This window comes from Sorex araneus, chromosome 7, assembly GCF_027595985.1.
Source record: "Sorex araneus isolate mSorAra2 chromosome 7, mSorAra2.pri, whole genome shotgun sequence".
In the NCBI taxonomy this organism is placed as follows: domain Eukaryota; kingdom Metazoa; phylum Chordata; class Mammalia; order Eulipotyphla; family Soricidae; genus Sorex; species Sorex araneus.
In genome coordinates this window covers 39,464,769-39,536,857 of record NC_073308.1, presented here as the reverse complement: position 1 = coordinate 39,536,857, position 72,089 = coordinate 39,464,769, and the positions used below count along the sequence as shown (strand labels likewise).

The 72,089-nt window shown below is 43.0% G+C and overlaps 1 protein-coding gene across 2 annotated transcripts; it reads right to left on the bottom strand.

The window, feature by feature from the left end:
• Window positions 1-12,679: 12,679 nt before the first annotated feature.
• Window positions 12,680-50,450, bottom strand: NUCKS1 (nuclear casein kinase and cyclin dependent kinase substrate 1). 2 transcript variants are annotated; one of them, XM_055144429.1, is made up of 7 exons: window positions 50,240-50,450; window positions 31,082-31,131; window positions 27,822-27,927; window positions 22,377-22,432; window positions 17,994-18,146; window positions 15,450-15,596; window positions 12,680-13,894 (listed from the first exon to the last, which is right to left on the bottom strand). In XM_055144429.1, exons 1-7 carry the CDS (start codon window positions 50,254-50,256, stop codon window positions 13,695-13,697), a joined length of 729 nt encoding a protein of 242 aa, XP_055000404.1. In that variant the 5' UTR covers window positions 50,257-50,450; the 3' UTR covers window positions 12,680-13,694. The 2 variants fall into 2 exon arrangements, with proteins under 2 accessions (XP_055000404.1, XP_055000402.1); XM_055144427.1 differs by having other exon boundaries at window positions 15,450-15,599; window positions 50,240-50,345.
• Window positions 50,451-72,089: the final 21,639 nt, after the last annotated feature.

Genomic DNA, 72,089 nt, shown 5'->3' with positions numbered 1-72,089 from the left:
TGCCTCTATGACTGGTACCTCTCTCTCTCTCTCTCTCTCTCTCTCCCCACCCTCCTTTTTGGGTGGTTTGCAATACAGATACGGAAAGGTTATCATATATATCCCTCTACCTACTTTTAACACTCAGGTCTTGTCCATCGTTATCATTTCCAACTATTATTGTCATGCTGCTTCCTTTTCTATCTTACCTACCTGCCGTCCCACACACAGCATAGCTATTTGTGACCCTGGTACCCCCTGCCAATACAAAAACAAAACCCTAAACTGTGCACACAATTCAAGAGCTTGTTTGAAGGTTCTAGCAGAGGAGGCAAGCTACCCATACCCCCTCGACCGAAGACCAGTCCGTTTCTATTCGGGAAGGCCTTCCTCTTCAGCGGAGGGTGCAGCTTTGAGAGGGTCGCGCATGGAGCGGTGAGGGAGGAAGGGGACGCCTGCCTACCCAGCCAGATCAGCCGAATCCACCCTGGCGGTCAGTGGGGTGACAGACGCAGCAGCCAGCCACCCTCACACCCCCTGCTCACAATTCGAAACCCTTTTCCCATGCTGGGAAGATGGCTCAGGTGTTGCATCACACAGGTGGCATACATGCCACACCCTGGCTAGGTTCCTCGAATGGCCTCAGTGGCCCCAGAACACTGAGTCATCAGGCCCAAACCACCCCCAACATTTATGGGAGTGAACCCCCGCCTCCCCCAGCTCTGCAGGCATGTGCCTGGGGGCCTCACTGAAAAGGCAAACAGGGGTTTAAGAGAAGAAGTACAGGGGGCGGGGCATTTGCCTTGAAGGCGTTGGCCTGGGTTCAATCCCTGGCACTCCATATGGTCCCCAGAGCGCCCCCTCCCCCCAGGAGTAACCTCTGAGCACAGAGCCAGGAGTAAGCCCTAAACACCATCAGGTGTGGCCCAAAAACAAAAAGAAAAAGGAAAGAAAAGAAAGCAAACAGGGCAGGTGACTCGGGAGCTGCTGTCACTCTTCCCTGTCCTCTGAAGTCCCCCGCTATTGTGGGCTGCTGGAAGCTGATGCTTTTGCAAGAGGGTTCCTACTAATAAATAACTTATTTGTCCTTCAAAGACAAAGCTAAAAGGACTTGGGTTGTGCAGGGCTGAGGTTCTCACCAAGGCCTCGCCTGGGAGGACATTGGTGCTTTTGTCAGAGGCCAGTTGGCCTCCAGTGCCAACCCCGCGCTCTGCCAGGCGTGAGGTGTGCAGGCTGGCTCTCACAATGTCCCTTTGAAGCTGAGACTAGTCCCTTCCAGTCCCCATTATGTAACGAGACTCGAGTGTAGATGGGGGGTGCTGAGCAGTGGCAGGTAGGCGACTGGCCTAAGATCACCCCCAAAACCGGTCGGTTGTGTCCACAAACAGCCGCCAAGCTTCTGGAGGCAGGTCTCAGAGGGAGAGGCAACGGGTGGGCCCCACGGAAACGAAGTACTCCCCTGGTGGTCACACGCTACAGCTGCCGCCTCTCACCCTTCTCATCCTCGGCCACAAACTTCTCATACCAAATTTCTATAATCCACTTAAAATATCCTCTGCCTTATCTGAACAGAGAGTATAGGGGCTTACCCTGCGCGCTGCCAACCTGGGTTTGACCACAATCCCTGACATGTGGTCCCCCAGGTGCAGGAGTGACCCTTGAGTGCAAAGCCAAGCCGTAAGTCCTGGGCACAGGTGGGTGTGACCCCGGAACAAAACCAAATGGATTTCTCACTTTAGTTCCTCAACACTAAGCTAATCGCACAGCTGCTCATACTCTGAGAACCCCCCTGAGCTGCAGGCGGCTTTTCCTACTGGCGCATGACCAAGGGCTTCACCATTCCAAGGCGGCATGGGACCGGCAGTCCGAGTCACCGTCATTTTCATGATGAGTAGGGAGTGTTGGCCAGGGAGGGGGAGTGCTCTAGAGAACTCTGTAGCGGCAGGTGTCCTAGAAAGCCCATCGTCGCCATCTGATATTGGAGATTCAATCTCCCGGAGTCACCTATCTACTCAGTGGCCGAGCCAGTGGCTCATAAGCCAGGAAGGCCTCCCTGCTGCACTGTGGGCAAGGGGAGAAGGAGGGAAAGCAGGAGAGTGACCTGTTTTGCTGATGATCCAAGACAGGGCCGCTGTGTGAGGACTCAACAACACTCTCTTTTTAATGAGGTGCAGTGGATAGCTGGTCTACCGGCAGACTACAATGGAGCTTTGGATTCCAAGCCCTGCATTGTTTCAGGATTACCTGGAAATGCTATTTATCTTGTACTCGGGCCAACTGTGTGGTTGTCTACAGGAAAGCTGGTTCCTCAACCGCTTCTAGGGCTACCTGTTTCATCTAGAGACAATACATTTATCTCAAAAGAGCTGACCCCATGGAAACCACACTCTTTTGTCCCCCTCGCTCCCCCGCCAAAAAAAAAAAAACAAGAGAAGGAAAAGAGAGGAGAAAGTGGTCAAGTAGGTCAGAGGCAAGAGTTGCTGAGTGAACAGACGAGTTGGAATTTGTAATTGAGATGTGCATGCATTAGACATGAAGGCCCAGATTCAGTTCCAGGATCTTGATGCCAAAGACATTTAGTGTGTCATTACCCTTTTCTCTAGAAGTACAACTGTACTGTAAAATGCATAGTTTTGGGACCAGAGAGAGAGTACAGCAAGTCAGGCTAACCTGGGTTCAATCCCCAGCATCCCATATGGTTCCTTGAGTCCTGCTAGAGTGATCTTTGAGCACTATTCCCTCCAACATTTTTTTTTATCATGTTTGTAATTCATGTGGACCCCCCTCAACAAACAAACAAAAATGCTCAATATTTTGTTCCATTAGGCTGAATTAGCACACGACAAGAAAACCAATTTGTAGTTGAAAAGTTGAATCCAGTGGAAGTCACTGTCTGCAGCAGCAGTGTCTTTGGGGGAAAAACAACTGTTTCGCAATTGATTCACTGTACCGTGACTGTCTCATTACATATCTGACATCATTCATATCTGACACCACCTAAATGATCAGGACGGTTACCAAATTGGTAGTTACGTTAGCCTAAAATTTAAGCCAGTCATCATTTTTCTTGTACCAATGACGTACGTGTGTGTGTGTGTGTGTGTGTGTGTGTGTGTGGTTTTTGTAGGTCATACCTGGCAATGCTTGGGGGCTACTTACTACTTACAGCCCAGTGCTTAGGGGTAGCTCTCCAGCCCTCTGAGTCATCTTCTAGGCCCATAGAATCTATTGATTCTACCTCCTTCAGAACCTTTTATGATCTATCCATCCTAGTCTCTTGCCATCTGGAAGGCTACATAAAGACTTCTCCAGTTTCTACGGAAAGTAGCAAAGAAAGTGTTAGACGCATCACATTCCACATTAGCCAGGCAGTGCCTTTACACATCCTACAGGATAAAAGGACTATGTGCATGATTTTGACTTAATCACCAGAATATTAACAATAGTTAACATATACAATTCCCTTTGATCTATTTATTCTTTAAGATTAATTTCTGGGGACCGAGCATACTTGACTGTGTCAGAGATCACTCCTGAATCTTCACTCAAGGATTACTCTTGGCAGATCTGGGGGACCTTAGGGGCAGGGACTGAATCCAGGTGGGCCGTGTCCAAGGCTGGAGCTCTCCCCCCTGTTCTAGCTCACCAGTCCCAAGGTTAATTTTTCAAACATTATTTCTGGGTATCAGCTTAAAGCAAATCAGGGCAAACTATTACCTCCAACATTCTGTTATCATGTCTGTAAGTCATTATTTGCTTTACTAGGATGGAAACTAGCTGCACCTTCTCACTCCCTGACCCCAGGATTAGCACAGCAATTATTTCACAATATTTGTCCAGGACTTCACTACTGCAACAGGGGCACACCTGTGAGTAACGCTGAACTCTCCTGTTGATTACTCCACAAAAGAATGTCAAAACAGGTACCTGTCCATTCTGAGACCACAGAGGGAGGGGAACACACCAGCGAGAGAACGGAATACAACGTTCTGTCACCCTGCAGACTCAGTGCTAGTCTATATAAACATGTACCAAGAGATCTTAGAGGCCGGAGCACTTGCGTTGCACATGAATATGGTCCCCTGAACACTGCCAGGAGTGATCCCTGAGCACAGAGCCAGGAGCAAGCTCTGGGCACTGCTGGGAATAAATTAAGAACAAACAAACAAAAGAAACTGAAACCTTTGAGCTGTAAGGAAAATTTTAAAAGCAGTATCTCTTTCAAAATAGGGTCAAGAGTTCAGAACTGCATTTAAAAAAAAAAAAGAGGTATTAATTCATGGCAACCCTTCCTATAACCCACGGCCCTGGGTTATAGGAAGAAGAATGCAGTGAAGGAGGGAATGAGGAGGCAGGCTGGAATGTCAAGGGTCATGAACATTTCTACGTTTTGTTTTGTGTTTTGTTTTGGGGCCCCACACTTTGCAGTGCCCAGAGTTTACTCCTTGCACTGTGCTCAGGGATCACTCCTGGTGGAGTTCAGGGGACCATCTGGGATGCCAGGGATTGAACTCAGGTCAGTTGTGTGCAAAGCAAGAGCCTTACCTGCTGTGCTGTTGCTCCGAAGTTCGGTTTGGATATCAAAATCTTAAGAATCAACACTATAGTTAAATACATGACCCAAACTTTAATAAGTTAAAAAAAAGTTTGCTAAGGAGGTGGGGTGGGCACAGGGACACTGGTGGAGGAAGAGAAGCTGGTGAGTTTGGTGATGAATGTTGAATGCCCAGAACTCTATTTAAAGTTTGGTAATTCATGGTGCCTAAATTTAAAAAAGAAATCTCAACATATACTTAAAAAAATTTAAAAAATTTTATTTAGACAGTGATTTAGTTGTTTACAATGGGCTTTCAGGCAGTGTCCCGGGTCACCACCCTGAGTACCCTTTCCTCCACCAATGACCCTAGATTTCCTCCCAGTCCCTAACCTTAATCCTTGACAGTTACATTGTTTAGATTGTTGTAGTTTGGGCCCTGACTTCTGGTGGTGTTGGATCCAGTGGTTTATATATATCACTGTATCACTGTCATCCTGTTGTTCGTCGATTTACTCGAGCGGGCACCATCAACGTCTCTATTCCTCCCAGCCCTGAGATTTTAGCAGCCTCTCCTTACTCATCTTTCCCAATGATTGGAGGCTTCTTCAGGGTCAGAGGAATGAGACTTATTGTTACTGTTTTTAGCATATCGAATACGCCACGGGGAGCTTGTCAGGCTCTGCTGTGTGGGCGGGATACTCTCGGTAGCTTGCTGGGCTCTCCGAGACGTATATGTATATTACATATAATATATGATGTCATATATTATATAGTATATACTATATATACACATTTCAACTCTATACCAGAGGCTCCTGCCCCTTAACCCTATTACTCCCAGACCTTCTCTTCCTGCAATCCTGCTTTCCCCTCCATTTATTTTTATTTTCATTTCCTCCCCTTCCCTTCATCATTGTTGCTGTGGCAAGAACTGTTGTTCGCACATTTTATCTCTGGTCACACACCAGGTTGTGGTGCTCACACATGTGGCCACAGTGCTTGTCACGGGTCCCACTGTTCCCTCTTACATGTTATGCTATGGTCTGTGCCAGGGTTGCTGTAGTGCTCACATACATGTGCACGGGGGAGAGGCTGCACTTCCTGGCCAGGGCACCCACACTCCCTCTGAGGTCTGCAATGCTCGCTGTGGGGGGCAGCTGGAGGGATGGTGGACAGCAGAGCTGCCGGGGCTGTTGGGTGCATAGAGGACACCGGGTTCTGCCGTACTTGCAGGGCAGACTCTAAGCCCGGGTGCTATTCCTCTGCACACCAAATATTTACTTCCACTTCGGGATATTCTCCACCTAGGTTTTGGGAGTTGTAAATAAGTGGACAGATGTGCATAATGTGCTGTAGATCCTAGCCCTACTTACAATCCAGAAGAGGCGATTAATAGTCCAGCAGGTAGGGCACTTGCCTTGCACGAGGTCAACAGGGTTCAATTCCTGACACCGCATATGGTCCCCTGAGCCCTACCAGGAGTCATTCCTGAGAACAGAGCTAGGAGTAATCTGTGAGCACTGTGGATCCAAATCCCCCCCAGCCATAATCACCCCCCCCAAAAGGGAGAATTACTGCTTCATACATTAGGGTAATAAATGGTCAGTGACCCTTTTTCAAATTATGTTTTGGGGCAATGCCTGACGGTGCCCAGGGGTTATTCCTGGTTCTGTGCTCAGCTGGTGGTGCCTGGGGGAACATATGTAGTGCTGGGGAGCAAACTTGGGTCTCTTTGGCCCCCAAGAGAGCCTCCATAATCCTAGTAGGGGTAGACGTCTGGTACAGTAAATGGATTCCTGAGCAGGGTCTAAAATTGAGTTTGGGGAATGGAGAGATCCTTGATTGACTGGAGCACATACTTTGTACCTGGGAAGAAGGCCGGGATTTGACCCCTAAACGATGCCAGTAGTAGTCCCTAAGCACTGCCAGGTCTGGCACCCAAACAAAAAAATACAGTGAGAGCATAGGGCAAGCTCAGTATACGGAAGGCAAACACTGCCCTCTTCTGGCCAGAGTAAGGGCTCGAGTGTGACGATAATCATTTGCCTTAAGTCTTCACCACCTTAAGACATGATCAGAAAAGCTTTTAAATAATTTGAAGCTTCAGGGGGCAGAGTGATAGTACAGTGGAGATGGTGCTTGCTTTGCACATGGCTGGCCTGGGTTCGATCCCCAGCATCCTATGCATGCCCTTAGCACCGCCAAGAATGCCTCCTGAGTGCAGAGCATTGCTGGGTGTGCACTCCTCCCCAAATAAATAATTTGAAGCTTCATATACAGGGGCCATAGGGATTTTCAAGTAAATTATTGAATGAGAAACTTCCACATCACTGAAAATACAATCTGTTGTTTTTTGCACCCAGCGGTGCTCAGGGATCACTCCTGGGAGAGCTCAGGGGACCATGTGAAGTGCCAATGATGAAACCCAGGTTGGCCACGCACAAGGCAAGTGCTCTACCTGTTGTCCTATCTTCAAGCCCCATCTACTGCACTTTTGATGTAACTCATTAGACTACCTCAAACATTACTGTTTCTTAAAGATGTTATAAAAGTACACCAAAATATTTTTAGATATTTTAAAAATATTTTTAGATATTTTTAGAAACATTCATGGGACTCATTCATACAAGAGAATGGGAGCTGGCTTTAGAACAGCCGGGACAACCAATGCTCTGATTCAAACCCTTACTAGGTTCTACTGACCAACCATAGCAAATCATGCACTATCTGAACCTGGCTATTTTCTATAAAACTGGAGAAATGACAGTGTCTTGCTAATCTCACCGTGGCTGGGAAAACTGAGGAAATGTGGAAATGAAAACTGACACTGCAAAGTGCCAACAGCCAGTGTTAACATGAATACATCTCAGCTATGCAGAACAGTTAAGGGAGTCCCAAACGTATTTACCAAAACCAATCTCTGCATTGGAAGACCCGCTGTTTAAATCCTTTCTAGCAGACCGCTTCTGTTTCTTTAAACACTGTTCTGCAGAAGATACTTAAAGGAGCTGAGAGATAGTACAACAGGTGTCGCCCTTGCCTTGCATGCAGCCAATCTGGGTTCTATCTCCTGCACCCCATATGGTCCCTGAGCACCACCAGGAGTGATCCCTGAGCAGAGCCAGAAGTAAGCCCCGAACACATCCTGATGTGGTACAATGCCCGCCCCCCTTTAAAAAAAAGGCATTTTGGCACGTTAACCATAAAAATCCTGAAGGTTATGAGAAAAAGTGACTGGTTAATATCCTTTCTGAAGACAGCTTTGACCTGGGAGAAAAACATTTTGAGAAATAAAAGTTAGCTTGTCACTGAGGGATGCATACAAAAGCACTTAAGTTCTCATCCAAGGTGAGTCTGTATGTTAATTACACTGTTAATAACAAGAAGAAAATGTAAACAAGGGACAAAGTTGAAAAGAGCCCTCAAAGTTATAAAATCATCCTGGTTTCAAACTTAGACAGATCTTGTACTATTTCCCTATCAAAGAATAATTATAACTTGTAAGAAGTCCACATGAATATTTGAAATTGAGTGCAAAATGTTTTGTTATCCTTTATTACAATTATGTAATGTTAAAATGAATTCTGCTCCCACACTTCATCATCTTGGATATGAACATAGGAAAATGCTGCCTAGGAATCCTCTTGCACACGGTCCAGTGCTTCCTTGAACGCAAGGAAGTGCTTCTATTGCCTCTTCAGTCCTTACTCAAACGTCCCTTTGACTTTTTTTTTGGTTTTGGGGTCACGACTGGCAGTGCTTGCTTACTCTGGCTCTGCACTCAGGGATAACTCCTGGAAGGCTTTCGAGACCATGTGGCGTGCCGGGGAATCCGACCTGAGGTGTTTGCGTGCAAGACAAGTGCCCTACCAACCGTGGCATCACTCCCTTTGGCTTGAGAAAAATTATTTTCTTATTACCAACAACAGTGGTGGTTACTGTTCCTAAGGAAAGCAGTTCTTGGCCACCCCCAATGAGGTGGGACTGGGTGAGAACGGGTCAAAGTAATCAGTTGTATTAAGAAGTCAAGTGTATTTGCTTAAGAGTCGTACAAGAAGTACACAGAGCACACATCTGGGTTATAAAAGCCCTTTTATAAAGCCATTTTTAAACAAAAAAACAAAAAACAAAAAAAAAGTTTACAAAAGAAAAAAAGATACAGAAAAAAGTATAACTTGCTTCATATGTCCCAAAAAAGGAAAAATAAAGGGACAATGCCAACATGCTCAACAATAAAGGGTTCTTTTTTCTTATTTTTAATACAAAATACAAGCAAAGGATACACATACTTCAAACAGAGCTCAGGAGCAGACACGCAGTCCCGAAAACCCTTGAAGAAAAGAAAGCAGGAGCTTGTTTCCTCTTTGTCTATGCAGGTACATACAGAGACGGGGAAATGTGAAAATTAAGATTCACAGAAGACCATCACACAAGTTTACCTATGCATGTTGCATCTATAATTCATGACATGGTCAACAAAATCATGTTCATTTCGACCCCATTACATTTAAATTAAAAAAAAAACACCTTTTAAATAAAGTGGTTACATTCAAACGCTCCCTTCCTTAGTACCATGCTGCAGATCTCAGCACTGTTAAGGTATTGCAAGAATGCCCAACGAGCTGAAGTCTGCCCACACATCAAGGAATATTGCAATATTATAAGGGATGCCTGGTTTCAGCCCAAGGACAAATTATACGCTGCAGCAGGTTCCTTTTGTTACCCTTCCTGCTCAGAATGTAAAAGATTAAGGACTAAAATCAAGGAAGACTGGGAGTCTCAGAGTTGGCAAAATGAAGTCTAAAAGATGAATCAAGGCAAACAACTTCTGAGACCTTGGCTACCACTTAACCTGGCAAGTCTTAAGTTTTTCCTTAAAGCTTGCAGGAACTAGGTGTATAAGGTTTTGCTGCAACATGTTCATGGTAAACAAACTAAGTAGAGCTCTTATTTACAAATTTTGTAACAAATACTTCTGGAGGGGAAAAAAAAGAATTCACTAATTTCCAGAAGACAAGTTTAATTGCCAGACATATACAAACACACATTCACACACACATCCACACAATACTTCAGGGTTCTTTTTTTTTGTTTTTATACATGTTATATAGGGCATAAGCTGATTACTATACCCCTAACACCCCACTGAAAAGGAACAACAACAAAAAAAACCCCAAGTGTACCCTCCCCCCATAATCTAGAAAACCCTCCCTTCACCCGATGTACAAAGTGTACGCGCAAGGCGGTGCCCACCGGCCACACAGAGCACGCTCAGACAGATGTCCCCAGTTCAGTCATCCCACTGGTTTACAGGACTTCCCTACTAGTGGTTAATACAGTCAGCACCTCTGTCCATTGAGAATTAGGCTTTGTAAAAAAGTGTTACTTATGATATGGGATTCAAAAAGAATCATCCTGTGTTAAGTTTATCCTAAAACCAAGGGAAAATGGATTATAGATGGAAACTTGTTAATCGTTTGATGTCAAACAATAAACTAAGTCCCCTTTCAAAATCTTCTGCAATTTCATGCAGAGACCAAAACAGCTGTCTAACCTCTAGGGCAGTCAGCCAGTTATGCTGACCAGAAATACATTAGTTTTGTTCTGTCTAAATCTGAAGGCCATCAAGAGCCCCGGCTTCCTCCTTTCCAAACTTCTAAGGAGAATGTTCACCCTTCCATGCAACCGTAATGAGAGCCAAAGGAACGATAAAGCTTTCCCTGTTGACCGTGGTATGAAATTATTTACCTGCCTTTCCAATACTTTCAAAGCACCTCCTAAACTGGTTTATTACAAAGAAAAGCACTATTCCCTTCTCCCGTTAGTACTCTCAAATTCACTTGTTACTTGAATGGACACACTGGAGGCTTAGATCCAACACCGCAGGGTCCCCTGAGCACACCAGGAGCTATACCCAAGCACCACTGGGTGTATCCCTAAGCACTGCCGGGCATGCCACCTGCCCCCACCCCCCCCAAAAAAAAACCTATTCAAGTTCCATTTAATTGCCCATATCCACAAGTATCAAAAACTTGTAATGGATTTGAGCCTCAAATTTCACTCCTGATCTGTTTAATTATGAGAAAATGCTGTCTGAACCAGTACCATGAATAGTATTGGATTGAGGATTGAGTCCAGAGCAGACCAGTTAAACTGTGGGGGTTAAAATAGGCATCTGAGATCCTTTGTGAGAATTTACCCACTTCTATTTCAGGTTAAAACATTTGCCACTTGTTACCTCCATAAAGGAGGGAACAATCACTGATCCTCTCTCATGGACTCCCTAGGGAGAGTCTTGTTTTGGAAAGCAAGACATTCTATCATGCCTGAAGTTAAAATGTGTTTTTTTTTTTTGGGGGTCCACACCATTGATGTCAATCTGAGTTGAGGAGGGCTTAAAGCAGCAGCACGTTACAGACAGATTTAATCAATGTAATCTCCCCATTTCTAGATGTTAGGGTGATGAAATCTAGAAAAAAGCTATCTCCAGAACTTGAAAGTAGTGTCAGCAGAGCTGCTGCAATTCAGGTCACAGAGAATTTAGATGACAGAAACAAGCACCTTCAGGGGTAATGTCCCTCCTCCTGAGCACGCGCCCTAACACAGTGAATATTACAGCCATTGGAGCGCAGGCGCGGCTGAGGCAAAGAGGGAGCTTAGTCAGAGCTAAGGCTGAGGCAAAGAGGGAGCTTAGTCATTTGCCAGTGCCAATCCCTGCCGCTTATGGCTTGTAACCCATCCTGACCCGAGAGCAAGGCTGACTATTGAGCACCTATGTCCCGCTGTGACCTCACAGCTGTCTTCCTGTTTGCATGCTGGACTGGAGGGGAAGACTGAAGTGTTTCAAATCATCAGTAAAAGGTGGAGAAAACAAAGGTTTTTCAGAGCCTCCCTTGGGGACATAGATTTTTTTTTTTTTGTCCAGTCTACTAGGAATATGTAATACATTTTTCAACCCATTAGTAAATTTTTAAAAAAAGATCCCAAATGAAAAGCCCACCAAATGCACATAAATAACCTAGAAGGCATGATTACCTCTAAAGTATGTGCATAAATCAGAGATTTGTACAAAGCATTATACTAAAGAGACTGTGTGACATACATACAATATCAAGGCGTAAAATTTTAAAAGCCCCTTTCCCTCAACCTTCATGAAGCAGAGTCTAAGAAAAGCCCAAATGTTACTAGGAATGTAAGACTCAAAAAGTTATAAATTCCTAAAAAGTAGAAGTCCATGGTAAAAATACTGATAGGCCTTTTACCTTAAGAACACAAACCATGTGAGAATTGGCTACCTGAACAAGCCCACTAAAGTAAATAGAATACTCTTCAATACTCTCATTGCAAAGGTCACAAAAAATTCAGTGATCACGAAAGATCCAGTTGCCACTTGTTCAAGTCCTGCACTTTTGGCTAAGGACTACGTCTCCCAATTCACTCTTGCTCACGCACAGGAGCACTGTGTGAAATGACTGTCACTGGGCAGTTTTTTTTTTTCTTTCAATTACCAAATAAAGGTTATTTCTTAAAGTGTCTTAGAAATCAGTAAAAATATTTCTTAAATAACATTTGACTTAGGAACGACTGCAAGAAAGCCATATTGTCTGAAAAAATCTACTGCTGAGGAAGCAAATTTAAAGAGGAAGTTAAATTTCAGTAACAGTAAGGCTCCTATTGAAAGCTGCTCCTATTAATTTCTGCTATCAGGGTAGAGAGGAGAATCAACCCTTCAGATACATCTCCTGACTACTTTCACATGGCATGTAAAATTCTGTCATTAATTGTTCACAAGCCTCCTGGCTGCTTTAGTCCTACTGCTAAAACTCCTGACTTAACACGAGCAGTATCAGGAACACCAGGGAAAAGGAAAACATACACTGAGTAATGGGAACAGTGTATGCTCACTGCGGGCAGACAGAAGAACAGAGCCAGGAGGAATCATGTCCTACAGCACAAGTGGGGGTGCTGCGGCGGGGTGCTGCAGTAGTGTCCGGGGGAGTCGCAGGGAACCAAGAAAAGTGAATGGAAAGATCGGTAATAAAAAGGAGAAGACTCTATTTGCAAGTAAAAATAGAGCCTGGTTCATGGGACCTAAACGCACTCTACAAGCAGAAAAGAATCTCAATTCTGTTTTCATAAAGGAAAAATCCCAAGTCTCTGTGATTGAGTTTCACATTAACTAGTACTTTATTTTCTTAAAACTAAACATTGTCAGTTTGAGAAGAAATCCACTGTGATGTATCGATCGTGCCATTTAAATTCTAAAATCTGGGGGGGTGGAGGGAGGTTCTTGATAAAATTTTATCCAAGAAACAGAATAGATACAATACATAGATATTTTAAAACATGAACCATTCATCAGAAAACCAAATGAAAAAAATCAAGAGTAATTTGTTTTGGCGGGCCCTAAAAAAAAAAAAGTTCCTTAAGGACTGTAGCAGGATAAAAGGATCACTGGCTCTGAGTCTCTTTGAAATAACAAGGGATGAAATTTTTTAAAAGCTCATGTGCTAAAACAAGATGAGGAAACTCCGTTCTTTGCTTTGCCTCCTATGAAGTTATGAACACTCTTGAGATAACAATCCAGAATGCATCTTTATCTCCTCCCTGCCCCATCAGTGAAGGCTTAAAGTCATAATTACTTTCAGACATCAATCTTTGTGTATACTGATATATAAACCTGTATTAGATAACTGCTTTTTTTGTTTGTTTGTTTTAAGTCCAGGGCAAGGAAGAAGCAATCATTTGGAACTAAAACTCTTCTATACATTTTGATTACTGTTCCAACTTACTACCATTTAGTGAAAAGCAAAATTTCCATAGTGTTCACCTCAAATCTTCTTGCAGTACAACTGTGGTACCCCTTCCATTAAAGATACAAAGATGAAGCAATCGATCCAGTGATTCATTTGACATGGCTTTCATTGGGAAAGGGAGGGGAGAGGGGGCGTGGCAAAGAGAAGACTAGTAGATAAAAAGGAAAATTAAACATACAATGGTTTTCTTAAAAAAGAGAGAAAATGTTACTTTCAACAAAAGGAGAAAAGCACTGAAAGCCCGTGAGTCAAGCCACCGCCACAGCCATGTTCTAGCTTAAGTAGGTTTTCTCCCTCCCCCCTTTTTTCTTTTTTTTTCTTTTTTTTTTTTTAATAAAATCTCTCCCCAAACCATCAACATTTTAATCCTCCCCAGACTGGGCTTCCTCTTCAGACCCTTCATCCCCAGACTTCTCAGGTGGTGGGCTTGCGGAGGCTTTCTTCTCGGCGGGGCTCTCCGGCTCCTCGTCTTCTTCTTTGGGAGAAGGAGTCTTTTCCTTGGATGCCTTGGAAGCGGTGGGGCGACCCACCTTCCCTTTGCCTTTCACTGGACTTGGCGTCACTGAAAAAAGAAAAATATCAATTTGGGGAAAGAAGAAAAAAAAAAAAATATATATATATATATATTTTGATTTTGGGCTACACCCAGGTGTGCTCTGGGCTTACTCCTGGCAGACTCAGGCGATCATGTGGGGTGGCAGAGATCCAAGCCGAGTCAGCTAAGTAAGCTTACCTTACTGATTACTAATTACTAACTGATTACTAACTAATCAGTAAGGTAAGAGATAGTACCTTACCCACTGTGCTATCTCTCTGGCCCAAAAGAAAATGTCTTTAATATAAATACAAAAGAAAGCAGTAGGGAGGCCTGAGAGATAGTACAGGGAGTAAGGAACTTGCCTTGTATATAGCCAACCCTGGACTGTTGCCTGGTGCCACATATGGGCCACTGAGCTTCACCAGTGGTCACAAATGAGCAGACCAGGAATAGTCCTGAGCACTTTCAGGCATGGTGATCCACAATGTAGTCCCTCCCCAGTGCTTAAAAAAAAAAAAAAAATCCTACCCTTAAGAATAAAACTTATAGACAGGGGCTAGAGCAATAGCACAGCAGGTAGGGCATCTGCCTTGCACACGGCCAACCTGGTGCAATTCCTAGTGCAGAGCCACGAATAATACCTGTGCATTGCTGGGTATGACCCATAAAGCAAAAACAACAACAACAACAACAACAACAAAAAACTTATAGACAAACTACTAAAAACTAAAGTGGGTAGTAACATGCATATTATCCCTGAGTAATAACAACAAATATCCTGAGACAAACCTACTTCAAATTCTAAAAAACTGGCCATAAAAACGATCGCAGAGCAGTGTCTAGTCACTTTTCACCCACACTGTAACAATAAGCTCACAATAATGCTCCCTAATGCTCACAATGAAAAACAGGACTGGAGGGGCGGGAGTGAAAGCACAGCGGGTAGGGCATTTGCCTTGCATGTGGCCGACCTGGGTTCGATTCCCAGCATCCTACATGATTCCCCGAACACCACCAGGAGTAATTCCTGAGTGCTTGAGCAAGGAGTGACCCCTGTGCATCCCCAGGTGTGACCCAAGAAGGGGAAAAAATATATATAGGACTGGAGACGTAGCACAGTGGTTCTATGCCAGCATCACATGTGCTCCCTGAGAACCAATCTGGGAACAGCCCGAGTCCTGATATGTATGACCCAAAACCCACGGATGCTACTGAAACTGCACTTCCTCCTAAGTAGTATGGGAAACTACAAGTTATTCATGAGTTAAACAAGAAAGGGGAGAGAGCCACTTTGGAGGATGGAGTGCAAGCTCTGCACGCTGGAAGCTGAGGCTTGATCGCTTGCACAGGGGTTACTTCTGGCTCTGCACTCAGGAATTACTCCTGGTGGTGCTCAGGGGACCATATAGGATGCCGGGAAATGAACCCGGGTCGGCTGTGTGCAAGGCAAACGCCCTACCCGCTGTACTATCGCTCCAGCCCCTACCACTGTCAAGTCTTAATGAAGAATTTCTTTAAAAAGATTGTTGGTCTTGACATGTGCAAAGCAGTAACTGAATTTCCCTTCTGCAGAGCTCACCTGTTGCCTTTAGTCTGGGTTTGGGCATTTTCTTTTCTTTTCTCTCAGGTTTGGATTTCTTAACCATCTTTTTGTTTTTCTTTTTTGAACTGCCATAGTCACTATCATCATCGTCTTCCATGAGGAAATCTTCATCACTGCCGGAATCTTCTGAGGGAAAGAAGAATTTCAACGTCCAACTTAATGTATATATCCTTCCAAGTGAACAAAGGGAAAGAGCACTAAGAATGACTGGTACAGGGCAACTGGGAAGCAAATAGTTTTGGGCTTTATTTGTAGCTATATTCCTATTTTGGTTGGCATTGTCACTGACCCCGCCTATAAAATGGGCTTGTTGTAATGTTATACCACTTGTTTGAAAAGTGGGAAGAAAACAGATATTGCATCAAGACATAATTTTCATAAAAATCAAAGCCATGGAGCTAGAGAGTACACCGTTAAGGGCACAGACCCAGGTTTAATCCTGGCACCGAGCACTGCCAGGAGTAATAAGCCCCGAGCACTGCTGGGTCTGGCCAAAAACAACAACAATAAAAAAATAAATGAAGCGATCAAATTACTTGGTAGTTCCACCATTTCCGTATAGTACTGGTGAGAGGGGCTGGAGCAATAGCACAGCGGGCAGGGCATCTGCCTTGCATGTGGCCGACCTGGGTTCGATTTCCAGCATCCCATACGGTCCCCCAAGTACTGCCAGGAGTAATTCCTGAGTGCACGAATCAGGAGTAACCCCTGAGCATCATCAGGTGTGACCCCCCCCCCTGCAAAAAAAAAAGTACTGGTGAGACTGGATAAAAACAATTGATTTGGTGATTCAACTATGAATAAAAATGAAACAATATATATATATATATATATATGCTTATATTCAGTAGACTGGGAACATCTGTACAGGCAATTAGAGGCCTCCCCAAAAGCCTCTGTCCCTCTCAGCAAGCTACCAAAAGTATCCCACCCACACAGCAGAGCTTGACAAGCTACCCGTGGCATACTCAAATGCCAAAAACAGTAACAACGGTCCTCATTCCCCTGATCCTGAAAGAGCGCCCAATATGCCACCAGCACTCGACAGGGATGAATGGAGACGTCACTGGCGCCCGCTCGAGCAAAATGATGAACAATGGGGTGACAGCGATACAATGATATAAAGCAAGCAAACATAATTGATTTAACTTGTGAAAAGGTAAATTCTGTTACTAACATTTTTTTGAAGGGAGGTAGAGGTCCATATACTTCTCTATCAAGCTAACACATAAATCTTATCAATCACATACCATCAACTATTATTCTAACAATTAGTCAGTACTTCAATAAATGAAGATCATAATCATAAAAATATTTACAGATGTTTTATCTGTGATGCTGGGGCTTGGATCTAGGTCTCATGCATGCAATCTGCTTTTGATCTTTGAGTCATATCCCTGGTTGAATAACTGAATCATTTGCTTATGTATTTTGGCTTTTATTTTTTGGGCCACACAAAAAAACAACAAAACAAAACCCCTGCTCAGGGATCAATCCTGGCAGGCTCAGGGGATCATACGGGGTGCCGGGGCTTGAACCCCAGTAGGCCATGTGCAAAATAAGTGCCCTACATGCTGCACTATTGCTACAGCCCTTATGTATTTTCACTTTTGATGCCACCCCTAGCTGTGCTCAGGGGACCATATATGGTGCCTGGATTCAAACCTGGGTTGAACCTGAATGCAAGGCCCTGCTGTCCTAGCTCTCTGGACCCTATTTAAACCTCTTAATATCTATCTGTATCTTATCTATCTACTTCATTATCTAATCTACCAAACTATATTTGGTCAAGCTTATTTATTTGGTATTTAGGTCACATCAGTAATGCTCAGTGGCTATTCCTGATTGGTGCATAGGGGTTCCTCCCATCAGAGCTGGGGTCATCATGACATGCTGGTAATCAAACCTAGGTCCCCTGCACGAAGCATATGCTCCTCCCTCCAGTCCTCTGTGCCGTCTCCTTGGTTCTATCTTCTTTTTCCCTATTTTCAGGGACCACAGCCAGCTGTGCTGAGCTAGGGGAAGGCCCTGAGCTATCGTTGTTACAGGCCTGATGGGGAGTCTGGCTGGGGAGTCCTCAGGGTCACCAGGGCTCCTCCACCAAGGGCTGCTGGAAGTGTGGGGGGGAAAGGGAAGGCATTAAGGCATGCGTTTATGGGGACCTATGGCAGGGCGTTCTACTGGTAAGTATCTTCTCAATCCTGGTCCTAATTTTTATCTTTAGATTTTTAGGAACCAGAGTGACAGTATGGTGGGTAGTGTGTTTGCCTTAGCACGTGGCTGACCCAAGTTTGATCCCCAATACCACATCTGCCCCCCCCTCACCCCCTGGCATTGCCAAAAATGATCCTTGAGTACTGCCAGATATGGCCCCCAAACAAAAAATAAAGTAACTATTTAAATAGTAAAGTTTTCATATCTTCTAATAGTTAAAGAATTTGGTCATAACATTTAGCATCCACGAGAAGCCTGAAGCAAGCAGGGGGAACAGTCATAGAGTGATCTGCCGACTTCACGTACTCTCCTGGAATGGCGCTTCATCCTCCTCCTCTTGTTCTTCTTCACTGCCTACGTCTTCCATGAGCATCTCTCTCTGTTTCGACGCTGCTTTGGAGGCTGCCTGTCGTTGCTGGCGCACATTTTTATGATCTTCCTTTTCATCTTCACTGTCCTCTGTAAAATAAGTTGCGATGCAATGATCAAAGACTTGTACATTTATTTGACAGGTGACCAGAAAATCCAATAGAGTGACCAATATGAGCTATAAACTGCAGCTTCACTTCATTTAAAATCGGTAAAATCTATCCTTAAAAATTGCCCTGATGGGTGTTGGAAATTATATGACTGAAACCCAGTCATGAACAATTTTATAATGGTGTACCCCACTGTGATTTAATTTAAAAAAACTATAAAGAATAAAATAAAGTCGAGGGGCTGGAGCAATAGCACAGCGGGTAGGGCGTCTGCCTTGCACACGGCCGACCCGGGTTCAAATCCCAGCATCCCATATGGTCCCCTGAGCACAGCCAGGAGTAATTCCTGAGTGCATGAGCCAGGAGTGACCCCTATGCATCACCGGGTGTGACCCAAAAAGCAAAAAAAAAAAAAAAGTTGATAAGTATAAAAATATCCCATGATATGGGTGTTAGAACACTGTATGACTGAAACCCAATCACGAGCAACTTTGTACCCATGGATCTCATGGTGATTAAAAACAACAACAACAACAACAAAAAAATGAGGGGCTGAAGAGATTATACAATGGATAGGAGGGCACTTGCTTAGCATGTGGCTGACCCTGACACTATATATCCCTGAATATCACCAGGTGTGATCCCTGAGCACAGAGCTAGGAGTGAGCTTTGAATGTGGCCTAAATCACCAACCTAGCCCCAAATTCCTCAAAAGGTGCAAAAGGTATAAACATAGTCATGGGGATATAATGTATAGCATGATGACTATAGTTGGTAATGATACTGTACTCAATATTTGAATTAGAGACCTCTAAAGCTCTCATCAATGGACCAGGGAGTCGACTCAAAGAGCACTTTGCACACGGAACCCCCGTGTTCAATCCCATGCACACTCAAGGTCTCCTGAGCAACTCTAGAAGTGACCCATGAGCACTGTAACTGGCTGTAACTGGCTCTGAGCACCTCAGGGTACGGCCCAATGAGGAAACAACACAAGGAGCTCTCATCATAAGAAAGAAATTGCCCTAATGTTTAACGATAAAAATTTCCTATAGGGGGGCTGGAGTGATAGTACAGTGGGTAGGGCGCTTGCCTTGCACATGGATGACCCGGGTTCAATTCCCAGCATCCCATATGGTCCCCTGAACACCGCCAGGAGTAATTCCTGAGTGCAGAGCTAGGAGTAACCCCTGTGCAGTGCCGGGTGTGACCCAAAACGCCAAAAAAACCCAACCAACCAACCAACCAAACAAACAAAACACAGAAATTTCCTATAATACAAAAGAGAATCTAAAGTTCAATAATAAACTAACTGAGACTGTAGGATGCTGGGTTCAAGGCCCAACACACACACACACACACACACACACACACACACACACACACACACACACACACACACACACACACACACACACCACACACGAGCATGCACTTGCACACTAAAGAAAAGAAAAGATGACCTGAGAGGGTAAACCAGAGATATAGTGATGCTAAAATTAAAGTGGCTAGAGTGAAAGAAAATAAACTTTTACTTTTTTTTTTTTTGCTTTTTGTGTCACACCCAGCTATGCTCAGGGGTTACTCCTGGCTCTGTACTCAGGAATCACCCCTGGCTGCGCTAAGGGGACCATATGGGATACTGGGAATCTAACTCAGGTCGGTCGCGTGCAAGGCAAACGCCCTACCTGCTGTGCTATCACTCCAGCCCAAAACTTTTAATGTCTTTTCTTTCTTTTTTTTGAGGGGGAGAGAGTCACATCTAGTGGTACTCAGGACATACACTTGGCTCTGTGCTCAGGGGACCATATGTGGCACCAGGACTGAACCTGGGCCAGACACTTAAAAGGCAAGCACTTTATTTACTATACGGTCTCTCTGTCCCTCACCTTTTACAAGAGTGAACTTTAAAAAACGCTAACATGGGGCTGGAGCGATAGCACAGCGGGTAGGGCGTTTGCCTTGCACGCAGCCGACCCGGGTTCGAATCCCAGCATCCCATACGGTCCCCTGAGCACGGCCAGAGGTAATTCCTGAGTGCAGAGCCAGGAGTAACCCCTGTGCATCACCAGGTGTGACCCAAAAAGCAAAAACAACAACAACAAACAAACAAATACGCTAACAGTACATAACCAGGGTTTATTTTATTTGACCACAAAGTCTCATTAATTTTTTGAATGAAAATTCTTACAAAAAGGGTTGGGGAGGGGCTGACACAATAGCACAGCGGGTAGGGTGTTTGCCTTGCACTCAGCCCGACCCGGGTTCGATTCCCAGCATCCCATATGGTCCCCCGAGCACCGCCAGGAGTGATTCCTGAGTGTATGAGCCAGGAGTAACCCCTGTGCATCGCCAGATGTGACCCAAAAAGAAAAAAAAAAAAAAAGAAGGGTTGGGGACATGACTCAAATGGTACAACATAGACTTTATCCTGGGTTTAATTCTTAGCACTGTGACCTGCAGAGTACCACTGGTATAACTCCATAACAACAAAAACTTACTTGCGAAGAGTACGGGGTGACTGCCTTGCATGTAGCAAGCCTGGCTGATTTGGCACCAGATCCCTGAGTATCAGCACACACAGCTCTGAAGGTCCCCAAACACCGTTAGCTGAAGCCTTGGAGCCCTCTGAGATCGGCCAGGGTGGCCCTGACACCAAAGGACCTGAGAAGTACATGCATGCTTGACTCCTTGGTCTAAATCACTGGCCTTTTGGCCAAGAATTGCAAAGAAGGGCCCTGGGCCTTCCAAGAACTGCCTGGAAGTCCTCAAGGAGGAAAAAAAAAAATCTTATAATCACACATTCCTTGTGGCTACTGTTTCTAAAGACTACTTTCCAGGGGCCAGAGAGAAAGCTCAATGGTCTAACACATGCTTTGTATGCAAGAGGCTCAGGTTCAATCTCTGTTATCACATGGTTCCCTGAGCACCACCAGGAGCCACTCCTGAGCACAGAGCCGAGACGTCCCTGAATAGCACTAGCTGAGCCCCCCTCCCCCAGATAAGCCAAAGACTATTTTGAAGCTAGTAGGTATGAGCCTGTCCTTTGCCATTCATCCCTGAGCTGATCATGCTCCTTTTATGCCTCTCTAGCAATCAGTGTATATTTCGCATGATGTCTTGTTGATGACAATGTTCTTAAATCTTGACTACAGATGATAATAATCTGTAAATAGCTTCATCTATAAATAGCCTCTTTTTTTTTTTTCCTTTTGGATCACACTCAGCGATGCTCAAGGGTTACTCCTGGCTCATGCACTCAGGAGTTACTCCTGGTGGTGCTCAGGGGACCATATGGGATGCTGGGAATCGAACCCGGGTCGGCCGTGTGCAAGGCAAACGCCCTAACCGCTGTGCTATCACTCCAGCCCCTCATTTTGTTTTTTTTTAATGAGGTGGGGGCAGTGCTTGGGGAGCCAGGCAGTACCAGAGACATGTCCTATGGCCTGGTGCATAAACACTTTTAAGACACGAAGCTGTGGGGGCCAGAGAGAGAGTACAGTGGGGGTGCTGGCCTTGCACATGGCTGATTCCCAGCACCCTATGCGGTTCCCTGAGCACTCTCCTGAACAAAGAGCCCGGAATAAGCCCTGAGCTTTGCTAGATGGCTCCAAAAGTAAAAGAACAACAGTAATAACAAAGAGCTGCTACAACTCACTTAGACCCACTGAATCAGAAATCCTGGGGTGATAGAGCATATTAAAAAAACGGTGTTACAGAGTTGTTACAGAATTGAGAATCATTATAAGCTGTTTGAAGACAGAAACAACTTCGTAATAACGCCAGTATCTACAAGAGTATCTGGCAGAATTTAAAGAACACTTAAATATCCAATCAGGGATGGTTCAAAAGAGTGATCGCCAGTGATGATAAGTGTGTATGGCAAGTTTGAGGGCCTGAGTTCAATCCCCAGAACTGCAAGGCCCCGGTAAGAGCACTGAACCCCCAGCTATTGCCAGCAGCGGTCCTGTTCAAGGAAAAAATAAAAATTTTATGTAGGGCCAGGGATGTGGCTCAATAGAACATACAATTCAGCTCACATGTCCTGGGCTCAGTACTGTATCACTGTCATCCCGTTGCTCATCGATTTGCTTGAGTGGGCACCAGTAACGTCTCCATTTTGAGACTTGTTACTGTTTCTGGCAGTTAATTTAAAAAATACAATATAATAAGTAGAATTACTTCTAACAGGTTAAAAGTACTTTACTACCTGCTGAGTGAGAATCATCTTTCTTGGTCTTCACATCTTTTTCTTCAGAATCCTCGCTGTAAGGGAAAAGGGAAAATGCTTAAACATCTTGCATCAAATGAACTGAGCATAGATCTCCAGATTCTGACTGAGAAAGAACACTGAACAATATCTTATACACAAAGTTTTAAACAGATGCTCATCATTTCCTACTTTACTAGGATACTGGTGAAGAAGCATAATTTGAACTTACTCTGAAAAACATTCCTACCAAAGACTAAAAGCAAGAATAAGAATTTCTCACCTATGGATAAAGCCTGGTTTACAAATATAATCAATAGGAAAAAAATTTTGTCGTCAGATGCAGAGTATAAAAATAAATTCTAAAATGTATCAGACCTGAATCCATAAGGTACAAGGAGGGAAACAGGCAGATCTCTCCATGATAATAGAACCAAAGGCATCTTCAAAGACATCCGCTACTCACCAAGCAAGTGGAAGCAAAGATAAACAAATGTGACTACATTAAAACAAGAAGTTTCTCCACCTCAAAGGAAACAACAAGCAAGATAACAGACAACCTGCAGAATGGGTGAAATTACTTAACCCAATGCTCATCTGATAAGTGGTTAATATAAAAGATATAAGGCACTGGTCGAACTTTATAAGAAAAAAAATCTATCTCTATCAAAAAATGGAGAGAAGAGATGAACAGAAACTTCCTCAAAGAAGAAACATAAATAGCCAAAAGGCACATGATAAAATGTTCTGCATCACTAATTATCAGGGAGATGCAAATCAAAACAACAATGAGATACCATCTAAGAGAGACTGACACACATCAAAAAGAACAAGAACAACCAGTGCTGGTGCTTATGTGGGGAGAAAGAGACTCCCATTCATTGCTGGTGGGAATGTTGACTAATCCAGCCTAGACTTCTAGAAAACATATGGACATTTCTAAAAATCTAGAAATTGAGTTTTCCTTTGACCCCAGTTCTCAAAATATACCCCAAAGGCCCAAATACTAAATGGAGAAAAGACTTGCACCCCTATGTTCCTTGCAGCACCATCCACAATAGCCAAGATCTGTAAACAAGGCAGTGAAATATTACTTGACCATAAGGAAAGTAAAAGCCATGAAATGTGCTGTAACATGGAGGGACTATACCTTGAGAGTATCAGACTGAATGAAGTTAGTCAGAGAGAGCCTGCCATGGAATGACCTCTCTCACATGCAGGATACAGAGAAACATAATAGTGGAGTAACAAATGCCCAATGACAATGAAAACAAAGAACAGAACAGGAGGACTGGAATTTGGTAGGAAGCATGCCACTTGGGGGAGGGAGGACAGGACAGGGAAGAGGCAACGTCTATGGTGGAGGGAAGCATCCAACTGGGGTAGGACTTGGTGCCCAAATGTTAGTTAGGTATGAAACCCTATCAGCAATGGTACTGTGGTATTGTCAACCGCAGAGCAAAACCAGCAAAGTGCCTCTTGTACAAGCAGGGTGGGAAGCAAATGGGATGGGGGGACACACCCACCATGGAGGAGGGAAGTGAGTGAACACTGGTGAATCAACACTGAAACCCAATCATGAATAATTTTGTAATGTCAAGTTAAAAAAAAAAAAGACAAAAAACCTGAATACAAAACAAAAATAAAATACATCAATGATTATAAAGTAAAATAGGCAAATAAACAGACAGCAACAAATAAAGCTGCAAAAAAAAAAAATCCCTAGAGTACAGTGTCATAACTAAAGGAAATCAGAGTTCAGCTATAGCACTTTACCAACAGGCCCAAGTATGCAAAGCAAAAATCTAAAATGTGCTGTCTCTATTAATTATGTGTGGCAGAAGGTCCAGGGGAAGGGCTTGGGGCTGGCGACTGAACCCAGGGCACCATGCATGCAAGACATGTAGTACTAAACTATTACTGGGCTCCATCTCCAGTTCCGTCCATTATTTCTATATATCAACAGCATTAACACACAGGTCAGCTTTCCATCACGGAGAAAGTATTTTTTCACCTCAAAAACAATGCAGAGTAAAATAGTTACAAAGTCCTATTTTGTTTTGAACAAAAGTTCAAAGTCCTATGGCAAGGTTTTTTTTTTCCTTTCTTTTTTTTTTTTGCTTTTTGGGTCACACCCGGTGATGCACAGGGGACCATATGGGATGCTGGGAATTGAACCCAGGTTGGCCGCGTGCAAGGCAAACGTCCTACCTGTTGTGCTATCGCTCCAGCCCCCATATGGCAAGTTTTAAAAAACAATTCCTGCTCAGTGTATAAATCAAAGTTCAGGTGTCACAAGCAAGGCAAGTGCAGGGGGTCCAGGCAAGTGCTGTCTACTGAGTTATAGGCCCAGTTTACAGATCAAGTTTTTAAGCCACAGATACTTGTTTTATACACTTACAAATCTCAATCTGGGAATCTGGATTCTTGTCTCCCATCTGAATCCTTAATCACTTCACATTCTTTAGTGCTGAAATTTTATGATTCCATGAGAAATTCTAACCAAAAATGGGAAAGATTCATACATAAAAATTGCTTTCAGGGGGCCAGAGTGCTAGTATAGCCAAGTAAGGCATTTACCTTGCATGAGGGTGATGCTGGTTCGATCCCTGGCACCCCGTATGAACCCCAAGTCCCCCACAAGTGATTCCTGAGTGCAGAACCAGGAGTAATTCCTTAGACCACTGGGTGTGGCCCCAACCTCCCTCCCCACCAAAATAATTGCTTTCAGGGGACTGGAACGATATTATAGCAGGTAGGGCATTTGTCTTCCAAGCTGCTGACCTGGGTTCGATCCCGGCACCTCATTTAGTCATCTGAGATTGCCACCAGGAGTATTCCTGAGCTAGAAATCACCCTGAGCACTGTTAGCTGTAGCCCAAAACCAAAACAGAACAGTCATTTTCAGGACAGGGAGATAGCTCAAAAGGCTGGTCTATATGTTCTGCATGTGGGAACTGTGACTCTCCCTGCCCCAGCCAGTATTTTACTGGAGGAGTCCTGAGCCTCTCCAAGTACAACCTCCCCCAATTTTTGCTTTCATAGCTTTCCTTTCTCAAAGAGCAAGTCTAGAAAATCTCCTTTGGTGTTTCCCATTCAAGTAACAAACTATATAAAATAAGTCTATTTAAAAGACAGAATTGTATCATTCACTCTAGTTATTTTTTCACTGGGTTTACACAATCCTTGAGTCCCATTACAGCAAAGCCAAGTGAAAGCTGAACTTTTAAGATGAGAAGAACAGAAAAAATACAAAATACTGATTTGGGAAAAATGATACTTAATTAACAAGATACTTAATTCAAAATGGTAATAAAAGCTGTATTTATTTATATCATTCCTCACACTTAAAATCAAATGTTTTCTATAAGAAAAAATAGGTATTAAGTACAGTGATGAGATATTAAGGTCAAGAAGTAGCTGATTCCTATTGGAAATATAATAAAGGAACATAAAAAAGGTAGTTGTAAGTTATGTTGATATCAGACCAATAAGCATAATTAGTGGGACCAAACAGCTCAAACATCTGGAGCAAATGTGTTATAAGCAAGAGGCTCAAGTTCTATTCCTGGTCCCCTAAGTACCATAAGGAATAGTCCAAAATACAAAAAGTGCAGGGGGTGGGGCAAGAAATCTGTATTAGAAAGATATACTATGGAACTATAGAGGATGTCTCCTCACAGTATAACTCTATTAATAGTTTCTCTTCAAAACCAAGTTTTTGAAATTCTCCAGAAGAGTAAATATTGGGTTAATAGCACAAGCAAATAGAATGTATTAGGAAAACGTGTTTAATATTGTCTCTGCACTCTCCTGAGTGCAGAGCCAGGAGTAACCCCTGTGTATCACCAGGTGTGACCTAAATTTCTACAATTTAGGATCCCATGAATTCAGAATAGAAAAGTGACCACCTGAGGTTTTCCTGAAGTGTTCCAAAGGTAAATATAAGTACTACTAAAAATTATCGTTTCATTTAACTGTTCATAATAATGTTTAGAAATGGTTTAGCTCAGGGCTGGTGCGATAGCACAGCGGGTAGGGCGTTTGCCTTGCACCTGGCCAACCTGGGTTCGATTCCCAGCATCCCATATGGTCCCCCGAGCACCGCCAGGAGTAATTCCTGAGTGCAGAGCCAGGAGTAACCCCTGAGCATGGCCGGGTGTGACCCAAAAAGCAAAACAAACCAAACCAAACAAACAAACAAAAACCCCTGCAGTTGGGGCTGGAGCTATAGCACAGCGGGTAAGGCGTTTGCCTTGCACGTGGCCTACCCGGGCTCAATTCCCAGCATCCCATATGGTCCCCTGACACTGCCAGGAGTGGTTCCTGAGTGCAGAGCCAGGAGTAACCCCTGTGTATCACCAGGTGTGACCCAAAAAAAAAAAAAAAAAAGTGGTTTAGCTCAATGGTCAAAAATCCACAGGGCATAGTTTCAAAGCCTGTCGATCTGTTTGCTAGGTAGCCTTGGATAAATCATAAAATACTTCTAAATCTAGTAAATGTTGTGAGAATTAAATGACAATGTATATGAAATATGTGAGACTAGCATGTAATAACCATAAATAGTTGCTATTACCAGTATCATCAAGGAGGTCTTAGGGGAGAGGGAGAGAGAGGGAGGAGAGAAAGGAGAGGTGGAGTGGGAGAGGGAGAGGGGGAGAGAGTAGAGAGAGAGGGAAAGAGAGGGAGAGAGAGAAAGAGAAAATGAGAGTGAGTATACCTGTAAGAATCAGAGAAAGCTACAATATCCAGGTTTCATAAACTAATTTTAGTTAAAATTGAACTTATTTACAAAAACTAAGGGTAAGGGAAACTACCCCAAAAAATAAAAGATTTTTTAAACTAAAAAGAACTGATTACAAGACAGAACTTGTAGGGTATACAACTTAAGATTTTATAAGCTTGAGTTATTTTATTATTCTGCAGAGATTTATGAGTAACAGTGCACTTATTCTTTGCCGTCATTATAACCAAAATATCAATACTGTTCTTAAAGGACAATCTTTTGCTTAGACCTGAGATAGCAACCAAAGGTGCTGTCAGAGATTACCTCAGATCTCTAGGTTGACTTCAAGCACGTTTTTTATTTATTATTTTTGTTTTTGGCCCACATCCGACAATGCTCAGGGGTTACTCCTGACTCTGAACTCAGGAATTGCTCCTGGCAGCGCCTGGGAGGGGGAGGAGGCCATATGAGATGCCACAGATCAAAGAGGGTCAACCGAACGTGGGTTGACCACATGCAAGGCAAACACCCTATGCTGTACTATCACTCTGGCCCCTTAAGCAAGTCGTGACCAATTCAGAAACATTACTGTAAAATAATATTAAGTGGATAATAATCACTTCCCGAAGCAAATGGAAACTATCAACTTAGAGATCAGAAACTACCCTCATTTCAGAGTAGTGACAGTATAAATAGGATCAAATCAACAATGCTCTTACCTGTCTTCCTGAGAATTCTTTCCAGACCGTCTCTTATTTTTAGCTTCTCGGGGAGATGATCGAATTTTCTTAGCTGGAGGGCCTGAATCTCTTCCATAATCTTCATCTAAAGAGACGAAATTAAAAAAATTCAACAAACTATATTATGATTTTTACATGTAGAAATCACCATTCAGAAATCACCACTGAAATACCTTTCATGTTCTTTTTTATTCCCAAGTTTTGTTTTGTTAAAGCACTGTGATTTACAAAGTTATTCACGGTTGGGTTTTTGACATACAATGTTCCATTATGGATCCGGTCACCAGTATCAACTTTCCTCCACCAGTGTTTCCAGGTTTCCCCTCTTACCCCCTCCTCAGCCCGCCACCTCAACAGGCATCTTTTAAAGTTTAATTATTAAAGTTTGGGTCTCATGACTTGAGTGTTGTTGACTCTATGGTTTGGATATTTAGCTGTCATTCCTAAACATGACCTTGACCCTCTCGCCTGTGGCTTCTCATCTGTCTCTTCTCCCTCTACTCTTTCATGCTCTTTAAAGAGTGAGGAACATTTCCAAATCATCTTTCATTCTGGAAAAAAAAATCATTTTGGGGACAAAGAGATAGTACAGCAGTCAAGGCACACGCCTTGCATGAGGCAAACCACTTTGTTTGATCCCTGGCACCACATATGCTCCCAGGAGTGACCTCTGAGCACGGCTAGTTATGGCCCCAGAACATGAATAAATAATTACTTCTTTTTCTATACACCTCCCTTTCTATTTCTTCTTCCTCACCCCTTTCTTCTCAGATATCTTTACTTCTACTATTAATGTCAACTGGTTTGTTATACTTTGTTGACTGTTCATCAATTTTATATCCATCCTTGTATTACACACGTAGGTGAAATTGTCCCTATTTATTTTTACCTTAGGCATTGTGATTTACAATCCAAACAATGAGAAGATTTCATGCATAAAACATTCCAGCGCTGCGACTGGAATGGTAGTTCAGCTGGTAGGGTGCTTAACTTGTACACAGTTGACCTGGGTTCTATCCCCGGCATCCCATGTGGTCCCCTGTGCACTGCCAGGGGTAATCACTGAGTGCAGAGCCAGGAGTAACCCCTGAGCATCAGTGGGTGTGGCCCCATAAAATAAAAAAACAAAAGACCAAACCAACTAACCCCATTCCAGCACCGCACTCTCTGCCACCTAGTGTCTCCCCCATCCCTTTAGCTCTCCCTCACCATCCTCTTGTAAGGCTATTCTTCCTACTAAAGACTAGTTCTCAGTTTCTGTTGCCTTTGGGCATGTAATTTCCTTAGTATGTGTTTTTTTTTGGGGGGGGGGAGTGGAGGGGGAGGTTACTCATGGCAGTGCTTGGGGGACCATATGGGATACTGGAAACTAAACCTGGGTCAGCCACATGTATTTAATTCCCTTCAAGTATTTAATACATGTATTATTTCTGGAGGTTGGGTCCTGTTACTTTTCTTCTCAGGTTTTTGTGCTCAGGTCACTCCCAGAAATGCTTGGGGGACAACTAATGCTGGGGATTAAACCAGGATGGCTGCACACAAGGCAAGTCCCTTAACTCTTGTACTACTTCTTGGCCTGCTTGTTTCTTTCCTGTTTTGATGGGAGTGGTGGAGGAGGGGGTCATGACCGATGGTGCTTAGGGCTTACTCCTGGCTCTGTGCTCAGAGATCACTTCTAGTGTGGTTTTGGGTGCCAAGATAGTATCCTGGGTCTGCTGCGTGCAAGGCAAGCTCCCTACCCACTATACTATCTCTCCAGTCCCGGCTTACTCTTATTTTAATAGCTATATATTTCCTGAGGTTTTTTTTTTTATTAGTGAATCACCATGAGTTACAGTTATAAACTTGTGAACTTTCATGTTTGCATTTTGTTTATATCCCTCCACCAGTGCCCAGTTCCCTCCACCAATATTTTCTGAGTTTTTTCAAAGTACACAAATTATCTTTATAAAGTTATATTTAAGAGAAAAGAAACAAGTAGTACATATATCTGGAAAAGAATGAGATTAAAAACTCGTTCTAAAAATCCTTTTATGAATATGATATCTCTGTGTCTGCTTATGGCTCATACCAGGTAGTGCTTGAGGGCTACTCCCAGTTCTGTGCTCGGGTATTGCTCCTAATGGTGCTCTGGGGACCCTGTGAATCCAACTAGGGGCCCTACATGCAAAGCATGAGTGGAGTATGGCTAAGACTGAGAATTAAGATAACTACTCAGCTATGATAAATCAGTTCACAAATCAAAGTTGCTTCATAAAATATTCTCATCTTCATTACTTTCTTATGTAAAAATCTTAAATATAGTCAGATAGTTCACATGGCTGGTTCAACACTTGATACTACATATGGTTCTCTGAGTACCAGCAGAAGTAAAGGAGTGACCCTGAGCACAGAGTCAGGAGTAAAGCCCGAGCATATCTAGGTGTGGCCCAAACCACCCCCTTAAAAAGTTTAAAAAAAGGAAAAAAGAAAAGAGTGTGCCGGGGGAGCACACTTGGTTATGTTCAAAGGCAACTCTTGGTTCTGTGCTCAGGAATTATTCCTGGAAGTGCTCATGGGACCATAAAGGATGCCAGGGATCGAACCCAGTTGGCTGTGTTCAAGGCAAATATCCTTACTATTTCTCTGAACCCCTCAAAAAAGAAAAATCTTAAGTGATCCCCATTAACAAAATCTATAGATTAAAAAAAAAAAGTAACTTAGAGCACAGAACGGGAACAGTCCCTGAGTATGGTTTACTATAACCCAAACAAAACTTAAGACTGGGCTGAGGGTCAGAAAGATACTACAGTACGTAGGGTGTTTTCCATGCATGTGGCTGACCGGGTTTAATCCCCAGCATGCCACATGGTCCCTCGAGCACCTGAGCATCACCAAGTGTGGCCCCCAAACAAAAACAACTCCCCTAAAACATGAGACTGGGGATGTATGTGTTTGCCTTATATGTGTGGGTCCCTGGGTTCGATCCCTGGCACCATAAATTACAAATTCCAGGGCTGAGAAGAGCTCGAAGGGCCAAAGTGCATGCATTTTTTATTTATATCCAGGAGCCCTAAGTTTAAGTCCTGACACAGACACTAGCTCTGTACTCAAAACAAAAAAAATTAATTCAAAAGCAAGATAGGGGACTAGGGATGTAACTCTGGATTTGATTTGATACCTTGCACAGAAAATGACATAAGCCAGCAATTTCCCCCAAGTCTACCCAACTTACAGTTTATTGAAATCACAAAACGTACCGGCATCATCAGATTCCTGAAACTGTGAATAATCAACGACCTTCCTATTTCTGTAGAAAGAAGAGATGCTAGTTAAAATCAGAGAAATTTGTTGGGCTTTTCTAAAATATGAGAACGTACATTTATTTTGATAAACAATTAACTCTCTGAAAATCATTTTTCAATAGGTTCCTCCAACTCAACCAATATACCTCACATTTTGTTACAGGAAAGTGAAGCTTAAACCAAAATGAAAGCATAGTTCTCATATTACTCACAGTGATAGTTCAAATGCTATTCCTTCCCACAAAATAATTCCCTACTTCCCAAGCATACATATGTAAGACAACAAAACAAGTCAAACTATGACTCTTCAGAGACGTGTATAACAAATAAGAATTGCAAATGTTAGTCTGACTCCTATACTTGACAAATAGATTCTTACTGATTAAGGCAAAGTGACTTAAAAAAAAAAAGTTCGTGATTAGGCCACACCTGGCAGAGCTCAGGGGCTACTGTTAGTTCTGTGCTCAGGCGTCACTCTCAGTAGTACTGAGAAAAATCATATGCAGAAAAAGGGGTTGAACCAGGGTCAGCCATTTGCAAGGTAAATTCCTTAATTATTATACTATTTCTCTGGCTCCCCCCACACATTAATTTTTATTTGGCTTTGTTTTATGGCCAGCAGTCTCAGAACTGATGCCCTGGCAGTTTTGAGCGGACCATATATGGGGCCAGCCAGGTATTTTAGCCAGGGTCAGTGGGATGCAAGGCAAGTATCTTAATTCCTGTACTAGCTCTCTGACCCCCCCCCAAATATTTATTATTGAGGTATCAAGGTTATAATAGTGCTAATATTAATGTTTTTGGTATAAAATTCACCTTATCTTCACTGTCACAAAAATGCCAAAAACCCTTCACCAATGAGTAAAGTGATTTTAAATAATTACATACATAAACAATGGTGACAGTTAAAGTTGTACTGAGAAGGAAAAAAAATTTAAACTGATCAATTCAAAACATTCTTCTATTGGGCTGGAGTGATAGCACAGCGGGTAGGGTGTTTGCCTTGCATGCGGCCGACCCGGGTTCGATTCCCAGCATCCCATATGGTCCCCTGAGCACTGCCAGGGATGATTCCTGAGTGCAGAGCCAGGAGTGACCCCTGTGCATTGCCGGGTGTGGCCCAAGAAAGAAAAAAGAAAAGTTCAAGATTCTTCTATTAAAGGGTCTGTAATAGGCCAGCACTGAAAATAAAGGGTATAAAAAAATAATAGGAAGTGCTGTCATAGCACTGTCATCCTGTTGTTCTACTTGCTCGAACGGGCACCAGTAACATCTCCATTGTGAAACTTGTTACTGTTTTTGGCATATCGAATACGCCATGGATAGCTTGCCAGACTTTGCCGTGCGGGTAGGATACTCTCAGTAGCTTGCTGGGCTCTCCAAAACGGACGGAGGAATTGAACCAGGGTCCGCCTCATGCAAGGCAAATGTCCTACCCACTGTGCTATCACTCCAGTCCAATAATTTATGTAAGATAAGCAAAATTTAAACTAACATTACAGAACCAATATCACAGAAACAGAAGGGAGACAAATATTGAGACTTTACAAAAAAAAATAAAGTAAACTCTAATCCATATACTTTTTTTTTTGCTTTTTTGGGGGGAAACTACTCAGGAACTACCCCTGGCAGTGTTCAGGGGACCATATGGGATGCTGGGAATCAAACCCAGGTCGGCCGGGTGCAAGGCAAATGCCCTACCCGCTGTGCTATTGTTCCAGTCCCATCCATAGAAATACTTTTAACGTGTAAGCAATACAAACTGGTGGTTGGGTAAGAATTTTTTTTTTTCCTTTTTGGGTCACACCCAGCGATGCACAGAGGTTACTCCTGGCTCTGCACTCAGGAATTAGCCCCTGGCAGTGCTCAGGGGACCATATGGGATGCTGGGAATCAAACCCGAGTCGGTGGCGTGCAAGGCAAACACCCTACCCACTGTGCTATTTCTCCAGTCCCAAGAATAAGAATGTTAAAAAGAACTACTTTGATATAGTCAAGAAAAGTATAAGGTTTAAACTATCCTAAAACTCTTGTTCAGTCAAAGGGAATGCTATTAGATTCTAAAAAATATTTTTGAGATATATATGGGCTGGAGTGATAGCACAGAGGTTGGGCGTTCGCCTTCCACACTGCCGGACCAAGTTCGATTCCTCCGCCCCTCTCAGAGAGCCCGGCAAGCTACCGAGAGTATCGAGCCCGAGCGGCAGAGCCTGGCAAGCTACCCGTGCGTATTGGATATGCCAAAAACTAACAATAAGTCTCTCAACGAGAGACGTTACTGGTGCCCACTCAAACAAATCGATGAGCACGGGAGAGATATGTAATACATAATGCATCTATATGCATGTTTATATATTAACAAATTATTTGGTATTTCTAAATTAGTACGTTAAAACAGTATAAACTTTTAGAGACTGGCAAAAATAATAGGAAAGCCTTATAAATTTATATAGCTACTTAATTTTATTAAATTATTTCAAGTACTTCCCTCTAGGTAATACACTTATTTATATTTAATTTTTTGAGTGAAGCTATATTTATATATATATATATTTAATGAATCACCATGAGATAGTTACAGACTTACAAACTTTCATGATCATGTTTCAGTCATACAATAATCTAGTGCCCATTCTCTACCACCAATGTTCCCAGTATTCCTCCTGCCACCCCATCCCTACCTCCACCCCCCGCCTCTGTGGCAGGCACATTTCCTTTTGGTCTCTCTCTCTCTCCTTTTGGGTATTATAACTTGCAATATAGGTAGTAAGTGGCGATCATGTTTGGTCTTCTAGTCTACTTTCAGCATGCATCTCCCATTCCGAGTGAGCCCTCAAGCATCATTCACTTAGTGGTCCCTTCTCTATCCCAGCTGCCTTTACCCCACCAAGTGAGGCCGGCTTGGAGTCGAGGAGCCATGCTCCTGGCCCTTATTTCTATTATCCTTGGGTGCTAGTCTCCCATTCTGTTATTTTATATTCCACAAATGAGTGCAGTCGGTAATGCACTTTTTTTTTTATTTTTTAGGCTTTTTGGGTCACACCCGGCAATGCACAGGGGTCATTCCTGGCTCATGCACTCAGGAATTACCCCTGGTGGTGCTCAGGGGACCATATGGGATGCTGGGAATCGAACCCGGGTTGGCCGAGTGCAAGGCAAACGCCCTATCTGCTGTGCTATCACTCCAGCCCCGGTAATGCACTTTTTAAACACAAACAAATTTTAACTCCTCTTTTCCCATTTCATAACTATATTTAAATTTGAAAAAAAGTATTATTTCTGGTTTTGCAGAGTAGGAAATTATTTTTAGGTTGTGCCAGGAACTGAACCCAGGGCTATACACATATGGAATAAGCCCTTAACCAATGAACTACATCCCTATCTACCTAGAACATCAGGGACAGAAAGCAAGCACAAGTCCTTTTATAAAATATGTCATATTTTATGGGATAGGATGGATTCTGAATAAAAAAAATCTTTTGCAGTTCCTGAGAACAAATCCAAGGTATTTGCTTTACCACTGAACCATACCCTTGGCCCACCAAAAACATCTTTGGGGCCAGATATTGGAAAAGAAAAGAATAAGTACCATTGCCTTTGAGACAAAATGAAGGCTCTTGATGAATTTTGTCTTGATTTTCTTTGGTCCACCAATACAGTTTTTCTCACTTTGTTTCAATGAATCAAGACAAAAAAATATATAGTGTTGCTATATCCAACTAGATTTTATTACATGAAATTGACTTATATAGCCAAGGTACAACTATTACCTAAAATTTACTAGGATATCTAAAACAGCATTATTAATTTCACTGATGAGTTACTTAGACTAGTCAAATTCATCTGACAAAAAGTAGAATGGTGTCAACTTCTAGCGGCTGAGAAGTTAGTATGTGTAGTTTAAGTTTTGCTAGAGAAATAGTTCCGATAATTGGACGGTGAATGGTGACAATGCATTTAACACTACTGAACTTCACACTAAAAAAATGGCTGATGGTCAACACTATAATTTAAAAACAAAATAAAGTAGTTTTCCTTCCAAAACTACTTTAAGAGGGTTAGTAGTTTCTGCCTGCTATGTTCTCGCAAAATTGTTATTTTCAATAACAGATGCCATGAAAGATTACTGTTATTTTTTTAAAGTTTATTTGATACACTCTTAATGTGAAGATACCTTTTCTGTTTATCTTATAATGAAGGGAAATAAAACAAGGAGCCAAGGAAAATTAAGAAAATATTGAAACAGGCTTATTTTGGAGCCTGAGCAACAGTATAGCAGTTAGAGTGTTTGCCTTGCACGAAGCTGTTTATATGGGCTCCCAGGGGTGACCCGGGGCAAAGAAGCCAGGAGTTAGCCCTGGCATCAACGGGTGTGGCCTAAAAAGAAAAAAACACCCTCCCCCTAAAAAAAAAAACCCCAACAAAATAAGGCTTGTATTATTTTTTGGTTTATAGGCCATACCTGGTGGTACTGAGGCTGCTCCTAGCACAATGCTCAGAGACCATGCAGTGCTAAGGATAGAACCCAGCCCTTCTGTGTTGGAAAGCAAGCATACAGTCCTTTGGTCTATCTCCCTAAGAAAATAAGGTTTTACGGGCCAGAGAGACAGTACAGCAAATAGGGTGCTTTATTTGCAGGTGGCCAACCTAAGTTTGATTGCTGAGCACCCTATATTGTCGCCCAAGCACTGCAAGGAGTGCTTCGTAAGCACAGAACCCAGAGTAAGCCCCAAGTACTGCCAGGTGTGGCCCCGAAACAAACCAAATAAACAACAAATAAGAGCAAGTTTAAAATCTCTTTCCCAGGCTGGGGGAGACAGCTGGGCAGGCTGGCTTTCCAAATGCTGGAAACTGAGTACACACCAGGGCACCACATGCTCCACAAGGCCCCAGACACCAACAGACTCGATCAGCAATGCATCCTCAGACCCTGCCCCTAAACCACCAATTCTCCAAGCCCCCAAATAGCATTACCTAAAAATAAAATTTCTTAGATTTCAATAATTAATTGTGTAAGACTGAAATTACATGCATAACAATCACAGCTTTACTCATGCTGGTGTGACGACAATGAAAATGTCAATACAATTTCTGGGTTTCAGATGAGAATATATAAGGGAGGGTAACCAGAACCGTGAGGTTATATCATAAAGAGCAGTGGTAGCTCAGAGGGCTAGAATGCACATTTATAAGGCCCCAAGTTAAATCTTCCACCTTGCACTTACCCCTCCCCCACGACAGCAGAACAATGGGTTAAGTTGGGATTTTTAACCTGCAAAAGGGAAATACTACGTTGGGTTTTATAAAGCAAACAAAATAAATGTATTTGCTTAGCTCTGGTGACCACAATAAAGAATGGGTTCAACACAGAACTAACAGTTTGCTAATGATGGTTACTCCCTTTTGTCAACTGCCAGAAACATTCATGAAAGTAATTATATTGTAAAAAGTACAGAATCTTTGTTAGCAGGAATCTTGGTTTTAGAGCTTTTTACAATATAATAACTTAAAGTTTTTTTCCTTTTATTTTTTGGGGCCACATCTGGCTGTGCTCAGGGCTTACTAAACCTGGCTCTAGGGTCAGGGCTTACTCCTGGTGGGGCTCTGGGCAATGTAAAAGGATTCTGGGGATCAAACCTGGGTCAGTTACATGCAAGACAAGTGCCCTCCCTACTCAGTGTACCTTATTACTCTGGCCCAGATTTTTTAAGTTTAGTTCCCTGTTCTAAGTTACTTAACAAATGCACAGATGTCCTGTTACTTGACAAGTTATTATATAAAATTAAATCTTCATGTAAATAAAATTTTAATCTAAAGCACAATAAAAAGGATGGCTTCATTAACTGCACAAACCTCCCTTCAAGTAAGTATCTGCTGTTGTACAGGCATTGTGCTGGATAAGGGATACAGAGTAAGTATAGAGTCTAGTGGAGGACATAGAAGTGTAAGCAAATGCTTACTATATGGTAGATATATTCAAGAAATTATTCAAGTAAAGAAGTAGCCAACAGTGTAGAAAATTTTAGTGCCACCCACACCACACCTTTTCCCTATAGCGTCGCTAAGCCATGTTTTCTTCATAATCTGAGCTTCCGAAAGGAATCTCATATCACATTTCTGGAACATATTAAAGTAAGAAGTGATATTTAGAACCTAGAATTTTTTCTTATGAGACCTGGAGTAAAACAATGGCGTTTTCTCACCATTAACTTGCAACAACATATTTGAAGTCTGAGTAAGGTAAAGGAAATAAAAACTACATAAATTTGTGGAGGAAAATGCATCCATAGAGCTACAGAGACAGCGCAAAGGGCCGAGCTCATGCTCAGCACAGGGAAGTCTGGGTATAAGCCCCGCACTTAGAATCCCAGGACCCACCTGGCGCCCTGAACACTGCTGGAAGAGACAAAAATGAAACAAAAACCCGCCTCTAAACACCAAGAAGGAAAAGAGGGTCTAAGAGCACAGTGGATAGGGTGCCTGCGAGCCCCTGCACCACTATGTCCCCAAACACTGCCAGGAATGATCTGTAGCACAGAGCCAGGAGTAAGCCCTAGGCACAGCTGTGGCTCACCCCACTCCATCCGGAAAAAAAGGGGAAAAGAATAATGTAAATTATTCTAATGGCTCATTTTGATCACATAATAGTGATTTGCTTCATTTTTTGCTTTTCAAAGGTACTTATTCAAAACCACATCCTATTCCTATCAGAGATTTACCTTACACTGTCACTGTCATCCCGTTGCTCATCGATTTGTTCGAGCGGGCACCAGTAACGTCTCCACTGTGAGACTTGTTACTGTTTTTGGCATATCCAATATGCCACGGGTAGCTTGCCAGGCTCTGCAGTGCAGGTGTGATATTCTTGGTAGCTTGCCGGGCTCTCCGAGAGGGGTGGAGAAATCGAACACGGGGCGGCCACGTGAAAGGCGAACGCCATATCGGTGTGCTATCACTCCAGCCCTTACACATTAAAATTAAAATAATTTTTTATAAACTTGGAACTAAGAAGATATATTGGGATATAAAGAAAGACAAGCAATATTTAAGTTTTAAGGGCATAGGAAGTTTTCGCTGCCATTCTTATTGCCGCAAAATGCCATTACTTAAATGTCAAAGCTAAACCAAACCTTCAGTATAAAATGAGCATCAGAGGGAGAAGAGCAGAAAATTTCAACAAAGCATAGAGGTGAAAAACATGGATTTTGAGGGTGGAATAGCTCAACAGACCTTGCACGCTGTGGCCGTTGGTTTCATTGCCCCAACACAGTAGGTCCCCACCCCTTGCCCCCCCAGAAGGCCAGGACAACCTTCTAACACACTCTGGAGTAGTGCCTGAGCACCACCATGTGAGACCTCCCCTCAACAGACAAACAAACAAACAAACAAACAAAACAACAAAAAAAAGAAACAACCCAACCCACAGATTTAAAAAAATTGTTTTAAACTGTGGCTTTGCTACTTACTATGTCCTCGACTGAGCCAATTACTTCCCCTTGCTGAACTTCAGTTTCCTCATCTGTTCATAGGAATAACACCTATCTCTCAAGACTGTGAAGTGTCTGGTACCATGTAATAATTAGCAGCAGTTACTACTTGTAAGCACTTACTTGTTCGACCTTAATACCACCACAAGCTTGCACACAATACACAAACACTCAAATTTGTATCCAAAAATTACTTAGGTATGATGAATAAATCAACTTTGAAATGTCTTAGGTCTGGAATGATATAGTACAGGGATGAGGCATCTGCACACATCTAACCCCTGCCCAGTTTGATCCCCGAGTACAGAGCAAGGAGTAGGCCCTGAGCACTGCATGTGTGGTCCAAACTCCCCACTACCATATAGAAGTTCTTAGGAGCTAATTCTTGAAAAATCATCAGTGAGCTTTGAGAAAATACCCTATTTGTTATTTTAAGCACAGAAATGAAAGGTAAAGTAGGAAGCTAGGTAACACCAAAATATGTTTTGGGCAACAAACACCAATAACTTAAGCAGTAATTTAGAAGCAATATATATATATATATATATGCATATATATATATATATATATATATATATATATATTTAATTGAGTCACTGTGAAACTATGTGATTGGGTTTCAGGCATACAATGTTTGGACACGATCCCTTCACCTGTGTCCACATCCCTTCATCAACGGCTCCACTCCCATATTTGCATCCCTTCACCAATCTGCTTTTACCAGAGGTGCTTTTTTTAAAAAACTAAGTTTTGCACTGTGGTGTACAGTGCTATTGCTGATAGGGTTTCAAACCTAAGACTCTACCACCTTTCAGCAATAAAGTTAACTCCTCCCAGTTAACACTTCCTCCGATTGTTGCCTCCTCCCTGTTCTTTCCCCAGCCCCCTCACACGGCATATTTCCTACAGAATACCAGTTCTCATGTTCTTTGTTCCCCTTGTCTTTGGGTATTCATTATTCCACCACATGAGAGAGATAGTTCTGCCTGGTCTCTCTCGCTCTTAACTTTGCTCAGCATGACACTCTTCAGGTCACTCCGTGCAGCAGCATTAGAAGCAATCATCTTTTAACTACACTCTGATCACCTGCTTCTTTCTAATAAATACTAGCAAGTCTCCCCCAAATGCTTTCTTTTAGCAGCAAATAAGATCAGAACAGTGAAACCTCAAGTATGTTAAAAATCAATATTCTGCGGGCCAGAGAGAGAGTACAGGGGTAAGGTGCTAGCCTTGCACCTGGCCTACCCAGGTTTGATCCCCAACACCCCGTATAGACCTCTCAGCACTGCCAGGACACCACAGGGAATGGCCCCCAACAAAAAAATATACCCCCCTCCCCAATATTCTGAAGTCAAGGAAAACAGAATTTGAAGCTCGGACATTACCATACCTTTCAGATGACCTGATCTAACCTATAAAACTTTACTGATGAGACATTGAACTAACTCTAAAGAACGACAACAATCAAGCTACAGGTGAAGATATTTAACTTTCAAGCCAAATCCGAGGACCACTTAACAACTCCCTTAGTAGGCATTTAAAAGTATATTCAAAACATGCATTTCCAAAATGCAGTACTTTGCAGAGCTCTTCTCTAATTACCTGGGTGGTAAACATCTCAGATGGTTTGGTAAACATCAAATTAATAAAATCCTGTGGAACAATGTTTCAATCTATAGGTACAAGTCACTACTGAGTTCTGAAATCAATTGATACATAAACAGCAGTTTTTGGAAAATAGCAAGTATCAGAGAAAAACACACCCAAACAACACAGTAAGTTCATAAAACATGTTTAAATTATTTGCATTCTTATGTGAAGCAAACTACGATAAAATATTTTTCTTAACTTGAAACTTATTCTAAAAAGGGTGAGCAGTAATTTTGTTTTTTTAAGGCACTGGTTATTGACCCTAAGCCACAAAGGAGTAAATTTCTTCCTATTTCTTTTTTGGTCTTTTTTTTGGGGGCAGGGGGGGAGGCACACTGGGAAGAGTTCAGAGCGTCAGATGTGATGCTGCTGGGAATTTATGAGGGTTGGCCATTTCCACGGTGCAAGGAAGACGCCTTTACCCCTGTACTCTCTGTACCCTTGTACTTTCCCATTTGTCTATGTATAATGGAAGGGATCAAATTCAGTTCATATATGTGAGGTACATGCTTTAATATGACATACTTCCTAACCTCCACTTCCCAGGGACTCCAAACTTCAACAGGATAAGGGCTTAAACTGGAAAACATTTTTTAAAACAAAGATGGCATTAAGTGATCATAAAGATAGAACAGGGGTTAAGGTGCTTGCCTTGCATACAGCTGACATGGTTCAATCCCTGGCACTACATGGAGCCCCACAGTACCACTGGGAGCAAATCCCAGGCACAGTCAATGGCCCCCCAAGCAAAAGAAATGATGGAATTAAAGTAAGAAGAAAGGGGTAGGATGGATAGCTCAAAGGTAGAGCAGATGAAAGTGTACTGGAGCTATTGTATTTTAAAATCTAATACATTCTTACCCCGACCTTGTACCCTACTAACACATATCCCTGCAGATTTGGGGAGGTAGCAGAATGAGAGCACATGCCTTGCCATTTGTGAGGCCTACATAATTCCTGGCACCAGCACTGGAATAAACAAAGGTCCTAGGGAAGAAGAGAGTTTTTATTATCTCCCAAGATAAATCTATTCTAAGGAAAACCCAGTAATAATTTTCAGTGCTGAAATCTGCTGGTTACCAATTCTATCTAGTTGTACCAATAATTGTAACAGTAGTTAAAATGTGCTAGACTATGGTTGCCAGAGCACCACCAGGAATAAGCACACATCAAGGTGCGGCCCCACTGCCAAATACTATAACTTAAACAACAACAACACAGGACACTAACTCTTCCTGTCTCTCAAAAATTATTCATATGCAAATGTATTTCTCATGCGCAAGTATCTAATAACTTGAATAAACTTATTGGCAAAGCTTAAATAAATGCTTATGCTAAGACACCCACCCCCCAGCCCCGTTTTTTTGGGTCTCACCCTATGGTGCCTGGGGAATCATGCTGAGGATCAAACTGGGGCAAGTGGCAGACAAGACAAGCATGTCACTAACCCTAGTACACTAACCCCAGTACCTTAACCCTGTACACTAACCCCAGTATCTTAACCCCAATACACTAGCAAGCATGCCACTAACCTCAGTACACTAACCATGGTACCCTAACCCCAGTACACTAATAAGCATGCCACTAACCCCACACTTTAATCACAGTACCTTAACCCCTATACACTATAAGCATGTCACTAACCCCAATACACATTAAGATACCACAGTATCTTAATCACACTAACTACAACACCTTAATCCCTGTACTGTGCATTATTCTAGCCCTTTAGGCGAAATTTAAATAAGTACTAATTTTGATAGGCTCCAATCAAAGCAGTACTATGTGTAAAGAAATGTACATCAGGGCTGGTAGCATAGTACAGCAGGTCGCCAGGTGTGACTCAAACACTAAAAAGAAAAACAAAACCCACCTATATCAGATCTTAAAGTGGACCTGCATTCACCAGGTCAGAGGATACGATATTAGACATGCGGCAGAGAATGCCGCTGGCCCATTTGAATCCCCGGCACCATATATGCGTGCCCCAAGTACCACCAGGGGGTAGGAATAGCCAGGGCACTGCAACACAACTCACCCACCTTCCCCAAACAGGCAAACATTAAACACCTAAAGGGGCCACAATGCTGGTACAGCAGATAAGGTTCTTGCCTTTCATGTACCCGACTCAGGCTCAATTCTGAACATCCCAATATGGTCCCTTATGCACTGCCAGGTGTGGCCCAAAACAAACAACAACAAAAAAGGAACACCTGAAAATATTATACCCAGTTAGAACACTCTTGGCAACCTGTGGTCTGGCCACATACGGTATTTTATACCTATAATTATGGTTGTTTAGGACAGTTGCTATTTTATTTTTCAGATGTTATTTTAAACTGTGAGTGTAATTCTCTAACAGTTTTATTTCCTAAAAGTAGTTCATTTGTGAGGGAGGGGCGGGGGGGAACATTTTAAAAAGGGGGGAAAATGATCCCTGCTAAGTCAATTTATTCCTGTTGGACACATTTTCATATTGTGCCTAAGTCCTAAATGGTACCTCAACAATCCTAGAGACAATCTTCAACAATCCTTCATAATCTAGAGTAGCAAAGTAACATTTATTTATATTTTTAGAGCTAAGATTTTAAAATCCAGAGCCAGGGAGATGGTTCAAAGGGCTGAAGCAGCAGGGGGAAGCCCAGGCTTAGTGCTCAGTACCATAGTCCTTTGAGGACAGCTGGGAGAGTCCCCACCATTGCTAAGTGGACCAAAACTGAAAAGAAAAAAGAAAATAGAAACAAACTAAACAGCATGATCAATCAATACTTTATAACTCAACACATTCACTATATAAACCTAGGCAGGGGATTAACTCCAATTCTGCATCTCCATGTTATGTTCCCCCGTAGTTGACTGTTAATGGGTTTTAAAAACTAGAAAAATCAGTCACCTTAATTTACAGTGTCTACCAAATTAAATCCATTTGAATTTTTAATTATTTTTGGGGGAGTGTTGCAAGCTGAGTGATGCTCAGCGTTTACTCCTGGCTCTGCACTCAGGAATCATTCCTGGAGATGCTCAGGAGACCATATGGGATTCAGGGGACCAAACCCGGGTCAGCCTCATGCAAGGCAAGTGCCCTACACATTGTGCAAATGTGATGATTCTCTTATACCATTACTGTGTTCCCGAGACAAATCCTAACACAGATATTCTAATACATGTTATGTTTAGCTGACATATAAATTTTTATGTCATTTTATGTCATTACATGTCATTTATAAAAAGAAGAAAATGCCTGTATATAATAAAATGTAAAGTGCCACTTTGGGAGGGGAAGGGGCCACACCCTATGGTGCTCAAGGGGCTACTTCTGGTTCTGCACTCAATTACTCCTGGTGAGCTCGGGGAACCATCTGGACTACTGGGGATAGAACCCAGGTTGACACTGCAAAGCAAAAGCCCCAGAAGTGCCACTTTCCTAAATTTACATGTTTTCCCTACAAAATCATTCCAACAAACATTCCATAGCCTCCAAGTAATGCAGGTGTTTTTCATTATTCAAATGTGTTCTTTCCTCAAAGTTGGTCTTCCCCATAAAATTCTAATTATTAACATGTTAACAGCAGAAACAGAAGGGCTACTTTAAGAGAAACACCCTGAGGCAATGTGACCCATTGTAAAGAGTACACTGGCTTTAGATTAGCCATACTTAGATGTGAATTCCTGATTATTTTTTTAATAGTTAGGTGAACTGAGCCAGTTCCCTAATTTATCCAGGTCTCAGAAGTGAAACAGGAATAATGTATATACCTTGCATGCAGAGTTATTTCAAGTAGTTGCTCAAAAATGAGTTTCATCGAATTTTGAAATGGTTTTACATTTTCTAAAACTAAAGAGCAGAAAAGACTTGTTAAAGGCCCACAACTTAAAATTTCAAAATGCTCTGAAAAATGATTCAAAACTTTTTGATGTTAAAACCTAACTGGACCCTTAAACACTAACGGTTTGTTTTTATAGTTTGGTGTTTATTTTAGTGCGAACAATTCTTAAGTGTTAATAGAGATGTGTCTGATTATGGTACCTTTCAGATTCATGGGTGATTACACAATAATAGCATAGGCAGCCTATTACCTATTTTAAATTTGGAAAGTGTGAACTCTCAAACACATCAGGTCCAATAGTTTTAATCTCAAGATTTTGGAAATTTTTGTTGCAAATGAAAGAATAAGATAGAAATTAGTCTAAATTCACTTTACCATATTATTTCTACTTCAAATCCTTTGATTTCAATAATCCTGATGAGTATGTAAATTAATCTCTAAATAGATTAGCTCTTTATTTTTGTTTGTTTGGGGGCCATATCCGGCAATGCTCAGGAATTATTCTTGGCTCTACACTTAGGAATTACTATTGATGGTGTTTGGGGGACCATATGGAATGCTGGGGATTGAAACTGCGTCGGCCACAAGCACCTCATACGCCCTACCCACACTGTTTGACTGCTTCGTCCCCGAAGATCTAGTTTGATTTTGCAGTTCCAAGAATAAAACCCGGGTCCTCAAACATGCAAGGCAAGCGCTCCCTACCACTGAGCTATATCCCTCCCCTAGAAAAATACTTCTAATGAAGAACCTCAGCACTAGGGCTTATAGGGTGAGGCCCTAGACTCAGTGCTGGCACTGCATAGTAATGAAAGTAATAAATAGAAATAATAAAAATAATACTCAATTTATAAAGAATCTGAAAATTATTTAAAACACTGAGCTAAATGGGCTGGAGCGATAGCACAGCAGTTGGGCGTTCGCCTTTCACGTGGCAGACCCGAGTTCGATTCCTCCGCCCCTCTCGGATAGCCCGGCAAGCTACTGAGAGTATCGAGCCTGCGCGGCAGAGCCTGGCAAGCTACCTGCGAGTATTGGATATGCCAAAAACAGTAACAATAAGTCTCTCAATGAGAGACGTTACTGGTGCCTATCTAGAACTTACCCATCATTTAAGAGTGTTAATAAAAAAAATTACTCCACTATCTTCATGCCAAATACTAGGGGGAAAAAAAGACGGTTCCAACATTTGTGTTCAAATGGTTCTGCTTTAAGACTGAAGGTTCTATGACATTCAGTAACATATTCTTTTAAGATTGTGTGACATGGGGATTTAAAAAAATCCTACACTGGCTTTTTTTCCCCCACCAACCATTATCCAGAGACTCATAAAAACAACCTTGAGAGAGATCAACAAGATGCAGATTCTCTCAGACCCCGCACAAGGCTGAGTCATCCGGGATGCCCAGCACCCACCCAAACAGCACTCGCAGCCAAAAACCATACTCCACTATCGCGGCCACACTCCCAGCAGAACTCCTCTGCCTGGGACCAGCCTCTTCAAGAAATTAATCTGTTGAAAAACTCAGGTATGTGGGTTTTGTGACTGAAACCTCCAGGCTCTGAGTTAAGGATGGGTTGTGTCCTTCATCTCCCTGTACTTCCAGAAGCCCTGGAGTCATGCACACGTCCCCAGACGCCACCCAGTTAAAACATTTAACTCCAGCTGTATCACTTCATCTAAAATTTTGGTCTTCTGGAGTGACACCTCAAACTCTACAACAGGAGCCATACACTAACCTTGGATGGGATGTAATGTAGAAGGCATCCAATCTTGATTAACAAATATCAACACAGAAGGTTTAACGGATAATAGTTTAGTAATCTCTTATATAAGGGCTTAATGGCTCTGTGGTGAAATACAATATTCACTTTCTTCTGAGGAAATATTTTTTGATCATTCTTTTAGCACACTGTAGCAAGCAATATAAAGTAAGGTATCAAGGGCCTGCTGGGGTACGTGGTGGGGGACACAGGCTTAAGGGGTGGTTGGGAAAATTGGGGATAATGTTAATGGGAAGATGTAATGGTGGTGGGATTTGTGTTGATATACTGAATGTCTGTAGCAAATTGTCATGAAGAACTTTGTAAATCACAGCGGTTATATAAGGAGTAAGGGGAAAATGAAATTAAAAAAGAAAGTCCTACACTGCAGGACTGTGACAGGATAAAACAAGATAAAGTGAAAGCCTTGTTAGAGTGCCTAAGATTTTATTCACGATAAATGCTCATTTGGTAAATTAACAAAAACCACACATTGTCTTACTACAACTTGAATCTTAATTAAATAGTCATGCATGTAGGAAAATGTTATTAATTCCTCCTACTACTCTGACCTTGCAGAATGTGAATTATCTTTGAAGGTAAAACCTATATAAGAGCTTGTCTTTTTAGAGGAAAGTGACACTACCTGGAGGTTGGGGAGATAACTCGAAGGGCTAGTGCAGAATCTTTGTATGCTAGATGCCTGGGTTCAATCCCCAAACCGTATGGTCTCCAGCCCCCTTCCTCCCCACCCCCAAGCACCATCAGGGGCAGTCCTTCAATAAACAAGCCTGGAGTAGCCCTGAGCACTACAGGGTGTGGTCAGGCCTCCACATCCATAACAGTAATAAATAGTATACAGGCCCAAGCCTAATAAAATTGCACTTATACACAACCTGGGAGCAAAGAAAAGGAAACAGCATCACCTACAACAATGCAGTTACTAACTAGGATGTGAAGTTTTTGCTGGCTGTGAGGTCACTCCTAGGGGTGTTTACAAGTCATTCCCAGCGGTGCTCCAAGGTACCAGGGATCAAACGTGGGCTGGAGCATACTGAAGCACCAGCTAGCCCATCGACCTCTCTCCAGCTCAGATAGGGCCTCTCAGTCTTCCTGGGCATATGTGGCATGAAAAATCCCCCAATACCCTGAAATGTCAGGCTTCCGAATGTTCCCTTTAACTTTTTGAAACTAATCTTTCAGTAAGAGTAAATATCCAGTTTTAAAACCTAGACACATTCCGGGGGCTGGAGCAATAGCCCCCGGAATGTGTGGGTAGAGCGTTGGCCTTGCACGCAGCAGACCCAGGTTCGATTCCCAGCATCCCATATGGTCCCCTGAGCACCACCAGGGGTAATTCCTGAGTTCAGAGCCAGGAGTAACCCCAGTGCATCTCCAGGTGTGACCCAAAAAGGAAAAAAAAAAAACCTAGACACATTCCAACCAACTTCTTTGAAAAGCAAGCAACCTGAAAGCTTGGGAAACTGCTGGCTCTCAACAAAATTATAAAGATGACCAAGAATCTTTTAAAGACTAAGACTTACATTTCAAGATTCCTTGCAATCTAAAAGTACTCAGATAACATAAAGTACTTCTATTACAAAGATGTAAGTAAATCTATTGATTTAACTTTGGTCATAAGGAAACGGAATCTAAGCTTAATTTCAATAAATCTGGATTTTAGTATGAGATCAATAAATCAGAGAATTTTTTTCTCAACTTCCACAACAGCATTTTCCTTCCTCACAATGATTAAAGTCCTAAAGCACCTTGAAAAGTTAAAGTGCCATACACTAACCTTCAACACTTAGAAGGCTGAATGTAAAGTGGTAAAGAGAATGTGGGAGAGAGGTAGGGTGTGGGGAGATAGAACAGAAATTTAGACTAGACAAAGATTCTTTGCCAATTTTGGCATCTACTAGTTTGTGAACAGTGGCTGAAGTCTTCATAAGGTACTTGTAAAGTGGATTGTCTAAGTCTTCCTAGCTCGAAGGCTGCTATAATTAACTAAAATATGAGGGCTTGTGTTCACTGAGGTAAATACTGTGCAATGTAAAGAGAGCAAGATCCTGGACTGTGAAAGGGCTATTAAAAGCTCTGCTGTGGCTGACCACTTAATTCCCTTCATTCGGAAAGTGGTGTCGTGGGCCACTAGTAAATCTCTCAATCTTTTGAAAATGTCTAATACTATAAAAATGAGTAATATAGTAAAAGTGAAAGTCTAAGAAATACAGGCTTTATACATGGGCCTGGGGGCAGAAATATACCATGAAAGATGAACCTAACAATCATTTTTTCATGCTGGGGGGGTTGTTAAACAAGGCCAACCATTCTTCCATGCGGGTCAATGTCTATTATTAGTCTTTTCGTTTAATACACTAAAGTACATAGATTCTTCAGTTGCACCTTGAAACAGAAGCACTTTCCTAAAACAGGACTTTTATTGCAAAATTTAACAGACCACCAAACTCAAGTTTAATTCTTTCTGCTTTATTATTGGTCATGGAGTATATTAGAGACTTTAAAAAGAAGATACAGACTTTATCACTAAAATATAACCAGAAACCAAATTACTTTGAAATTAATGATTCCCCCCCACATCCCCAAAGCCCAAGGTAAAATTAACTTCATTCTCCAGAGAGGAGCAGATAAACACAGTTGAAATTTTTAACAAATCCTGAGCAAGAAAAAGTTACGTGTTAAGTCCCAAGGGCTCAAAACCAAACCAAACAAAAAAATCCCGGATACAATGCACTTCATATATTGGATTCCCCACTGGTGAAATTAAAATTTCAAGCTTCCGTATTCCAATCTGGGAACACAACTTCTGGCAGATGAGTGTGTAAATCACAACGGCAAGATCATTCAAAAAAAAAAAAATCTAGTGGAAGTTTAAAAAAGTACTTTATTTCCTTTCAGAAGACAAGACGATCCAATCCAGATAATTCTTTTATTATACAATTGTCTATTTAAACCCGCTCCCCAAGGAAGTAAGTGGACGGCAGCGGACGGGAGACACTGGGCTATTTCCAGGCCGGCAACGCCAGCGCGCGCGCGCTCTCTCTGCTCTCAACTATCTAGGCGGGCTCCGGGCCGCGCGCTAGCGGGTCTTCCAGGGGAGGGGGGGTGGGGGGCTGCTAGCGGGTCTTCCAGGGGAGCGGGGGGTGGGGTGGGGGGCCGGAGAGGATGCGGGCCGGAGGAGGGGGCGCGGCAATCGAGGCAGGACCAGAACCCGGTGGAACGAAACTTCCCCGAGCTCTAGGTCAAACACTTCCGCTCTTCCCACAACTTGGAATGAAGAAGGGTGTGTGTGCGGGGGGTGGGGGCGACAACTGTCGAGGCCCTTGCCACCAAGCCCTTCCCCCGCGTTCCCGGGAAGCGCCCCCGCACGCCGCGCCGGGGCGCCGTGGGCCGCGGCGGTCAAGGACGGCGATGCCCGGCGCCACTGACCGGCCCACGCTCCACACAATAGCGGGAGCACGGGCGGCGGGCGAGCCCGCGCGGCCGCCAACTTGCTGCGAGGCTCCGAACCCCGGTCGCGCCCTGGATTGGGAAAGTTGTTCAGGGGGAAAGGGGTGTGAGTGTGTGGCGGGGCGGGGGTGACAAAAGCGTCCCGGGCCGTGCGCGCCGGGCTTTGGGTGGCGCCGCGCGCACACGCACACACACCTCCTCCCTCGCCGGGCACGGCCGATCCCCGAGGAAGGCCGCGGCCCGCGCGCCGACGCGGGCGGCGACACCCTCGCGCCCTGCCCCCTCCCCGATCGCTCGGGGCCCCGTCGCGGAGTCTCTCTCCCAGTCAGTCGAGCCCGAGCTCGAGCCCAGAGCGCGGCGCGGGGCCCGCCCCGGGGGCGGAGCCGGCGGCCAGCCCCGCCCCCGAGCCGGGAACTCCCGCGTGCGTCGGGGCGAGCGGAGCCCCGCACCCCGCGCCGGCCGAGCGGGGCAGGGGCACGGACGTGCCCGCCCTTCCGCACGTAAGGTGGGAGCCGCGTCCCCGGGGCGGGCGCCGGGCTCCCGGCACGCTCCGAGGGGGCGCGCTCCCAGGAGGAGGGGCCTGGCGGGGGCTGGGGGGGGCGGGGGACGCTGCCTTCACGCCCCCACCCCGCCGCGGGCGGCGCACCAACACCCCGCCCGCTCCAGTGCGGCGGGTGGGGGAGGCCGCCCGGCAGCCCTGCAGCGGCGCGCGGCCGCCACCCAGGCCCCCCGCGCTCAAGGGCGCGCGAACGGGCCCCGCAGGGGAGGAGGCCGCGCGGGCCACCCCCGAACGCCGACTCCGGGGCTGCGGGTGCCCCCCCCAACCCCCCGCGCCGTTTCTCCGCCACTCACCCCCACCCCACCCCACCCCCCCCCTCCTCCAACCCGCTCCAGGCCTCGGACTCCGCACTGACCTGACAGGCCGAGACATGTTCGCCGTCGAAACAGGACCGAGTCGAGAAGCCAGAGACCAGGACCCCCCCCACCCCGCGCGCTCGGCGCCCCACCCCCCCCAACTTCGGCCGACGAGGCCGCTGCCGCCGAACCCCGAGCTGCAGGCTCCTCAAACTCCGCCGCTCCTTGGTTCAGGGCCCCTTAATCAGACGAGCCCCCCGTTCCCCCGTCTCTTCAAAATGGATGAATCAAACCAGCCGAAAATGCGCCAAAGCCGCGGTACAACCGAACACACTGTTGCTTGCGGGCTCCGCCCCGATACGCCCTGTCATTGGCGGCTGGTGCCAGATGCGCCGAACTCATTAGTCCGTTTGAATCATCACGTCTCGCAAGCCCCGCCCCGCTCTCTGATAGGCTCCGCCTCCTCCGTGGGGTCCAATTAGTCAAGATGATTTGAGAGCGCACGGCCGCAAAACAAAAATGGTCGCTGCTCGCTTTCCACTCCGCCCCCTGGTAGCCACTCCGGAGTTGCTGATTCGTCTTGGGGCGCCCCGTGGAATGACTTGGAAAATGATTTATGTAGGATTCGAGGCTGGTTAGTGTTAGTTTAACGGTATGTTATGTCGCCTGCCTCCATAATCTAGAAATTCCACTAAATCGCAGAACCCGTGGGCTTACGCGGCTGATTCGTCACTAAGTGGCTGCTGCAGAATTGGAGGGAAATTACATAGTTTCAAAAAATTTGACCTTAAACCCACAAGCTTCTTCCCCTGGCTTCAGTGTTAACCCTCCGGGTCCCAGTTTTGCTGCGGAAGTAGAGGTGGCAAGCCCATAATCAAGGAATAACTTCACTTTCTATTTCCGTTCTCCCTTCTGGACCTTGAGATCTGCTTCAGGATCATTATAAACTCAAACCCAAACTGCACTATTTCAGGGAGAATCGGTACCTTAATGATCTGAACCTGGAGCTCTGGGATCACAGATGTTTCCGTTTCAGTCTTGAATCCATCATTTAATAGTTGTGCAAATGTATCCGTCTGCTTTTATTTTTTTCTTATGCAAAAGGGGGAATGATAGTGTCTACTTCATATAGGGTATTAGTATTAAGTGAGTGAAGTATGAAAAGCCTCGGTAAGCGCGATATATCTCAGTAAGTGCTATATAACGGGCCTGATCCCTGAGTCGGGATTGTGGGGCTGCCTTAAGAATTCAGAGTCAGATTACCAAGGGTGACAGAACATTCTCTTTCAATCCTCAAAATTTAAACCATTCTCTTTAAAAATTTTTGGACGCCTAAAACTTTCAGAGAATCCCTGTGGGTACGTTTACCTGATGATGGTAAAAATAGACTTCAGTCCCTGCACTAGGCAGCCTGTTAATAACCAACTGAGGATACACTACATAGACAAACAAACTCATCACTGTCTGCCTCTGAAAGTCAGTCTGGCTTCTCCCGGAGAGGAAAATAGCATAGTCCTGCAGTGAACCATTAAATATGTTATCTTTTGCCTCTTCCAAAGACTCTACTCTTTCCACCCCAATACACACCCCTCCCCCAACATACACACACACACACACACACACACACACACCCCTTTTATTTGAAGTAAGGGAATGCATAACAATGGGTGGTGGATCTGGCTCAAAGGGCATGCTTTGCACCATGCTTTGCACCACACTTTTATGGAGTATAATTGGGATCAAGAATAGTGTCCCCTCGGGCTGGAGCGATAGCACAGCGGGTAAGGCATTTACCTTGCATGCAGCCTATCCCGGTTGGATTCCCAGCATCCCATATACTGCCAGGAGTGATTTCTGAGTGCATGAGCCAGGAGTAACCCTTGAGCATCGCCGGGTGTGACCCAAAAAGCGAAAAAAAGAAAAAAAAGAATGGTGTCCCTGGATACCCTGGGTGTGAGCCCTGAGAACTGCACAGAAGTCGTTCCCCCTCCAACCCCCAAAGAGATATAGTATAAAATGTACTTTTAGATGTGCAGCTCAGTAGCATTATGTATCCACCATTTATCTCTAAAACCTTTTCACTTTCTGAATTGAAATTCTGAACCCGTATTGAACCCTAACACCCAGAGCTTCTCACTCCACCCCCTGGGAACCATCACAACTTACTGTCTGATTTAATGAACTTAACTAGTATAGGAACTACATGAGTGGAATCACACAGCATTTATACTTTATTTGCATGTATCAGAAATTGCTACAAGGTAGGTCAGGGATGTAGCTCAATCGCAGAGCACTTGCCTTGCATATGTGAAGGCCTGGATTCCATTCCTGACACCACATGGTCCTCTGAGCATCACTAGCAGTAATCCTAACACAAGACTGGGAGTAGCCTGGAGCTCTGTTTGGTGTGGCCCCAAAACAAGCAAACACTAATGTAGCGTTGTAAAGACTAGATAACATTTCATTGTATTTACATACCACTTATCTATTCAAGAATAATTCATATTACTGTCATATTACTGAGTGAGGGCTGATAAGATAGTACAGCAGGTCCATTAGCCTTGCATGCAGCTGACCCAGGTTTGAGCCCCAGCATCCCATATGGTCTCCTGAGCACTATCAGGACTGATTCTTGAACACAGAGCCAGAAATGATCTCTGAACATTGCTGGGTGTGGCCCTGAAACTAAACCAAGCAAACAAAAATCCCAGTGCATGATGGGTATTGGAATACTGTATGACTAAAAATTATGAGTAACTTTGTAACTATATCCCAGGTGATTCAATTAAAAAATATTTTTTAATCCCAATGCAGAGGCTGAGGTAGTGCAATAATCATGAGCTCCTTGTTGGAGGCTGTTTGTTTAGGTCAACACTCATATTTGGCAAATATCATGATATGATATTGTTGCAAGGAGGTAAAGAAATTCGTGTTTCTCATGTCTTAGGTAGTAATAGTAAAAGGAGCTGGCCATAGTTAATATGTCAAAGGATGTGGAAGGCCCAGAATAGATCTTCTTGTCCTTGCCTTTGCTGGGTATAGTTCAAGGCCATAAGGATGGACTAAAAGGGTTTCCTTCTTCCAAGGGTCCGTGCCAACCTCACCTCTCCTTTAGCTTCAGCTCACATCTTTCTTTGATTTTTTTTCACTCAGTATTTCAAAAGGTAATATCTTACAAGAACAGGAAGACTTGAGACCCAAATTCCTAGGATCAGAGAGCAAGAACAAAGAGTAAGTGCTCATATTAAGTCAAGCTTATATTGTGACTGTGACCATGACCCTGGTTTGAACTCTGGCCCTGCCAGATATGGCCCATGAGCACAGAGCCATTTGTGGGCCCTGAACACTGCCAGGTGTGATCCCTCACAAAAGGCTCAAACTTCTAATTTACCGTTATTTAATTTTTTCACCAGCTTTGGGAACACACCAGATGGTGCTCAGGGCTTACTCCTGTCTGTGTCCAGGGGTTGCTGTTGGCATTGCTTTGGGAACCCTATGTAGTACCAGAGATGTAACCAGATCAAGGCAAGTGCCTTATGCCCTTTACTATCTCTCTGGTCCTAGTTAGCCTAAGAGTTTGGGTTGGTTGGTTCAGAGTCTACAGGAATCCTTCATGCAAAGCATGTACTTCCACCCTTTGTACCATCTCCCTGGATGATTCTTCCAGAACCCTAGCAAGACCCATTTTCTTTAAGCTCATATTATAGAACAGGGCTTATTAAACTGTTTTAACTCACTGTCCTTTTTCACTAGAGGAATGGGCAAGAATTGCTAGATTCATTGTGTTCAGAAACCTCTTACTGTTGCCAAATTTTTCACATTGTGATCCACAGTTTAAGGAGCTAGGTTATAGAGCAACTAGAAGCTTTATAAAACTTTGCTGAATATTTCCAGTTCTGTGATCTCATGAAAGTTAGTCAAACAGGTCTACAGACAGATGCCATTTCAGTGGACCACAGGCACACAAAAGGTGCCTCTCCAAAGATTGTGCCTCTAGGAAATTTAAGGAAAAATTCTCTTTCATTTTTTTTTTAAATAAAAACTACTCCCTCCAATCAGCTGACTTTCTTTCCTACTATTTCCAGAATAATGGAACAGAGAAGTTCTGTGCTCCCGATTAGTCTTTCTGCAACCCCAGAAGCTGCAGAGAGAAGAAGCATACATACACAGACACAGACACAGACACACACACACACACACACACACACACACGAGTTGTGATGCTTGCACACATCACCTTCTCCGGTGCCTCAGATTATCACTTTTGTGAGCACCCAGATTCCAACCACAGAGCACTGGCCCCACGAAGTATTTAACTCACAGCAGTGCTTTTGACAGTGAGCCATCCTTGCATCTCTAATTTGAGCTTATTTTGAGGGTGATGGTGGTTTGAGGGCCATATCTGACAGTGCTCAGGGGCTATTTCAGGCTTAGTACTCTGGGGTCACTCAGGAGACAAGGAGGTGCCCTGAGGATCTAGAACCCCAACCCTTGCATACAAAGTGTGCTTTCTACCCCTTGAGATATCTCTCTTCCCTCCCCACCCCCCAATCTACGCTTTTAAACTAATTTTCTCAACTGCATCTTTTTCTGGACCGGACTTCCATGGTCCTTTATAATTTTAAGGATATTAAGTTATGGGGTCACAGAGGTAGTACAGGAGGCACACTTGTAAATGGCTGTGGCAGACATGACTCTGGTTCAAATCCCTGGCACCACACTCTGAGTACCACCCACTCCTGAGTACAGAGTTAGGAGTAGCCTCTGAGCACTGCCAGGTATGACCTAACTCCCTCTCCGAAATAGATTTTTTAAAAACTATGTTTAGGTGAATTTCTGCTACTAAAACAAAAAATGATATATAACTTCACATCTAGTTTTTTTTTTTGAAGGGTCCACATCCAGCAGTGCTCAGGAGCCACTCCCAAGCAGTGCTCGGGGAACCACATGGTACTAGAGACTGAAACCCAGGTTCCTGCATGCAAAGTGTGCATCCCATCCCTTAGAGCTATCTCCATGGCCTCAATGTCCAGTTTAAATATAACATCTCACTGCACCCCATCCAAAAGCTAGTATTTGCTACTTTGCTCAACACCAGTAAAACCCATAGAATACTTCTCCTTGGAATCCTTTTATTTTTACTTTTTTTTTGCAGGCCACATCCAGTGTTGCTCTGGGGTTACTCCTGGCTCTACATTCAGAAATTACTCCTGGTGAGCTTGGGGGACCATATGGGATACTGGGGATCAAACCTGGGTTGGCTGCATGCAAGACAAATGCCCTACCCATTATACTATCACACCAGTTCTGTCCTTAGAATCCTTAAGACAGCTTTTTTGCCCAAACCACAGATAGATAGTGTGAAGTGCATATTAGTGAAAGAGGGAACCTAAAGAAAGTCAAAGCAAAAGGAGTATCTACCTTGGGACCTGATAGATGACTCAATGACAAATGCACAGGACATCTTCACAGCCAAAATGCCTTAAGACTAGCAGGCCTTTGCACCTCCTTCTGTGGCCTAAAAGCTGATTTTATGCTATTTTATCCCACAGAAGTTTAGGATAATCACACATACACACAGACAGACAGAAAGACAGAATACACACACACACACACACACACACACACACTCACTCCTGGACTCACTTGTGAAAGAAGTCTACACAGCCTCGGAAGCTCTGTGAGTGATGAGTTAGGATCACATTGTCTTCACCGTAACCCAATTGCTGATTTTTTTCTTCCAGTAGAACACTGTACTCCTAGAAGCCTGGGAACAGCATTAATAAGGATTATCCAGAGTTACCGATAGAGAGAAAGCAACACCAAGAATTATGGAAGAATTTATCATCTTTAAACTTCATGATGTTCTAAGATAACTGATCTATTTCAATTAAGACCACTCTGGACATTATCCCAACTTCTATTGGCCACTTTGCCTGTCCATGAGGTCGAACTCTGTACTGCTAGCATTCATTTCCATGTGGATTCCCACAAGTGTAGCTGGTCTATACTAAACAAATCATCTGGCCTACCCACATTCTTTCCCCAACTTGCCTATTTCTGTTAGCAGTATTTTCTTAATTGCCTGAGCTCAAATCTGCACTGTTACTCATTCCACCCCACCACCTACTGTTAGCCTTTCAGTCTGAAAATATCTTGATTCATCACTGCATTTTTCAAATTTATTTTTCATTTTCATCATCATTATCATCATCATCATCATCATCATCCATACTTAAACAACTGTAACAACATTCTGCTTCTTGTTTATTTTAAACAAGTGTTGAGGTTGTATGTTAGGATACACCTGGAAGTTTTCAAAATTTGTTCCTGGTCCTGTGGTCAAGGATCAGTCCCAGTGGTGCTCAGGATTGAACCAAGCTTGGTTGTGTGCAAAACAAGTGCTTTAGCCTCTGTTTTATATTTCTGTCCCTTCTGTCTTTTTATTATTTTTTATTTTTAATTAAAATTTTTTAAATTCATCTCTGGTGAATACAATAGACACTCTATGTGAATACACATTTTAATATGCATTTTCTTTAATTCTCTATACTAATATACATATAAAACAAAGCTCCCGAAGCACGAGGCCACATTCATGGTTGCACGACCTCTTCTTGTCTAGTTCTCCCTTTTGGAGAATCCGGCAAGCTACAGAGAGTATCCTGCCTGCACGGCAGAACCTGGCAAGCTCCCTGTGGTGTATTCGATATGCCAAACAACAGTAACAATGATGGGTCTCATTCCCCTGACCCTGAAAGAGCCTCCAAATGCAGCCCCGTTGGGAAGGACGAGTAAAGAGAGGCTGCTAAAACCTCAGGGCTAGGACGAATGGACACATTTCTGGCGCCTGCTTGAGCAAATCGATGAACAACGGGATGACAGTGATACAGTGATATTAGCGTACAAGCTACTATACAAGAATTTTTTTTCAAGCACAAACCTAAAACAGATCTTGATTTATGACAAGCTACTTCCTGGCCAACACATTATAAGTTGAAAATGTTGTAAATTGAAAATATGTTTAAATCACTTAATCTGCCATACCTCATAACTTAGCCTTGAGCTTCCTAAATATGCACTACATAAGTCTACAGTTGGATGATATCATGTCAAGACAGCTTTTTTTTCATCATAAGCATACTCAACATTCCATGTAATTTATTGACTCTGGACTGAGGGTGAGAGGAATCTGCAGCCTGGCTGCTCTTTACCCTCCTTGCTGACTAAACATGGAAACTCATTGCTGCCCCCTAGCATTAAGAGGATGTTGGGGTTCCCTGGGCTATCTCTGCTTCCACACTCCTGATAGGAGGGTTTCATACTAATTTTTCAAATTATTTTTTTGTACTGGGACCACACTTAGAGGTTCTCAGGGGCCACTCTGGCAGTGCTTTGGGACCATATGCAGTACCAGGGCTCAACCGTGTGCAATCTCTCTACGATCTTACCCACTGTACAATCTCTCATGTCCTCATGTTTATTTTTGACTCTACTAACAACTAGTTGTGTAGGCCTGGCAAGAACCTTAACTATTAGTGAAGTAGCTAAGTGCCTTTACTATTCCTCACTTTTCATATCTGTTGAGGCACAATAATGACACTATCTCTCCGCAAAATGTCCATTATAGAGGACTTTAAGGTTATAGGTCAGCTCACTTAGTATAGGGGATTAATCTGGATTATCTAGATGAGCCCATTATAACCATATAAGTTAAAAGAGTCCTTTAAAAATGTAAGATGGGGATTATAAAAGGCGATAAAATGTGAGAACTTGAGTGGCCATTGCTGGCTTTGAAAATGGAAGGATAGGGCTCTTATGATTTCAGGTCTGATGAAGAGGTCTTTAATCCATTTTGATTTGACAGTATAGTGAGTAGAGCATTTGTTTTGCATGTGGCTGACCAGGTTTCGCTCCCGGGCATTCCATTTGGTCCCTGAGCACAGCCAGGAGTGATTCCTGAGAGCAAAGCTGGGAGTAATCCCTGAGCATTGTGGGTGTAGCCCAAACACAGACACAAACATGAAAACAAAAGGATGCCATGAACCAAAGAATGTGGATCACCTTAGTTTTATTTTTTAAGAGTTTTTTTTTATTGTGGAGTTGGTGATACCTATATACATTTAAATGAATAAAGCTAAAAACTTCTGCAATTGCAAATCAGTGATACGTTGATAATTTTTTCCAGAAACGTATTTCTTTTAAATTATTTATTTGTTTATTGTTGTCTTTGTTGGTTTGTTTGAGGCCACACCGGGCTGTGCTCAGTCTTTACTCCTGGCTCTGTGCTCATGGATTACTCCTGGCAGTGCCTGGATGACCATATGGGATGCCAGAGATCAAACCCAGATCAAACCACGAGAAGGCAAACACCCTAGTTGTACTATCTCACTCTGGCCCCTTGAGTTGGGTGTTTTTTTTTTTTACTGTACCCCACCATTCACTGGCCCACACAGTCTCATCTGATAGATTTGCTATGAATCTTATGAGATCTCCTTTAAATATTAGATCCTTTTTTTTTGATCTTGCTGCTTTCAATATTCTGTCATTGACTTCTGTTATTCTCACTATATTGTGTCTTGGAGGTTTTATAACTTGGGTCCATTTTCACTGGGACCCTGCACTCTTCAGCTCTGAGAAGTTCTTGCCTGTAATTTCTTCAACTAATGGTTCTTCATTGAATATGCCTATGCCTTCCTATTAATTACATTGATTCTTATATTGTTGCTCTTGAACTCATCCCATACTTCTCTGGTGTGCTATTCATTTATTTTCAGACCTTCCCCCTTCTTCTGTTCAGTTTTTGTTATTGTTGGGCCATAAGCAGTGGGATCATTCCTGCACTCAGAAATTATTCCTCTCAGGCTTGGGGTACCAGATAAAGTGCTGGGGATTGAACCCAGGTCTGCTGTATGCAAGGCAAAAACCCTACTTGATATACTATTGCTCCAGTTCCTACTCAGTTGTTTGTAAGAGGTTTCCAACATCTCATCTCAGAACTCATCAGTATTTTCCTCAGCTGTTGTTATTCTGCAGCCCAAACCTTCTATTTATCTTTATCCCCTCACTTTAGTTAAATACCATGATTTACAAAGTTTTTCATGATGCATTTGTTACAGCCATTCACTATTTAACACTAATCCCACCTCCACTGCCACCTTACCTGCATTGTTGTCCCCATTTACCTAACCACCTCTCAATTCTACCTATGTAGCAGGCTCAAAATAATTTATTTTTTATTACTTATTACCACTAAATGGTTAATGAAATTATCAAAAAAATGGTTCAGTAAAATTTGTTGTATCGCACCTTGGTGACATTAAGTCTTTGTTTGAGGTTTTACGAAGCTGTTGTGCTAGTTGAGCTTTGAGTCTTCTGTGTTAATATTTTTGTTAATCAAGCTTAGTTGACTTCTATGTACATTCCCAACTAATCTGGTGTGCTCTTACTAGGATGTTAGTATTGTAGAGTTTGAAGATGTCATGCAACCACAAATGCAGCCACTTGCTCGAGAAAATCCAGAATATTTAACTGGGCAGTGAGTTAACATGGTGGCAGTGGTGGAATATGGGTATGGCTGCTAGGATTTCCAGAAGTATGGAAGGTGGGGGTAGGTTGCCCACCCCAACTCCAAGAAGGCCTGGAATTTTCAGCCAGAAAGCCCAATGTTCCTGAAATTTTCAGTTTGGCATCTTTGTGGAGCTCAGTTTCGAGGTACTGATTCCAGCTGCAGGCACGGTGGCAGCTGTTGGGGTGTGAATCTGACCGCCCGTGTTTTGGCCTGCCCCCTCCTGAAATCTCATTGTATAACTTCCATTTAGTTTTTTAATATCACCTACCATGCTCTTCATTTCTGTCACTTCGAATTATAGTTTTTCTCATTTCTAATCTCATATTTTCCTAACGAACCATGCCATCATTTCTTTGAGCTCATTAACTATCCTCAACATGTTGTTACTAAAGGCATTCTCTGAGAATTTACAGAGCTGGTTAGTACTGGTAGAGCCTTCAGTACTATTATTTTCACTCAGTGAGCTTGGTGAGCTTCTGTGTGGCTTCCTCATTATGTTTGTTGTGCTCCTGCTGTGCTGAGAGCGATTCTTTGTTGTTAGCTCCTTTGGGAGTCTCTGAGGGATTAGGCAGGGTGTTCCTTTCTTTCTTTCCTGCTGGTCTCACTCAGTGACAGGAGGTATAAATGTGAGCAGTATGAAATGAGATGAGTGAGCTGTCGCACAGCCACATATCAGGATAGAAGCAACCACTTAAAGAACAACAGAGAGTCTGAGATGTGAAGGTGGGCCTGCTGAGACGGCGGAAGATGCCTGGGCCATCTTTAGAAGCTAAAAAAGGTGAGAAAATTTTTCTCCATGGTCTCTCGAAAGAAATACCTTTGACAATATCTTTATTTTCAGCCCAGTGAGATTCATTATGAACCTCTGATCTCCAGAATAACCAAATACTAAATTTTGATTGTCATTAAAGTGATATTTCTCTAATTTTAATTTTTGTGAAGCAAGATGGTGTGTGTGTGGGGGGGCGGGCTAGGCCCAGAGGAACTCTGGGGTTACTTCTGCCTCTGCACTCAGGAATACTGGTGCTTGGGAGGCCATATGGAGTGCTGGGGATGAACCTGGGTCAACAGCATGCAGCCCTACCAGCTTTGAATGAAATTTGCTTCAAAAGATGTGAGGAGACAAAGAGAAAATGTGCTTAAGGAAGAACATGGGCTTCTCCAGACTTGAAATAAGTGACCAAAGAAACAGAGTCAAGCAAACTAGATGTGTGCTCAAGGGAAAACATGGGCTTTAAAAGCAGGTCTGATTTTATAATTTTTAGTAAAAAATATGGGCTGGAGCGATAGCACAGCGGGTAGAGCATTTGACTTGCATGTGGCTGACCCAGGTTCGATCCCTCTGCCCCTTTTGTAGAGACCAGTAAGCTACTGAGAGTATCGTGCCCGCACAGCAGAGCCTGGCAAGCTAACCCATGGCATATTTGATATGCCAAAAACAGTAACAATAAGTCTCACAATGCAGACATTACTGGTGCCCACCCGAGCAAATTGATGAGCAACGGGATGACAGTGACACAGTGACAGTAAAAATATAGATGGGCAGAGAAAGAGCAGAGAGGTTAAGGTGCTTGCCTTGCATTTGACCAGTACTGGATTTGAGCCCTGCCACCTCATATGGTTCCCTGAGTACTTCTAGTATTGGTATCTGAACACAGGAATAAATCCTGAGGACAGTTGGGTGTGGCCCCCAAACCTGACTCATCTCAAAAAGAAAACAAGTATACATTAAAATTAATTCTTCTGGAGCTGGAGTGATTACAACAGGTAAGGCATTTGCCTTGCAAGCAGCTGACCTGGGTTAGATCCCCAGCACCCCATATGGGCCCCCAAGTCCTCAGGAATAATTCCTGAGTCCAGAGGCAGGAGAGAGTAACTCCTGAGTACCACTGGGTAGCCCCAAAGCAAAACAACAACAACAACAAAAAAAACTCTTCAGTAATTCTCCCCTGCATGGCAGAGTTCAAATGCAGCAGTAAAATAAAAGGTGCTCTTCTTGATTTGTCCCTATATCCAGTGTTTTTATTATTTTATTTTATTTTTTTGCTTTTTGGGTCACAACTGCGATGCACAAGGGTTACTCCTGGCTCTGCACTCAGGAATTACCCCTGGCCGTGCTCAGGGGACCATATGGGATGCTGGGATTTGAACCCGGGTCGGCCGCGTGCAAGGCAAACGCCCTACCCTCTGTGCTATCTCTCCAGCCCCATATCCAGTGTTTTTATTCATTTATTTTCGAGTCAAACCCAGTAATGTTGGGATCTTATGGGATACTGGGGGATAAAACCTAGTTGGTGCAAATAAGGCAAGAGTTCTACCCACTAGCTACCCAGCCTACTATCTCCAACTTTTAAAAAAGTACTATCCTATGATCCCTTTCATTCATTTCCAGCAAACTTTGTTACTGCATGACTTTGTGCCTTTACATCATGCTATCTGTCTAAAATGAATTTCCTGGTCTGTGAGATCAGACAGCTAGTCGGGCATTTGCCTTGCATATGATGGACCTCAGTTTGCTCCACAGTATTACATATGGTACCCTGAATTGCCTTGCCAGAAGTGATTCCTGAACAGAGCCAGGAGTAACCCCTGCGCACCACTGGCTATGGCCCCAAACCAACCAAACAAAATAATAAAATAACATACATTCACTCCTGCAGTCCTCCAATTCGCAATTCTGATTTAACTGCATGCTCTCTCTTCCATGAAATTTTTCCTGACATCCCTCCATGTTTCCATATCACTCCAGGAAGTAGACTTGGCACTCCCCACTAGGAGATGGGATTCTTTTACATGTCTTGAATACTCTGGGCTGTGCTCCCTAGATAGGAACCTTCTCTCTCCAGGAATATTTTTTCTTGTTTGTTTGTTTGGGGTTCACACTGGCTATGCTCCAGCCTTACTCTTGGCTCTGAACAGGAATCACTCATGATTAGGGGACCATATGGGATGCTGGGGATTGACTCTGGGTCAGTCGTGTGCAAGGCAAATGCCTGCCTGCTGTACTATCTCTCCAGCCCCTCTCTCCAGGTGTTAATCCCACACATGTAATCTACCTGGCATGCAGGAAGTGTGTCACTATTGATTACATTAACTAATGATCTGTCTAATCTGTCAAAAATTATCCTAACCCTACTCCTACTAGTTTCAACATGAGCTTTTGCCTACTGTCTACTTCCCAGTCTGCTTAAAGATTCAAAATAATTCTTTCCTTCCAAGATAAACTACTATCTCAAATCTTTCAGTGTGTATCCTACCTTTTAAAAGAAATCTTTCTTCATCTCCTTCTCTTTTAAACTTCTATGGCATAGATCTTTATATTCCCCACAACTCCTACTATAATATCAAAGACATAAAATGATATACATGAAGTTTGTTTAAATATGAAAACAATTATTTGAAAAATTTCTTTATTAAAAAATAGATTGAGGGACTGGAGCGATAGTACAGTGGATAGGGCGTTTGCCTTGCATGTGGCCAACCCGGGTTCGATTCCCAGCATCCTATATGGTCCCCTGAGCACCGTCAGGAGCAATTCCTGAGTACAAAGCCAGGAGTAATCCCTGAGCATCACCAGGTGTGACCCCCCCAAAAAAATGGATTGATGGGAACTAAGAAAGAAAATATGGGCAGGCGAGGTGCTGTGTTGTGTTATGGGATCTGGAGCATACTCAGAAATGCCATTTTTGCTGACCAGTTCAAGAGGGAAAGCTTCACTTCGCTCTGTGAGCACTCATTTCTTCACCTCCTCATAACATAAACATACAAAGATACTCCTAACTGTTGATTCCTAACTAAATAATAGCACACAAGAAACAACTCCAAACTGCAAAGGTTACATTGGTAAAGCAATGCAGAAACCCAACAGGCTTAGTGGGTGAAAATTCTATTCCATATGACACAACCAGTAATAATAAGCTATATAACCTCTCTGATAAGGAATTTAGAATGGAATTGTTAAGGATGCATAAGAAGTTAAAAGACACAATGGGACACAGCCAATAAAATACAAGAGGATGTGAGAGCAGAAATGAGGAAAACACAAGCAGAAATGACATATCTGAAAAACGTGATAGGCAAAATGAAAAACTCCTTGGAAGGCCTCAGTAGAAGAATAACAGCTGCTGAGGATAGTATCAGTGAGTTCCAAGATGAGGTGCAGAAAAATCTCAAGACACCAGCAGAAGATGGAAAAAGATCCTCAAAATAAACCAACAGATGACAAGAAAACATTTGGGTGGATTCAAAAAGAACAACATAAAAATCACTGGGATCACAGAAGGACAGAAAGAAAACCCTGGTGAAGAAACAACTGTCAAACCATCAGTGCTGAAAAGTTCCCAGAGCTGAAGGCTGCATGCACCCAGATCTAGGAGGTGTGAAAGGTGCCAGCTAGAAGAAATCCAAATAAAAATACCCAAGACACATCCTATTCAGAATGATGAAAACCATAGATAGAGACAGAATACTGAAAACAGATCAAAGAACAAAATTACTTACAAAGAAGCATTCTTAAGATTTATAGCAGATTTGTCAGACAAAAAATCCTCAGACAAAAATCCAAAGACAGTGTAGCATATAGTGAAAAAACTCAATGAAATGAACGACTCACCAAGAATTCTTTACCCAGCAAGACTCGCATTCAGATTTGAAGGACCAACACGCAACTTCACAGATAAACAACTCAGAAAATTCATAGACTCAAAACCACGGTGACAAGAAAAACTAAATAGCTACTTTAAGATAAGCCAAACCCCCTCAACCAAACTCCAGCTGAAAGATTGTACAAAACCCCCTAACAATAATCTCCCTCATTGTCAATGACTAACTATACGAATTAAGGGACACAGAGTGGCAGGATGTATTATAAAAGTGAACCTAATACTCTGCTGCCTGAAAGAAACATATTTGAACAGTCAGAGTAAACACAGATTCAAAAAGCCAAAAGCTGGAAAACAATTGTTCTAGCAAAGAACCCCTTCAAAAAGACTTGAGAGGCATACTAGAATCAGACTTCAGACTGAAGAGGCTTATAAGAGAGAGCAAAGGCCATTTCTTAATGATCAAAGGATCATCAGGAAGAATCACACCCCTAAACGTATATGCACCTAATGAGGGACTAGCAAAATACTAAAACAACTGCTAATAGACTTGAAGAAAGGCTTTGATAGCAACACAATAGTAGTTGGATATTTCAACATGGCTTTGTCACCTCTTGATAGATTGAATGGACTAAAGGTCAGCAAAGAAATATTTTATTTGAGTGAAAAAATGGAAGAGAAGGAATATATATATATATATATATATATATATATATATATATATATATATACACATGGCTTTTCATCCCCCGATGCTGAGTACATTCTTCTCCATGCACCTGGGACATTCTCCAAGACAGACCACATGCTGGGCCACAAATCAAGAGGATAGAAATTGTATCAACTATCTTTTCAGACTATGATGCACTGAAAATAGAAATTCATCAGACACAGAAACGAAGAACCAAATCAAACACCTGGAAATTAAACAGCTTGCTACTGAACAACCAGTGGTTTAGAGAGGAAATCAAAAAGGAAATCAAAAGATAGAGAGATAAAGAGAGAAAGAGAACCCTAATAAACCAGATCAGAAATGAAAGGCAGGACATCACAGCAGAAACCACAGAAATTCAAAGGATAACCAGAGATTACTTTGAAAATTGTTATGCCATGAAACAAGAAAATCTTGAAGAAATGGATAAATTCCTGAATGCCTATAACCTCCCAAGGCCTAACCTAGAAGATCTGGAATACCTGGACAGACCTATCACTATCGAGGAAATTGAAATGGTAATCAAAATTCTTCCCCCAAACAAATGCCCAGGCCCAGATGGATTCATTAGTGAATTCTTTCAAATCTTTACAAATGACCAACTGCCAATCCTTTTCTAGCTTACCAGGAAATTGAAGAAACAGAAATACTCCCAAACAGTTTCTATGAGACTAATGTCACCCTGATACCAAAAGCAAACAGACACCACAGAAAAAAATTACAGGCCAATATTCCTGATAAATGTAAAGATCTTCAGCTAAATACTAGCAAATAGAATCCAACAATTCATCAAGAAGAGCATAGATAATGACCAAGTAGAACTCATCCCAGGTATGCAAGGATGGTTTAACATTCACAAGTCAATCAACATAATACACCATATCAGTAAGAATAAAAGATAAAAACCATGTGATCATATCAATAGACACAGAGAAAGCATTTGACAAGGTCCAGCACCAATTCTTGATAAAACCCTCAACAAAATGGGAGTTAAATATAGTCAAAGCCAGCTACCACAAGCCCATCGCAAGCATTATTTTCATGTGGAAAAACTAAAAGCTTTTCCTCTAAGATTAGGCAAAAGACAAGGTTGCCCACTCTCACCATTTCTATTTAATATAATACTGGAAGTATTATATTGCCAAAGCAGTTAGGCAAGAAAAAGATATCAAAGGCATCCAGCTAGGAAAAGAAGTGGTCAAGCTATCACTATTTGCAGATGACATGATACTATACTTGGAAAGCCCTAAATACTTCACAGCAAAGCTCCTAGAAACAATAGATTTGTATAGGAAAATGGCAGGTTATGAAATCAATATTGAAAAGTTCATGGCTTTCCTATATACCAATAATGAAAAAGAAGAACAAGATATTAAAAAATGATCCCGTTCACAACTGCGCCTCAGAAATTGTGCCTTGGAATCATTTAACTAAAGAGATAATACACAAAGAAAGCTACAAAACACTGCTTCAAAAATAAAAAAAGGACACAAGGAAATGGAGACGCATCCCCTGCTCATGGATCTGGAGGATTAACATTGTCAAAATGGCAGTACTCCACAAAGCATTATACAGACTCAATGCAATTCTTATAAGGATACCCATGACATTTTTCAAATAAATAGATCAAACACTCCTGAAATTCATATGGAACGATAAACCCCCATGAATAGCTACAGCAATCCTTGGGCAAAAGAAGATAGGAGGCATCACCTCCCTCAAATTCAAATTGTGCTACAAAATGGCAGTAATTAAAAACAGAATGGTAGGGGCTGGAGCGATAGCACAGCGAGTAGGGCGTTTGCCTTGCACGCGGCCGACCCGGGTTCAAAGTTCAAATCCCAGCATCCCATATGGTCCCCTGAGCGTGGCCAGGGGTAATTCCTGAGTGCAGAGCAAGGAGTAACCCCTGTGCATCACCAGGTGTGACCCAAAAAGCAAAAAAAAAAAACAAAAACAAAAAACAAAAACAGCATGGTATTGGAATAAAGATAGACACACAGACCACTGGAATAGAGTTGAATATCCAGATGCAAACTCTCAAATATATGACCACTTAATCTCTGATAAAGGAGCAAGAAAAAGGAAGTGGAGCAAAGAAAGCCTCTTTAACTAGTGGTGCTGGAAAACTGAGCAGCTATATGCAAAAAAGGGAACTGAGACTTCTGTCTAACGCCAGACACATGCCAAATCAAAATTGATTAAAGACCTCAACATCAGAACTGGTTACATAAGATACATGGAGGAAAATGTAGGCAGAACCCTCCATGACATTGAAGCCAAAGGTATCTTCAAGGATGAAACACCTCTGACTAAGCAAGCGGAAGTAAAGATAAACAAATAGGAAGTAAAGATAAATAAAGATAAACATTAAAATAAGAAGCTTCTGTACCTCTAAAGAAAAAGTGACCAAGATACAAAGACAGCTTATGGAATGGGAAAATTTATTTACCCAATATCCATCTGATAATGGCGGGGGGGGGGGGCGGTAGGAGAAGGCATTTGGGATAAAGAAGGAACCACCATGATAATAATAGTTAGAAATGATGGATAAGAACTTAATGCTGAAAGTAGATAAAGGAGCAAACATGATAACCTCTTAGTACCAGTATTGCAAACCATAATGCCCAAAGGGAGAGAAAGAAGAAAAGTGTCTTTTTTTTTTTTGCTTTTTGGGTCACACCCGGCGATGCACAGGGGTCACTCCTGGCTCATGCACTCAGGAATCACCCCTGGCGGTGCTCAGGGGACCATATGGGATGCTGGGATTCGAACCCGGGTTGGCCGCGTGCAAGGCAAACGCCCTACCCACTGTGCTATTGCTCCAGCCCCGAAAAGTGTCTTCTATAGAGGCAAGTTTGGGTGGGGGGGGGGGGTCATGGCAAGAGGGAAACTGGGGATATCAATGGTGGGAAACGTACACTGGTGGAGGGATGGATGTTGGAACATTATATGATTGAAACCCAATCATGAACAGATTTTTAACTGTATATTTCATGGTGATTCAATTTAAAAAAAAATTGATGGGCCAGAGAGATAGTACACTGAATAGGGAGCTTATCTTTCATGCAGCTGACCTGGCTTTGATCCCTAGCATTCCATACAGTCCGCCCAAGCCCTGCAAGAAATGATCCCTGAGTGCAAAGCCAGGAATAAACCCAGAGCACTGTTGGATGCAGCCCCCACAAAACAATATATGATTGAGGTCAAATAGATGAGTTCATGCCCAGGTTTGATCCCTGGTGGTACCACATGGTCCCCCGAAGGCCACGGGAGTAACACCTTTCATCTCTTCCCACCACTCTAGAACCAAGCCAGAAATAGTCCCTGAACACTGCTTGGTGTGGCCCAAAAACTAATTTAAAAAGAGGGGGATACAATAACGGGATTAAAAATTTATTATTCTGGAGGCTGGATATGTGGCTCAGTGGTAGAGCATTTGTCTTGCAGGTGTGAGGTCCTGGGTTTAATCCCTGGTGCCACAAAAACCAAGACCAATAGATATTCAATACAATTAGCACCACCCATTGGAAATGAAATGACTGTTAAAAATCTTATACTAGTAACAAGATTCTTTGTTACAAATCTTTATAAATATTTATACTAGTAACATCATTCAGAATGAAATGATAGCCACCGAATCTGGGTGATCCTCTTAGTAAGTGGAACTTGTCAGTGTGAAATAATCTACTCTTTTGTGCACGTGTGTGTGTGTGTGTGTGTGTGTGTGTGTGCTGAGCTCAGGGCTTACATCTCTCTGTGCTGAGGGATCACTCCTGGCAGTCTCAGAGGACCATATGGGGTGCCAGAATCGAACCCAGAACTGTCACATGCGATACAAGTGCCCTACCCTCCTTTGCTCCTGGCTCTATCTACTCTTCGTGATACTCATACTACACCTAATTTGACCCAAAATTTCATTGCTCTATTCCTTCTATTCTATTTCTATTCCTTCTATTTCACTGCTCTATTCCTTTTATTCATTGTCTATTCCTCATATGATCCTGATCTCAAATCTAATATTAAGCAAGAGTTTCAAACCCCAAAAGGGTCAGTTCTGCTTTACTAAATGTGCGCTTACTTTTTTTTTCCTTTTTGGGTCACACCCAGCAATGCTCAGGGATTACTCCTGGCTCTGCGCTCAGGAATTACTCCTGGTGGTGGTGGGGGGACCATGTGGGATGCCGGGGATCAAACCCGGGCCGGCCGCGTGCAAGGCAAATGCTCTACCCACTGTACTATTGCTCCGGCCTCCTAAAATAGGTTTTTCAGACTGAAGGTTTCCCAGAAACCTAAATGACAGAGTGAAAATGGGGCATTAGAAAAATTGCAGATGTGACTTATCTTCATTACAAATGCAAGTGGCTTCCCTTTCTATGAATCAAATTTTGAGACATTTGTTCCCTTAAACAAATGGGAAGAACTGTCTGCTTATTATTCCTTCCAATATAGAGTTCTTTCTGTGGGTACGTATCTGTTCGAACTGGAAGCCATGAATGGAGGCTGCTGGGCTTTAAAGATGAGTCATTTACATAGCTGAGCACTCTTTCTATGCAAGGTGGTCCAAGAAGGGTAAAGGAAGGAAGGACACTAAGGCTATATACTTGAACATCCTGATCACAAGAATACTATAAAGATTTATACATCTTGGGCCAGAGGGAAAGTATAGGAGGTAAAGCTTTTGCCTTGCACAGAGCTGACCTTAGTTCAATACACAGCATCCCTTGTGGTTCTCTGAGCACCTCCAGGAGTGATGCCTGAACACAGAGCCAGGTGTAAATACTGAGCACTCCTGGGTGTGACCCAACATGATCTCTTCCCCCCCCCCCCAAATTTATACATCTTCTAAACATGGCCTTAGAGCTTGCCAAAAGATGGCCATTGCTTATAAAAGGATAATGAAGGGTGGGAAAAGTTCTACACCAGATGGGACAGTGTCCTAAGGACAATAAAGAAACCAGTTATGGGGCTGGAGAGAAAGTGCAGCAGATAGGGTGCTTGCCTTGCATATGGCCAACCAGGGTTCAATCCCTGACACCCTGCAAGGCCCCCTGAGCAATGTCAGGAGTGATCTCTGAGAGCGGAGCCCTGAGAAAACCCTGAGCACCACCAGATATGGCCCCCAAACCAACCAAACCAACCAAACTCCCCCCCAATAAAAACTAGTTACACTGGTGGAGGGATAGGTGTTGTAACACTGGGTGACTGAAGAGCGACCAAGAACAGCTTTTTAACTATCTATGTCACAGTGATTAAAAACAAACAAAACTGGTTAAATTTAGAGATAATCAGGGGAAAAGGGTGTGTGTGTAATCACACCATAGAAATAGCTGTCATCCCACTGCTCATCGATTTGCTTGAGCAGGCACCAGTAATGTCTCCATTGTGAGACTCGTTGTTACTGTTTTGGGCATATCGAATACACCACGGGTAGCTTGCCAGGCGCTGCTGTGTGGGCAAGATACTCCGGTAGCTTGCCGGGCTCTCCGAGAGGGGCGGAGGAATCAAACCCGAGTCGGCTGCGTGCAAGGTGAACGCCCTATCCACTGCGCTATTGCTCCAGCCCATAGAAACAGCTAGGGCAAGTAAATTAGAGAAATCATCTTGGAGTAAGTTTGGCTTAGTAGTTACAAAAGAGTGAACTATCACTAGTTTTGTTTGCCTGCTTGCTTGGTCATTCAGGATTTTTATTCAAAGTAGAAAGCCAGGGCATTCACAAGCTCACAGTTCTGTTCTTAGTTCTTTCTTGGGTCTCTTAGAATAGTGATTCCAACCTTTTCACACCTGTAGACCAAAGGTGGTCCATGGGCTGGAGGCTGAAAACCAGCCTTAGAACACTTTTCAGGAAAGCTTATGCTTTTCTCTCTTGATCACAGTATGAGCTGAGTGGTTGGCAGAGCATAATCTCAAGTACATAAACGTCTCTAGGAAAGGGCTACAGCAATAAAGTTCCAGACAATTTTACCAAAGGTAGTATCAAAACAATAGACTCTATTTCTAATGTAATCAAATTCTAATCGTGTAACTAGTTTCTTTATCTTAATGTCTTTCCCTTTTGTCTATGGAGAATGACATGGAGAGAAAAGTTATATTTTAATTTCGCCTTTAATGAGTTTCAGGCCCACAACACTCACCAATTCAAAGAGAGAATTTGCAAGGCTATCAGGATAGTTTCTAGTTATGCTAGAAAAGGCCATTAAATCTCAAATCAGTAAATTCGAGTAGGAGACATTCAATTTTTCCATTTTTATTTATTTAATCTACAAGTTGTTCACTCGAGTTATCCTGAATAGAATAGGTAGAACACTAGATGAAGGACAACCATGCAAGCAAGCCAGGTTCCGAAAAGGATTCAGCAGGATCGACCATATCCACACAGTGACCAAGCTCATCAAAGTTTCTTGAGAGTTCAAGATGCCACTCTGTCTAACGTTCATTGATTTAAAGAAGGCCTTTGATTCTATTGAGACTGAAGCGGTCATCGAAGCCCTAGCCAAACTGGGCATTCAAACTCAGTACATCAAGATCCTCCTCGAGCTGTATTACGGATTCACCACCAGGATCTCGCCATTCTACAAGGAAGTGATCATGGATGTAAAGAGAGGGGTTTGGCAGGGTGATACCATTTCACCGAAATTCTTCAGTGCCACCCTCAAGAATGTCATGTGACAACTGGAATGGGAAGGAATGGGAGTGAAGGTAGATGGTCGGCAACTACACCACCTCCACTTGGCTGATGACATCGTTCTAATAGCACCAAACATTAGCCTAGCAGCACAAATGCTGGCCAACTTCAACCACGAGTGTGGAAAGGTCGGACTGCAGCTGAATCTCAACAAAACGATATTTATGAAAAACGAACTAGTCCCTGACATTCCATTTGCTCTCAATGGAATGAACATCTCTGAATGCAGCAGCTATTTGTACCTGAGTTGAGAACTCAACATGAGGAACGACTTGGTGCCAGAACTGCGCAGGAGGAAGAGCAGTGTGCAACACCTTCAAGACCATCGAAGAAGTTGTTG

Bases quoted from the DNA above. Each gene is read 5' to 3' on its own strand.
- NUCKS1 (XM_055144427.1), bottom strand. The intron at 18,147-22,376 runs GTAGTAAAGTAC...CTTATTTTACAG, and splicing joins AGATGATTCTCACTCAGCAG to AGGACAGTGAAGATGAAAAG. The intron at 13,895-15,449 runs GTGAGCTCTGCA...TTCTTTTTTCAG, and splicing joins ACCCAGACTAAAGGCAACAG to TGACGCCAAGTCCAGTGAAA.